The sequence below is a fragment of the Crinia signifera genome, chromosome 2 (assembly GCF_055691185.1).
Source record: "Crinia signifera chromosome 2, ASM5569118v1, whole genome shotgun sequence".
NCBI classification, from domain to species: Eukaryota; Metazoa; Chordata; class Amphibia; order Anura; family Myobatrachidae; genus Crinia; species Crinia signifera.
Genome location: NC_139218.1, coordinates 106,143,684 through 106,215,772, shown reverse-complemented (window position 1 = coordinate 106,215,772; position 72,089 = coordinate 106,143,684). Strand labels below are relative to the sequence as shown.

The 72,089-nt window shown below is 43.8% G+C and overlaps 1 protein-coding gene across 1 annotated transcript; it reads right to left on the bottom strand.

Moving 5' to 3' along the window:
* Positions 1 to 18,168: 18,168 nt before the first annotated feature.
* On the bottom strand, positions 18,169 to 53,375 carry SIRT2 (sirtuin 2). The gene is made up of 16 exons (XM_083172693.1): positions 53,255 to 53,375; positions 50,905 to 50,948; positions 48,649 to 48,688; positions 47,068 to 47,178; positions 45,099 to 45,140; positions 39,868 to 39,974; positions 39,388 to 39,444; positions 33,010 to 33,078; positions 32,407 to 32,536; positions 31,845 to 31,904; positions 30,593 to 30,648; positions 28,984 to 29,060; positions 28,511 to 28,562; positions 28,353 to 28,420; positions 27,713 to 27,779; positions 18,169 to 26,456 (listed from the first exon to the last, which is right to left on the bottom strand). Exons 1-16 carry the CDS (start codon positions 53,262 to 53,264, stop codon positions 26,310 to 26,312), a joined length of 1,137 nt encoding a protein of 378 aa, XP_083028819.1. The 5' UTR covers positions 53,265 to 53,375; the 3' UTR covers positions 18,169 to 26,309.
* Between the last annotated feature and the right edge of the window lie 18,714 nt (positions 53,376 to 72,089).

The following is a 72,089-nucleotide window of genomic DNA, read 5'->3' as shown; positions in this document are numbered from 1 at the left end:
GTCACATAGGCAGTTGAGACATTGCCCCGATCTATAACTTTACAGGCACTGATACGAGACTAAAATCAGCAGTAACTGAGCTAATTGCCACGATTAGGGGTGGCAAATACCTATCTGTAAGCCCTGCTGACTCATTACTAATCTCAGAGGTATCTGGGCATCTGGTCAAGGACCAATAAAATTGTTACAGCTCCCTTGTTTGTCTGTGAGAAGGCTCTGTAAAACCGGAGTAGCGGGACTGTGTACTCACACTGTCTACAGCAGTTGCGGTATTGAGTCCTACACCCCGATCCCCAAAAGTCGATAAAAATTCTTTCTTTTTTGAGGGTTGGAAAAATGAGTAAGTCCGGTAAAACAGGGGGCGGCCGCCAGACTTGAAAGGTACGCCCGGGCACAGGGTGGGAATCCGCCGCAAACCCCAACGACGACTCCACAATCTACACCCACAAAAAATAAAAGCCCAGTTGGGGGTTCAGAAATTACGCTCCAACAGGTGCTAGAAGCCATAAACAATAGTGAACAACGTCTGTCTGAGCAAATCGCTACAGTACAAACTGAAATGGCTACTATTAAAAAATACGGTGGCAAGAATCACAGAAACCGAGGCAAGGATATCAATGCTAGAGGACGTGAATAATCAATGGGTCCATAAAGTAAAAGACCTATCCCAACAAATGACTGTGATGAAGGCCAAAATAGTGGACATAGAGGGGAGATCCAGGAGAAACAATCTTCATTTTTTGGGGCTGCCGGAGAAACAGGAGGGCCCAGATGCATCGAAATTCATTGTTAAATGGCTATCGGAGAAATTTGGTAAAAATGCATTTACAGACCACTTCGCTGTGGAAGGAGCCCATAGGGTGCCACTCCGACCCTTGCCACCTGGTGCCCCCCCACGGACATTAATTGTGAAGTTTCTGAACTTCCAAGACCGAGATGCGATATTACGATTAATCCAATCCGAGGGGCCACTGGAGTGGGATGGAATACGAGTGCCAGTATTCCCGGACTTCGCTCTAGAGGTCCAAAAGGACAGCCAAATTTATTGAAATCAAAAAACGGCTCAGGGAATGTAACTTTAAATATTCCATGTTGTTTCCCTCAAAGTTACGGATAGTGGCCGAGAACGAAACTGTGTTCTTTCATACCCCTGATGAAGCGGCGAAATGGCTGGACAATCGGGTCCCGGGGAAAAGGCAGTTGGCAGCGGCTTAGGGGGATGATATAAGGGGTTCGATATTATTAAAAAAAAAAAAAAAAAGTTTGCCAGGGAGCTCACCCGCACATTGGTAGCCTCTGGGCGAGTGCGAGGAGTCAATGGTGTCATCTATGTTCTTTTTTATACATGTATTTTCTTTTTTTCTTTGTTTCGTTCTTTTCTTTTTTCTTTTATGTTTCTTTGTTGGTAGTTTTTGTGCGATATGTCAGGGGGAATGGTATGGGTGGTTGGGTTCAGGTATGCCTTGGGTAGGTTGGTATACAGGGAGGGGGGGCGGGCGGGCATCAGAGGGATTTTTCTGTTTTTTTCTTGTTGTTCAGGATGTATAGTATGTATGGTAATTGTACTAAAACAAATTGGTCAAGGTGGAAGTTTAGGCTCTTAATGGAATAACCCGCTCATACCAGTATTCCCATAAGGCACAAATATGGCCACCCTATGTAGATAGATGATAAAGGTATTGGCGTGGAATGTGAGGGGCATTAATGAAAAAGTAAAACGATCTTTAGTGTTAAACCAATTAAAACAGTATGGGGCAGACATAGTTTGCTTAACCGAAACCCACCTGGCTGGGGGGAAACTGATGACCCTTAAGAAGCCCTGGGTAGGACAAATGTATCACGCTCCATTTACCTCCTCTTCACGTGGGGTATCTGTCCTGGTCAGGAAAACACTAGCATTTAGCTGTAAAAGGGTAAGCATAGACCCCAGTGGAAGATACATATTTATTGATTGTATAATTAAACTCAGGCCTTTCCTCCTGCTAGCAATATATATTCCCCCCCCCCCCCCCCCCCCCCCCCATTTTCATTTGAGGTCATGATAAAAGCCTCTGACTTTGCGATCTCTTCACTAGAAGCAAGTATTATAAGTATGGGGGACTTTAACAACACAATAGATCCTATACTGGATAGGTGGAGGCAAGGACAGACGGGCATCGCCCGGAGCAATATGGGGTTCACAAAATTTGTAAAAGATATGGGGTGGATTGACCCCTGGCGGGAACATAACCCGAACTCTAGGCAATATTCTTGCTATTCAGCAACACACCAAACCTTTTCCAGGATAGACCTCATGTTGATCTCCAGAAACCTAATGCCCCTAATTAAAAAAATCGAATATAAACCAAGGGGCATATCCGACCATTCCCCTTTATGGTTAGAATTGGCGGAGGCGCGGAGCGAGGGTTTCTGGCGATTCAACGCGGGATGGTTACGGTATATAGATCAGGAGGGGGAACTGGTAGAACAATGGAGGGAGTGCTGGGAGATTAATAAAGGGAGGGCAAGCCCAGCTATAACATGGGACACCCTCAAGGCCTACATGCAGGGAACATAAAAAAAAACGCATATCCAATATTAAAAAGGAGAGCAGAAAGAGGGTGGAGTTGAAGGAAAATAAATACATAGAGGCAGAACGTAAATTTCTAATGGATAACACCAGGGATACTCGCGAGGCATGGAGGACTGCCCAAGCCGAATGGCTGGACATAGTGAAGGCAGAAAATCTAAAAATGATGGCCTATAGAGAGCAGAATAAATATCAAAATTCAGACCAAACTGGGAAATATCTTGCCTTTATTGCACGCGCTGAACTCCCCCCCAATAACATAAGCACCATAAGGGATGGGGCGGGACACCTAGTAACCTCTACTCCACAGATAGGAGAGGAGTTTAGAAAACATTTCAGCCAAATATATGGCAGTAGACTAGAGAGGGATGCCCAACAAATAAAGCAGTATTTAGAACAAATTAATCTGCCAACCCTCAACCCAGTAGATAGCCTTGAAATGGAGTCCCCCATTGATATTGAAGAGGTGAGAGGTGCAATTAGAGACTTTCCAGGCGGCAAAGTGCCCGGGCTGGACGGAATTCCAGCCGAGGTATACAAAAAATTTGAACTAGTTTTGGCCCCTATACTGCATGAAACTCTGAATCAGTGTTTTGCGGGGAACAGTATCCCGGATTCAATGCTTGAGGCCAAAATTGTGGTCCTACTAAAGCAGGGTAAAGAGGCGGAAGAAATGGATTCATATAGACCCATCTCTCTTTTATCCACCGAAGCCAAGATTTTGGCCAAAATACTGGCAAATAGATTGAATAAGAACATTCTTAAAATTATACACGCAGACCAAACGGGCTTTATGCCCGGGAAGGCTACTGCCATAAATCTACGCAGATTGTTCAGCCGCCTGCAGATGATCGGGGCCAGGGATAAAGACCCGGTGGTGATATCGCTGGATGCAGTAAAGGCCTTTGATGCCGTGGAATGGCCCTTTTTATGGGCAACACTTGAGGCATTTGGCATAGGCCCGAACTTTATAAAATGGTTAAAATTATTATATTCTAAACCAGTGGCACGGGTTTCTGTGAACGGCTGGACTTCTGCACCTTTTCAACTTGCCAGGGGGACAAGACAGGGGTGCCCTCTGTCCCCTGTCTTGTTCGCCCTGGCAATTGAACCCTTGGCGTGTCTTTTAAGACAAAACCCTAATATCGGGGGGCTCGGCACAAAGGACGTGATATCATTATATGCTGACGATCAGACTATAAACATTCTCTGCCAGTGGTCATGGACCTCATTGAAAGATACGGTGAATACTCAGGATTCAGTATCAATAAGGCCAAGTCCTCTATCTTCTATGCCTCTAGGCGAGATAATCACTCTCCTCTCCCTCCACTTACCCTAAAATGGTCAGAAACTTTTAAATACTTGGGGATCTGGGTGAGTAAAAACCCGAAGGAGTATGTCCCTTTGAATATTCAGCCAGTGGTTAAGTGGATGGAGGGTAAATTTAAATCCTGGGGTAAACTGCCAGTAACGGTTACCGGCAGAGTTGACCTGGTAAAGATGATCGTTCTGCCAAAACTATTATATATAATACATCAATCTCCGATATTTTTGTCGGGTCGCTCTTCCGGAAATTGAATAGCATGCTTTCCTCCTTCGTATGGAATAACGCCCGCCCGAAGATACTACTGGACAATTTGATGCGAGATAGGGGAGAGGGGGGTCTGGGGCTGCCAGACCTTAGGAGATATTATCTAGCTACGCAATTAACCCAAATGAGACCGTGGTTGGTGGAAGAGGAAGGGAGTGAACTGGCCAGAGAATTGGTGGCATATACAGGATGCGCTAGTAGCCCTTTGGGCAGACTATTACAAGGCCACACTCAGATAGCAGACCCACCCCTGCTTACCCAAGCTATTAGGGTATGGCAGGAAGTACACAAAAAGGGGGAAAGAAATGTTATTGATGAGGAGCACCCGGTGGATGATGGAACAACATTTACCGAGCTGGCAGAACTCCAGATCAAAAAAGTCGGGTGGCATCGCCAGAAAAATCTGGCGATGCCCCATAGAAGCCAATGGGCTTCTAACGCGAACCCACTGCCGCCCCGCACGGCGCCCCGCATTGCCCCCTCACCTGTGTCCGGGCAGCACAGAGCTGTGCTGCCTGGACTTGTGACCTCCTCCCTGCACTGATCCTCTTCCGGGTGCAGGGAGGAGGAGAGCCGGGCGCAGCAGCGCCGGGTGTGTGAGGGAGGGGAGAGCCGCCGGGACCTACTGTGACCCGGCGACTCTCACCGCAAAGGACAGCTCTTAAAGCAAGAGCTGTCCTTTGCTATAATTATCGCATATATTTGTTTTGTCATAAAATAACATGAATGTAATCGTTAAAAATATAACTGTATATCGGGAATAATAACTGTATATAGCGGGCATAATACTATGTATAATCATGTACTCTATAATAATGAATGTAATTGTTAAAAATATAACTGTATATAACGGGAATAATAACTGTATATAGCGGGCATAATACTGTGTATACATGTAATCATGTACTGTATAATCATGACATTTTTGGGATTGCTTGATAAAAATCTTTCAGGATTTACTGTGAGGTCAAATCCTGACCTGGTCGAGTGCTGGAAGTGATAGAGTCGTGAGTCACTTGCAGAGGTGTAAAAGTGATTTTGATTTGGGACTCCACAGATCCAAGGCCTGGTAGGATGAAGGGGGATGAGCAACTCAATAAACAGTACTGTGGCAGTAAGTTACTGCTTGATGACATCCAGGAGTAGCACTTATGTGCCCGAAGAAGGGTCACGCCGTAAGGTCTGCCAGCGTCGCTGGATCATTGGATGGGCAATATGCACTGTTTCTCATTTTTTGAAAGCCTCAGTCTGTTTATATAGATGCTCCTGTAGTCATTAACCAGATTTTTAAAGTGTGTCCATTTCTGGGTCTATCTTGTTTTAGGCACTTAGAAGTGGGGTTTGGCTGGAGGGATGTATATTATCTTAATTTTTTTTTTGTCATAAAATAACATGAATGTAATCATTAAAAATATAACTGTATATAATGGGCATAATAACTGTATATAACGGGCATAACACTGTGTATAATCATGACCTGTATTATCATGACATTTTTGGGGATTGCTTGGTAAAAATCTTTCAGGATTTACTGTGAGGTCAAATCGTGACCTGGTCGAGGCGTGGCCACGGCGGTGCGGGAGTGAGGAGGCTGGAGTGTGAGCTCCCTGGCAGATGGAGCAAAACCCATTCGGCATGTGCCTTTGAGCCGCTTCCTGCAGCTAAAACCCGGCTGACCAAGACAATCTATACCCGGTCCCTGACTCCTGCATAAATGTGATTGTACCTGGTGGAGAGAAGCCGTGGAGGAGACGCCGAGCTGTAGCCGGGTGCTGAGACGTACGCAGTGTGCCGCGAGCCGGGTGACGTCATCCAGGAGAGCCGGGCAGAGCGGCGGTGACAGTCCCAGCTGCGAGGCTAAGCGCCGGGTATCAACTGCCGCTGCGTGTACATTAGGGGAGAGAGCCCCCGTGCCTCAACAAGCTTCTGGACTGAGCTTGGGAAAGCAAAAGCAGCAGCAGTGTGCCAACGTGGTAGCTGGGAACGGTGAGAGCGTTCTCAGCACATACAGCCCCACTCCCAGCCAGCAGCTCACCTCTAGAAAGCACAGCAGAGCAGCGGCGACGGTCCCAGCTGGGAAACCAAGAGCCAAGTTACCGGCATCAACTGTAGCTGTGAGAAAGGGGGGACAGTGGGAGCTGTGAGAGAGCCCCAAGCCTCGGATAACATCCAGACGGCGTATATTCGCAACTGCAGCGGCGCGACATTGGGATAGCTGGGAATGGTGAGAGCGTTCTCAGCATTTACCATCCACTTCTGGCGGCCAACTCCACCAAGCACCGCAGCAGTGATCCAGTATTGCCACAGTACGGAACCAGCATTCTAACCAGAGGGGCAAAAAGTGGACAGACAAAGAGAAAGAGTGGGACGACACACCTTGACTTCGCAGCCACAGCTACCATCAAGAGACTGGTGCAGTATAAACCCTTTCTAGTACATATAAATCATTTTGCTGTTATATGCGGTCACATAGGCAGTTGAGACATTGCCCCGATCTATAACTTTACAGGCACTGATACGAGACTAAAATCAGCAGTAACTGAGCTAATTGCCACGATTAGGGGTGGCAAATACCTATCTGTAAGCCCTGCTGACTCATTACTAATCTCAGAGGTATCTGGGCATCTGGTCAAGGACCAATAAAATTGTTACAGCTCCCTTGTTTGTCTGTGAGAAGGCTCTGTAAAACCGGAGTAGCGGGACTGTGTACTCACACTGTCTACAGCAGTTGCGGTATTGAGTCCTACACCCCGATCCCCAAAAGTCGATAAAAATTCTTTCTTTTTTGAGGGTTGGAAAAATGAGTAAGTCCGGTAAAACAGGGGCGGCCGCCAGACTTGAAAGGTACGCCCGGGCACAGGGCGGGAATCCGCCGCAAACCCCAACGACGACTCCACAATCTACACCCACAAAAAATAAAAACCCAGTTGGGGGTTCAGAAATTACGCTCCAACAGGTGCTAGAAGCCATAAACAATAGTGAACAACGTCTGTCTGAGCAAATCGCTACAGTACAAACTGAAATGGCTACTATTAAAAAATACGGTGGCAAGAATCACAGAAACCGAGGCAAGGATATCAATGCTAGAGGACGTGAATAATCAATGGGTCCATAAAGTAAAAGACCTATCCCAACAAATGACTGTGATGAAGGCCAAAATAGTGGACATAGAGGGGAGATCCAGGAGAAACAATCTTCATTTTTTGGGGCTGCCGGAGAAACAGGAGGGCCCAGATGCATCGAAATTCATTGTTAAATGGCTATCGGAGAAATTTGGTAAAAATGCATTTACAGACCACTTCGCTGTGGAAGGAGCCCATAGGGTGCCACTCCGACCCTTGCCACCTGGTGCCCCCCCACGGACATTAATTGTGAAGTTTCTGAACTTCCAAGACCGAGATGCGATATTACGATTAATCCAATCCGAGGGGCCACTGGAGTGGGATGGAATACGAGTGCCAGTATTCCCGGACTTCGCTCTAGAGGTCCAAAAGGACAGCCAAATTTATTGAAATCAAAAAACGGCTCAGGGAATGTAACTTTAAATATTCCATGTTGTTTCCCTCAAAGTTACGGATAGTGGCCGAGAACGAAACTGTGTTCTTTCATACCCCTGATGAAGCGGCGAAATGGCTGGACAATCGGGTCCCGGGGAAAAGGCAGTTGGCAGCGGCTTAGGGGGATGATATAAGGGGTTCGATATTATTAAAAAAAAAAAAAAAAGTTTGCCAGGGAGCTCACCCGCACATTGATGGCACATTGGTAGCCTCTGGGCGAGTGCGAGGAGTCAATGGTGTCATCTATGTTCTTTTTTATACATGTATTTTCTTTTTTTCTTTGTTTCGTTCTTTTCTTTTTTCTTTTATGTTTCTTTGTTGGTAGTTTTTGTGCGATATGTCAGGGGGAATGGTATGGGTGGTTGGGTTCAAGTATGCCTTGGGTAGGTTGGTATACAGGGAGGGGGGCGGGCGGGCATCAGAGGGATTTTTCTGTTTTTTTTCTTGTTGTTCAGGATGTATAGTATGTATGGTAATTGTACTAAAACAAATTGGTCAAGGTGGAAGTTTAGGCTCTTAATGGAATAACCCGCTCATACCAGTATTCCCATAAGGCACAAATATGGCCACCCTATGTAGATAGATGATAAAGGTATTGGCGTGGAATGTGAGGGGCATTAATGAAAAAGTAAAACGATCTTTAGTGTTAAACCAATTAAAACAGTATGGGGCAGACATAGTTTGCTTAACCGAAACCCACCTGGCTGGGGGGAAACTGATGACCCTTAAGAAGCCCTGGGTAGGACAAATGTATCACGCTCCATTTACCTCCTCTTCACGTGGGGTATCTGTCCTGGTCAGGAAAACACTAGCATTTAGCTGTAAAAGGGTAATCATAGACCCCAGTGGAAGATACATATTTATTGATTGTATAATTAACCTCAGGCCTTTCCTCCTGCTAGCAATATATATTCCCCCCCCCATTTTCATTTGAGGTCATGATAAAAGCCTCTGACTTTGCGATCTCTTCACTAGAAGCAAGTATTATAAGTATGGGGGACTTTAACAACACAATAGATCCTATACTGGATAGGTGGAGGCAAGGACAGACGGGCATCGCCCGGAGCAATATGGGGTTCACAAAATTTGTAAAAGATATGGGGTGGATTGACCCCTGGCGGGAACATAACCCGAACTCTAGGCAATATTCTTGCTATTCAGCAACACACCAAACCTTTTCCAGGATAGACCTCATGTTGATCTCCAGAAACCTAATGCCCCTAATTAAAAAAATCGAATATAAACCAAGGGGCATATCCGACCATTCCCCTTTATGGTTAGAATTGGCGGAGGCGCGGGGCGAGGGTTTCTGGTGATTCAACGCGGGATGGTTACGGTATATAGATCAGGAGGGGGAACTGGTAGAACAATGGAGGGAGTGCTGGGAGATTAATAAAGGGACGGCAAGCCCAGCTATAACATGGGACACCCTCAAGGCCTACATGCGGGGAACATTAAAAAAACGCATATCCAATATTAAAAAGGAGAGCAGAAAGAGGGTGGAGTTGAAGGAAAATAAATACATAGAGGCAGAACGTAAATTTCTAATGGATAACACCAGGGATACTCGCGAGGCATGGAGGACTGCCCAAGCCGAATGGCTGGACATAGTGAAGGCAGAAAATCTAAAAATGATGGCCTATAGAGAGCAGAATAAATATCAAAATTCAGACCAAACTGGGAAATATCTTGCCTTTATTGCACGCGCTGAACTCCCCCCCAATAACATAAGCACCATAAGGGATGGGGCGGGACACCTAGTAACCTCTACTCCACAGATAGGAGAGGAGTTTAGAAAACATTTCAGCCAAATATATGGCAGTAGACTAGAGAGGGATGCCCAACAAATAAAGCAGTATTTAGAACAAATTAATCTGCCAACCCACAACCCAGTAGATAGCCTTGAAATGGAGTCCCCCATTGATATTGAAGAGGTGAGAGATGCAATTAGAGACCTTCCAGGCGGCAAAGTGCCCGGGCTGGACGGAATTCCAGCCGAGGTATACAAAAAATTTGAACTAGTTTTGGCCCCTATACTGCATGAATCTCTGAATCAGTGTTTTGCGGGGAACAGTATCCCGGATTCAATGCTTGAGGCCAAAATTGTGGTCCTACTAAAGCAGGGTAAAGAGGCGGAAGAAATGGATTCTTATAGACCAATCTCTCTTTTATCCACCGAAGCCAAGATTTTGGCCAAAATACTGGCAAATAGATTGAATAAGAACATTCTTAAAATTATACACGCAGACCAAACGGGCTTTATGCCCGGGAAGGCTACTGCCATAAATCTACGCAGATTGTTCAGCCGCCTGCAGATGATCGGGGCCAGGGATAAAGACCCGGTGGTGATATCGCTGGATGCAGTAAAGGCCTTTGATGCCGTGGAATGGCCCTTTTTATGGGCAACACTTGAGGCATTTGGCATAGGCCCGAACTTTATAAAATGGTTAAAATTATTATATTCTAAACCAGTGGCATGGGTTTCTGTGAACGGCTGGACTTCTGCACCTTTTCAATTTGCCAGGGGGACAAGACAGGGGTGCCCTCTGTCCCCTGTCTTGTTCGCCCTGGCAATTGAACCCTTGGCGTGTCTTTTAAGACAAAACCCTAATATCAGGGGGCTCGGCACAAAGGACGTGATATCATTATATGCTGACGATCAGACTATAAACATTCTCTGCCAGTGGTCATGGACCTCATTGAAAGATACGGTGAATACTCAGGATTCAGTATCAATAAGACCAAGTCCTCTATCTTCTATGCCTCTAGGCGAGATAATCACTCTCCTCTCCCTCCACTTACCCTAAAATGGTCAGAAACTTTTAAATACTTGGGGATCTGGGTGAGTAAAAACCCGAAGGAGTATGTCCCTTTGAATATTCAGCCAGTGGTTAAGTGGATGGAGGGTAAATTTAAATCCTGGGGTAGACTGCCAGTAACGGTTTCTGGCAGAGTTGACCTGGTAAAGATGATCGTTCTGCCAAAACTATTATATATAATACATCAATCTCCGATATTTTTGCCGGGGTCGCTCTTCCGGAAATTGAATAGCATGCTTTCCTCCTTCGTATGGAATAACGCCCGCCCGAAGATACTACTGGACAATTTGATGCGAGATAGGGGAGAGGGGGGTCTGGGGCTGCCAGACCTTAGGAGATATTATCTAGCTACGCAATTAACCCAAATGACACCGTGGTTGGTGGAAGAGGAAGGGAGTGAACTGGCCAGAGAATTGGTGGCATATACAGGATGCGCTAGTAGCCCTTTGGGCAGACTATTACAAGGCCACACTCAGATAGCAGACCCACCCCTGCTTACCCAAGCTATTAGGGTATGGCAGGAAGTACACAAAAAGGGGGAAATAAATGTTATTGATGAGGAGCACCCGGTGGATGATGGAACAACATTTACCGAGCTGGCAGAACTCCAGATCAAAAGAGTCGGGTGGCATCACCAGAAAAATCTGGCGATGCCCCATAGAAGCCAATGGGCTTCTAACACGAACCCACTGCCGCCCCGCATTGCCCCCTCACCTGTGTCCGGGCAGCACAGAGCTGTGCTGCCTGGACTTGTGACCTCCTCCCTGCACTGATCCTCTTCCGGGTGCAGGGAGGAGGAGAGCCGGGCGCAGCAGCGCCGGGTGTGGGAGGGAGGGGAGAGCCGCCGGGACCTGCTGTGACCCGGCGACTCTCAGCGCAAAGGACGGCTCTTAAAGCAAGAGCTGTCCTTTGCTATAATTATCGCATATATTTGTTTTGTCATAAAATAACATGAATGTAATCGTTAAAAATATAACTGTATATCGGGAAATATAACTGTATATAGCGGGCATAATACTATGTATAATCATGTACTCTATAATAATGAATGTAATTGTTAAAAATATAACTGTATATAACGGGAATAATAACTGTATATAGCGGGCATAATACTGTGTATACATGTAATCATGTACTGTATAATCATGACATTTTTGGGATTGCTTGATAAAAATCTTTCAGGATTTACTGTGAGGTCAAATCGTGACCTGGCCGAGGCGTGGCCACGGCGGTGCGGGAGTGAGGAGGCTGGAGTGTGAGCTCCCTGGCAGATGGAGCAAAACCCATTCGGCATGTGCCTTTGAGCCGCTTCCTGCAGCTAAAACCCGGCTGACCAAGACAATCTATACCCGGTCCCTGACTCCTGCATAAATGTGATTGTACCTGGTGGAGAGAAGCCGTGGAGGAGACGCCGAGCTGTAGCCGGGTGCTGAGACGTACGCAGTGTGCCGCGAGCCGGGTGACGTCATCCAGGAGAGCCGGGCAGAGCGGTGGTGACAGTCCCAGCTGCGAGGCTAAGCGCCGGGTATCAACTGCCGCTGCGTGTACATTAGGGGAGAGAGCCCCCGTGCCTCAACAAGCTTCTGGACTGAGCTTGGGAAAGCAAAAGCAGCAGCAGTGTGCCAACGTGGTAGCTGGGAACGGTGAGAGCGTTCTCAGCACATACAGCCCCACTCCCAGCCGGCAGCTCACCTCTAGAAAGCACAGCAGAGCAGCGGCGACGGTCCCAGCTGGGAAGCCAAGAGCCAAGTTACCGGCATCAACTGTAGCTGTGAGAAAGGGGGGACAGTGGGAACGGTGAGAGAGCCCCAAGCCTCGGATAACATCCAGACGGCGTATATTCGCAACTGCAGCGGCGCGACATTGGGATAGCTGGGAATGGTGAGAGCGTTCTCAGCATTTACCATCCACTTCTGGCGGCCAACTCCACCAAGCACCGCAGCAGTGATCCAGTATTGCCACAGTACGGAACCAGCATTCTAACCAGAGGGGCAAAAAGTGGACAGACAAAGAGAAAGAGTGGGACGACACACCTTGACTTCGCAGCCACAGCTACCATCAAGAGACTGGTGCAGTATAAACCCTTTCTAGTACATATAAATCATTTTGCTGTTATATGCGGTCACATAGGCAGTTGAGACATTGCCCCAATCTATAACTTTACAGGCACTGATACGAGACTAAAATCAGCAGTAACTGAGCTAATTGCCACGATTAGGGGTGGCAAATACCTATCTGTAAGCCCTGCTGACTCATTACTAATCTCAGAGGTATCTGGGCATCTGGTCAAGGACCGATAAAATTGTTACAGCTCCCTTGTTTGTCTGTGAGAAGGCTCTGTAAAACCTGAGTAGCGGGACTGTGTACTCACACTGTCTACAGCAGTTGCGGTATTGAGTCCTACACCCCGATCCCCAAAAGTCGATAAAAATTCTTTCTTTTTTGAGGGTTGGAAAAATGAGTAAGTCCGGTAAAACAGGGGCGGCCGCCAGACCTGAAAGGTACGCCCGGGCAGCACAGGGCGGGAATCCGGCGGGAATCCGCCGCAAACCCCAACGACGACTCCACAATCTACACCCACAAAAAATAAAAGCCCAGTTGGGGGTTCAGAAATTACGCTCCAACAGGTGCTAGAAGCCATAAACAATAGTCAACAACGTCTGTCTGAGCAAATCGCTACAGTACAAACTGAAATGGCTACTATTAAAAAATACGGTGGCAAGAATCACAGAAACCGAGGCAAGGATATCAATGCTAGAGGACGTGAATAATCAATGGGTCCATAAAGTAAAAGACCTATCCCAACAAATGACTGTGATGAAGGCCAAAATAGTGGACATAGAGGGGAGATCCAGGAGAAACAATCTTCATTTTTTGGGGCTGCCGGAGAAACAGGAGGGCCCAGATGCATCGAAATTCATTGTTAAATGGCTATCGGAGAAATTTGGTAAAAATGCATTTACAGACCACTTCGCTGTGGAAGGAGCCCATAGGGTGCCACTCCGACCCTTGCCACCTGGTGCCCCCCCACGGACATTAATTGTGAAGTTTCTGAACTTCCAAGACCGAGATGCGATATTACGATTAATCCAATCCGAGGGGCCACTGGAGTGGGATGGAATACGAGTGGCAGTATTCCCGGACTTCGCTCTAGAGGTCCAAAAGGACAGCCAAATTTATTGAAATCAAAAAACGGCTCAGGGAATGTAACTTTAAATATTCCATGTTGTTTCCCTCAAAGTTACGGATAGTGGCCGAGAACGAAACTGTGTTCTTTCATACCCCTGATGAAGCGGCGAAATGGCTGGACAATCGGGTCCCGGGGAAAAGGCAGTTGGCAGCGGCTTAGGGGGATGATATAAGGGGTTCGATATTATAAAAAAAAAAAAGTTTGCCAGGGAGCTCACCCGCACATTGGGGGCACATTGGTAGCCTCTGGGCGAGTGCGAGGAGTCAATGGTGTCATCTATGTTCTTTTTTATACATGTATTTTCTTTTTTTCTTTGTTTCGTTCTTTTCTTTTTTTTTTTTTATGTTTCTTTGTTGGTAGTTTTTGTGCGATATGTCAGGGGGAATGGTATGGGTGGTTGGGTTCAGGTATGCCTTGGGTAGGTTGGTATACAGGGAGGGGGGCGGGCGGGCATCAGAGGGATTTTTCTGTTTTTTTCTTGTTGTTCAGGATGTATAGTATGTATGGTAATTGTACTAAAACAAATTGGTCAAGGTGGAAGTTTAGGCTCTTAATGGAATAACCCGCTCATACCAGTATTCCCATAAGGCACAAATATGGCCACCCTATGTAGATAGATGATAAAGGTATTGGCGTGGAATGTGAGGGGCATTAATGAAAAAGTAAACAGATCTTTAGTGTTAAACCAATTAAAACAGTATGGGGCAGACATAGTTTGCTTAACCGAAACCCACCTGGCTGGGGGGAAACTGATGACTCTTAAGAAGCCCTGGGTAGGACAAATGTTTCACGCTCCATTTACCTCCTCTTCACGTGGGGTATCTGTCCTGGTCAGGAAAACACTAGCATTTAGCTGTAAAAGGGTAAGCATAGACCCCAGTGGAAGATACATATTTATTGATTGTATAATTAACCTCAGGCCTTTCCTCCTGCTAGCAATATATATTCCCCCCCCCCCCCCCCCATTTTCATTTGAGGTCATGATAAAAGCCTCTGACTTTGCGATCTCTTCACCAGAAGCAAGTATTATAAGTATGGGGGACTTTAACAACACAATAGATCCTATACTGGATAGGTCGAGGCAAGGACAGACGGGCATCGCCCGAAGCAATATGGGGTTCACAAAATTTGTAAAAGATATGGGGTGGATTGACCCCTGGCGGGAACATAACCCGAACTCTAGGCAATATTCTTGCTATTCAGCAACACACCAAACCTTTTCCAGGATAGACCTCATGTTGATCTCCAGAAACCTAATGCCCCTAATTAAAAAAATCGAATATAAACCAAGGGGCATATCCGACCATTCCCCTTTATGGTTAGAATTGTCGGATGCGGAGGCGCGGGGCGAGGGTTTCTGGCGATTCAACGCGGGATGGTTACGGTATATAGATCAGGAGGGGGAACTGGTAGAACAATGGAGGGAGTGCTGGGAGATTAATAAAGGGACGGCAAGCCCAGCTATAACATGGGACACCCTCAAGGCCTACATGCGGGGAACATTAAAAAAACGCATATCCAATATTAAAAAGGAGAGCAGAAAGAGGGTGGAGTCGAAGGAAAATAAATACATAGAGGCAGAACGTAAATTTCTAATGGATAACACCAGGTATACTCGCGAGGCATGGAGGACTGCCCAAGCCGAATGGCTGGACATAGTGAAGGCAGAAAATCTAAAAATGATGGCCTATAGAGAGCAGAATAAATATCAAAATTCAGACCAAACTGGGAAATATCTTGCCTTTATTGCACGTGCTGAACTCCCCCCAATAACATAAGCACCATAAGGGATGGGGCGGGACACCTAGTAACCTCTACTCCACAGATAGGAGAGGAGTTTAGAAAACATTTCAGCCAAATATATGGCAGTAGACTAGAGAGGGATAGCCAACAAATAAAGCAGTATTTAGAACAAATTAATCTGCCAACCCTCAACCCAGTAGATAGCCTTGAAATGGAGTCCCCCATTGATATTGAAGAGGTGAGAGGTGCAATTAGAGACCTTCCAGGCGGCAAAGTGCCCGGGCTGGACGGAATTCCAGCCGAGGTATACAAAAAATTTGAACTAGTTTTGGCCCCTATACTGCATGAATCTCTGAATCAGTGTTTTGCGGGGAACAGTATCCCGGATTCAATGCTTGAGGCCAAAATTGTGGTCCTACTAAAGCAGGGTAAAGAGGCGGAAGAAATGGATTCATATAGACCCATCTCTCTTTTATCCACCGAAGCCAAGATTTTGGCCAAAATACTGGCAAATAGATTGAATAAGAACATTCTTAAAATTATACACGCAGACCAAACGGGCTTTATGCCCGGGAAGGCTACTGCCATAAATCTACGCAGATTGTTCAGCCGCCTGCAGATGGTCGGGGCCAGGGATAAAGACCCGGTGGTGATATCGCTGGATTCAGTAAAGGCCTTTGATGCCGTGGAATGGCCCTTTTTATGGGCAACACTTGAGGCATTTGGCATAGGCCCGAACTTTATAAAATGGTTAAAATTATTATATTCTAAACCAGTGGCACGGGTTTCTGTGAACGGCTGGACATCTGCACCTTTTCAATTTGCCAGTGGGACAAGACAGGGGTGCCCTCTGTCCCCTGTCTTGTTCGCCCTGGCAATTGAACCCTTGGCGTGTCTTTTAAGACAAAACCCTAATATCAGGGGGCTCGGCACAAAGGACGTGATATCATTATATGCTGATGATGTGCTGATATACTTATCAGACTATAAACATTCTCTGCCAGTGGTCATGGACCTCATTGAAAGATATGGTGAATACTCAGGATTCAGTATCAATAAGGCCAAGTCCTCTATCTTCTATGCCTCTGGGCGAGATAATCACTCTCCTCTCCCTCCACTTACCCTAAAATGGTCAGAAACTTTTAAATACTTGGGGATCTGGGTGAGTAAAAACCCGAAGGAGTATGTCCCTTTGAATATTCAGCCAGTGGTTAAGTGGATGGAGGGTAAATTTAAATCCTGGGGTAGACTGCCAGTAACGGTTTCCGGCAGAGTTGACCTGGTAAAGATGACCGTTCTGCCAAAACTATTATATATAATACATCAATCTCCGATATTTTTGCCGGGGTCGCTCTTCCGGAAATTGAATAGCATGCTTTCCTCCTTCGTATGGAATAACGCCCGCCCGAAGATACTACTGGACAATTTGATGCGAGATAGGGGAGAGGGGGGTCTGGGGCTGCCAGACCTTAGGAGATATTATCTAGCTACGCAATTAACCCAAATGAGACCGTGGTTGGTGGAAGAGGAAGAGGAAGGGAGTGAACTGGCCAGAGAATTGGTAGCATATACAGGATGCGCTAGTAGCCCTTTGGGCAGACTATTACAAGGCCACACTCAGATAGCAGACCCACCCCTGCTTACCCAAGCTATTAGGGTATGGCAGGAAGTACACAAAAATGGGGAAAGAAATGTTATTGATGAGGAGCACCCGGTGGATGATGGAACAACATTTACCGAGCTGGCAGAACTCCAGATCAAAAAAGTTGGGTGGCATCGCCAGAAAAATCTGGCGATGCCCCATAGAAGCCAATGGGCTTCTAACGCAAACCCACTGCCGCCCCGCACGGACCCCCGCCGCCCAGAATTGCCCCCTCACCTGTGTCCGGGCAGCACAGAGCTGTGCTGCCTGGACTTGTGACCTCCTCCCTGCACTGATCCTCTTCCGGGTGCAGGGAGGAGGAGAGCCCGGCGCAGCAGCGCCGGGTGTGGGAGGGAGGGGAGAGCCGCCGGGACCTCCTGTGACCCGGCGACTCTCACCGCAAAGGACAGCTCTTAAAGCAAGAGCTGTCCTTTGCTATAATTATCGCATATATTTGTTTTGTCATAAAATAACATGAATGTAATCGTTAAAAATATAACTGTATATCGGGAATAATAACTGTATATAGCGGGCATAATACTATGTATAATCATGTACTCTATAATAATGAATGTAATTGTTAAAAATATAACTGTATATAACGGGAATAATAACTGTATATAGCGGGCATAATACTGTGTATACATGTAATCATGTACTGTATAATCATGACATTTTTGGGATTGCTTGATAAAAATCTTTCAGGATTTACTGTGAGGTCAAATCCTGACCTGGTCGAGTGCTGGAAGTGATAGAGTCGCGAGTCACTTGCAGAGGTGTAAAGTGATTTTGATTTGGGACTCCAATTTCAAGAGTTTATATTCACTGTGTGTGCAGATCCAGTCACAATCACAAAGTTTGAGTTTATAAAAGTCACTTTTTTTACTGCTAAACCTTGCAGAGATGACTCAGGTCATTGGACTGTGTAAGCCGATAACCAAGGCATTAGTCCCAATAAGAGCACTGGAATGAAAAAGGGAGAATTGAAGAAGATACATAAATGCGCAGACCCATTCCAAAATAAAGTTGCATTTAGAGGAAAATAAAATCTGACAAACAAGGTTTTAAATAAGTTTAATGCATCAAATAATGAAAGAAATGTATGATGTATATCAGTTTCACATACATCATGATCATTGTAAAATATGAATATGGTAATTTATATTTGCAATGTGGAAAAAAAAACTTATGTAAAAGTAATTAAATAGCTTAAATTTGTACATGTATGTAGTTCTTTCATGATCCCAACAGTAAAAACTGGATAATTGCTGCTTTTCCCTGATCATCCCATATAAAGACATGATTACCATGGGACTCCTTCTACAGTCATAGCTAGGCTACTGTTATGCAAGAACAGTGGTCCAACTTTTAGGAGAATCTTAGTCTCAGGCATTATGAATTAAACCACAAAAAAGTGTTATTTGTGTTTGTAAAGGAATTATATTGAACAAAATCCTGTAGTTAAAACCGATCACTGCTATATAATGCAAAGGCTATAAGATCTACTGCAAACACCATCATGTCGGGGGGCGTGGCCTGACGGGCTTGCTGACTACACGCACACGAGTGCAGCTCCCGCAGCCCAACGTTTAAAAAACCCTTTTCCATAGAAAAAAAAACTAAGCTCACCCTGCACCCTGCCCGTGTACCTTCCCTCCTGTGCCCCGATCGAGGTGGCCGCTGGCTGCGGAGCCGGGGAGTGCTTTTTAGCACTCCTGCAGGTTGCGGCCTGGAAAGCCACTGAAGCCGGGACCTAAAGTTCGGGGACTGACGCGCTGCACGCGCGCCGCACAGCGTGGATGCGGCGGTGAGATCCCTGTGACACCCGGCGGCAGAGAGGGATTCCCCCGCCTGGCCGGACTTGTGTGCCTCCGGTGACGGCTCCGGTGCCTCCCTGCTAGACGCAGCCTCCAAGCAGACCGCAGGTGGAGGTGAGTGAGAGACGCGGCTGGAGGGGGAACTGCGCCATTGAACAGGTGGGAGGGGAACAGGCCTGGCGGTGTATTGGGACACAGGACTGCCCTGCAGACCCGCTGAGACCAGGAGAGGCGCTGAGGGACCTTGTCTACCATGTCCCTGGATAAGTGAAACTGCAGCCACCATTTTTACTGGGTTACCCTGCCCTGGCTTGTGGGACCCAAGCAGACCCTCTCTCCCCACACAGTGAGACACGTCACCTACCTGGAGACACTGCACAGAGGCTGATCCCCAGCACATTGGAGCCCCACAAAATTTGGGGTCTGATTATTAAGATAAATAAGGATCTACAAGAAGTGGCTGACACAGTTGGATACTATAGGAAGAGGACATTCCCCCTCAGTCTCAAACACTTCACCACCTTCTTTCTTGTATTGGAGCGCCATCTTGTGGTGTAAGAGAATAAGCTACACTGATATATTATTACACCTCTAAACCACCCAAGACCAAAATACACTGACTGTGCTCCCAGAACTGTTGCATCTTATACAATTCCTCTCTTAAAAGAAACTACCCCTGGGGGGCGTGGCCTAGCAAGCTTGCAGCACGGACGCAAGTTACCCCAGCTCCTGTGCCCTTTCATACAAATCACCCCCTCATTGCCTTCATACCCCCTCCCTTGATCCCCACCCCGATCACCTACCTCCCCGACTGTGCCCTGTGTCCAGTGGAGCCTTGATACTGTGGAGAAGCCGAGGCCTCAATTTCGGCGCCTTCCTGACGCGCACGGCCGGATCACCGAATGAGCTGCAGCGGTCCTGGAGGCTTTAGAGATCTGAGGAGATCTGAATACCCACCAGCAACCCCGTTATTCTATTTGCATTCACCCCTGCACAGAAGAACTCAGGTGATGTAAAGTTACTAGCTGGCCGTCCACCCGGGTTTAAATCAGCTATTTGATACTACAGACTCGGCTCTTTGCTATTCCGACAACCTCACTATGAGCAAAAGCAACACCAGAGGAGGTCGAAAAAACTCTCAACAAAGCATACGTCCACATTTTGCCCGTCCAGACGCGACCTTGCCGACACATTCTCCTTCCTCCTCTCCAGCACGTCTGTCTGATATGTCTCCTACAGCCGAAGATACTTTTGCTACCAAAAGCGACATTCAAGCTATGTTTGCGGACTTCACCAAAACTGTAACCTCTAATCTGCAACAGCTATCTGTAGACCTACGCAAGGAAATTGCTGTTCTGTCTACACGCACTTCCAAGATGGAGGAAAAGGTTGACTCTATGTCTAAGGGACTTTCTGATGCCACTCACGATATAGACTACCTCCACCGGGAATTAGAATTCCTTAAGGAGAAGACTGAGGATCTCGAAAATAGAGAGACGGAATAACTTGCGGATATGGAATATCCCGGAATCAGTCCCTCCCAAATCTCTGGAAGCATATCTCAAACGCCTCTTTATCTCGCTGGTTCCTACGTTAGTGGAAAATCAGATTCAGATTGAAAGGGCGCACCGAGCCCTGAGGCCTAAGCCTAAGGATGATGCCCCCCCAAGAGACGTTATTCTGAAGTTCCTCTCATTCCAGGTGAAGGACCAAATTACTCAGGCCAGTCGCTCTTCCTCTCACATCCGCTTTGAGGACAGCTCCTTACAGATTTTTCAAGATTTGGCCCCCAATACTCTTATGCGGAGAAGAGAATTACGAGACATCACTAAATCTCTCAGGGACAATGCATTCAAATACAAGTGGGGATTCCCGTTCCGCCTCATAGTGGAAATTAATGGTCGGCAGGAATCGGTATATAATGTCGCTGAAGGGAAGAGCCTGCTCCGCAGACTCCAGCTGGATGATGAAGCTTCTGCATCGGATAGTGCTACTCTACCTACCTGACATGGTTGTAGAAGAAATTGATAACATTTATTTACATTTAGAAATGTGTTTTACTTATAGCCTTTTGCTAAATTGTTGCTCATGGTTGTTGGTTTCCCTTCCTCTTATCCCGCGAGCGCACTACTTTGCGTGTGGGAGGAGGAGAGGACTTCGGAACCCCACTCTTATTGCTAGGTTGTTTTTTACCTTAGTTCCGAGTTTGTACTATGGCGCACCATAATACCGGGTGGATCGCCTTATATCGTATTTACTTGTTCTTCCTTTTTTTTGTTCCGCTCTTCAACAAAATTTATTGTCTTTTGCATATCTAGGCCACGTTCCCTTTATTTTTTAGGGATTCCTGTGGAGTGACCTGCGGGTTCCACAGCCTTCCCTAACTTTGCACCCTTATAGAACTACTTCCCATCAGGAGGTAGTCTTCCTTGTTCTTTCTCTTCTCTTTTTCAGGGTGCTCACTCAGTGGGCCTTTCCCTCTTCTCAGGGCATTGGGGGGTAAAGTTGCCCACTCCTCTCTTGTATCTTATCTTTTTCTTTTTTTTTTTTTCCTGTCTTCTTCTTTCTCTCTTCCCTTCTCTCCGCCCGTCCTCCCTCTCTAATCCTTCCTAGACACTGGTGCGAGTAACAAATTGTACCTCGATAACATGACACTGACTGTACTCTCTCTCAATGTTAAAGGCCTTAATACTCCCCACAAAAGGTCACTGCTATATAAAACCATCCAATCTAAAAAAGGTGATATCATCCTATTACAGGAAACTCATTTTAAAAAGCACTCCCATCCCTCCTTGTCCTCCAGGCGCTTCCCCAATGTTTTTCATTCCACTAACTTCTCTAAGAAACAGGGAGTTTCAATCCTAATACGCTCTTCTGTACCCTTCCAGCTCATCTCTAAGACTGTAGACCCAGATGGGAGATATATTATCTTAATAGCACAGATCGGTCACCAAATTATGACTATTGTTAATATTTACGCTCCCAACACAGGCCAGACTAAATTCTTCCGTGATGTATTTGATAAACTACATCCCATCCGCAGAGGGTTAGTTTTGCTAGGAGGGGATTTTAATGCCGTACTTTCGCACACGTTGGACAGAAGTTCCCCTAAAAAGGGTCCTACCAGTGGTACGCAGGGGGATTCCCTCCAAAGGGTAATTACAGAGGCGGGGTTGTTTGACACCTGGAGAGCTGTCCATCCAACTTCGCGGAATTATACCTTTTATTCTATTCCTCACGACACTTACTCCAGGATAGATATGTTACTTGGGTGTAGTGGACTGTTGGCTACTTTGATTAAAGTCGACCACGTACCCGTGGTATGGTCCGACCACTCAATTGTCTCTATTATTATTGACCCCCTTAATTCAAAAAGAGGGCGGCCCCCCTGGCGGTTAAACGAAACCCTGCTTCAGATCCCTAAATTCAGAGATCTTCTCCAGTCAAAGATCAGGGAATATTTTGATCTTAATTCTTCATCTGTGACTTCTGAAGCGACAGTGTGGGAGGCCCACAAGGCTGTAATTAGAGGCGCAATCATTAAATATGCCACTTATAGGAAGAAAAAGCTGTTGGGCAGACTCACAGTTCTGACTGAACAACTGGAACGCTTGGAGACCCTACACAAACAGACACGCTCCGCTGAGACACTTAAACAAATACAAGGGGTGAGAGGCGAACTTAATTCTATCCTAGCAGAAAAGACAGAAAAATCCCTCCGTTGGGCCAATCAGAAGTTTTACGAAAAGGGCAATAAGTCAGACGCATTGCTAGCCAGACAACTGAGGGCCAAACGTGCAGCCCAGGCCATTGTAGCTATTCGAGATGGTACTGGTACGTTAACTTACGACCCAGTCTCGATTAACAGCACATTTTACGATTACTACAAATCACTCTATAACCTATCTCCGCCTCAATCACCTAGGTCCGCACCATCTCTCCTAGCCCAACAATACCTGGACTCATGCAAGCTTCCAAAACTTTCAGATTCTCAAGCTTCAACCCTGAAAGAGCCCATAACGGCTGAGGAATTACATTCTGCATTAAAGTCACAAAAATCATCTAAGGCCCCTGGCCCGGATGGTTTCTCTTCTGTATATTACAAAACCTTCTCAACCATTCTGTCTCCATACTTATTATCCCTTTACAACAAAATTCTACTAGGCGATAAATTTCACCCAGACTCCTTAAAATCTGTTATTATTGTCATCCCCAAACCTAAAAAAGATGTAAAACTAATTTCAGACCAATCTCATTGATCAATTCGGACATCAAATTATTCGCTAAGATACTGGCCAACAGATTAAACCTTTTGCTGCCCCAACTTATCAACCCCGACCAAGTGGGATTCATCCCTACACGACAAGCACTTGATAACACCAGACGGACTGTTAATCTGATTTCTTTCATTAACAGGTCTAAACTACCGTCTGTGTTGTTATCATTAGACGCAGAAAAGGCCTTTGACCGGCTATCATGGCCATTTATGTTTCAAACATTAAAAACTTATGGCATTAATGGCAATTTTTTAAAAGCAATTGGCTCCCTATATGACAACCCTTTGGCTCTTGTTTCCACTAATGGTCTATCCTCCCCGTCCTTTACTCTTCATAACGGAACAAGACAGGGCTGCCCCCTTTCTCCTTTGCTCTATGTCTTGAGCATCGAACCTCTAGCTGCTAAAATCAGAGAGAATCCAGATATCAAGGGTATTACGGTCAAAGACAAACAGTACAAAATATCATTATTCGCAGATGATGTACTATTGACCCTGTCATCTCCTCTGATTTCCCTCCCTAACCTGATGAGGGAGCTTTCTATCTATGGGGGATGCTCGGGACATAAGATCAACAATAGAAAATCTGAGGCTATGCCACTCCACCTGTCCCCAGACATAACAAACCTTTTACATCAGGGTTTTGATTTTACGTGGAAGTCTACTTCCTTTTCCTATTTAGGTATCAAGATCACAAAATCTTTTAGTCAACTTTTTAAAGCAAATTACGCCCCTTTATAACACTCCATTAAAACGGATCTAAAACGCTGGGCCACTCTTTTTATCTCCTGGACTGGCCGTATTAATTCTATAAAAATGAACGTTCTGCCAAGGGTATTATACCTTTTCCAAACAATCCCTTCTAAGGTCCCCTTTTCGTTTCTAAAAGAACTTCAGTCTCTGTGTGGCTCTTTTGTATGGTCCAATACTAAGCCGAGAATTAACAGATCGATCCTCTCAAAATCAAGAACAACTGGAGGCTTAGGACTCCCCATTTTCGAAAGATATTACCATGCAACGCAATTGAGTCATATCTCATCATGGCATACACCTCCAGGCAATAAAACCTGGGTGACACTGGAATCAGATCTCATAGGTTTGCCATCGGTTAGTTATCTCCCGTGGATCCCCCCAGGACTGAGGCCTTCCTCAATAGGTGAAGTCCCATGTGTGCACGCTATTCTACAGACATGGGATAAACTTAATAAAAAATTAACTCTTGCTGCCTACCCCTCACCACTGACCCCGCTTTGGAAACATCCTGATTTCTCGCTAGGGAATGTTAAATCATACTCAGCTACCTGGATCTCAGCTGGCATCGATAGGGTAAGACATATTAGAGGAGAGTTTTCCCCTCCAGATTTTAAATCACTTTGCGAACGCCATGGCCTCTCACCCACTTTTAATTTTGCATATATGCAAATAGTTAGCTTTATCAATTCAATTAACAAATCAGACAAATTTAGAAATCCTACCCCTTTCGAACGGCACTGTATTTACAGCCCTGGGCGCAAGGGGTCCATATCTATTTTGTATTTATTGACCATCCCACAGACCCAGATGACTAAAGAAAAATTCGAGTTGGATTGGGAGCGGGACTTGGGTGTGACCCTGGAGGATGAGGACTGGTCAGATTTGAGGCAGCATGTGAGTAAAACCTCAATTAACACAAACATTAGAGAGACCTCCTTCAAAGTTTACTCCCGCTGGTATATGACTCCGGACAGGATAGCTAGGGTTTTTCCAGGCTCCTCTGATCTCTGCTGGAGGCAATGCGGCCACAATGGCACCTTTTACCATATCTGGTGGGAATGTCCTGTAATTTCTAAATTTTGGGATGATGTCATACAGGTGGCCTCGAATATAACTGGCCAACCTATTCCTAAAACGCCTTTAAATGCCCTTTTGTGTAAACCCTTTGACTCCTTATCTAAAACCCAGAACGCATTTTGCTTCCAATTATTTAACGCAGCGAAACTTCTTATAGCGACATGTTGGAAGCAACTAGAGGCCCCATCTTTAAATGCATTGAACAACAAGATGTGGTATCTAGCATCTATGGAGTATATTACAGCCCTCCTAAACAACAAGGTTAAAACATTTCCCCTTGTATGGGATTCCTGGTACAATTTGCATCAAAGGCAAATACCGGGTAGGGAATGAGCTGGCCTCACCCCAAACCCGTTTAAATGTGCACAGTGTCTGCCTCTCCCTTTCCCCTCAATCCTTTCGTTATCTATTTTTCTCTTTCTATTCTTTTTTTTTCTCTTTTTCTCTTTTTCTTCCCTCTTCTTCCACATTACACACATCTATCCTTCTACCTCTCTTTACTATCTTTACTAAAAAAAATTTGAAAACTAATAGCCACATTTGATAGGATGTTATATGCAGACCAGTTTATAACTTTTGTGACTAGCTGTTTTCCTAACAGTATTGTTTTGTACTGGTTGACTTGGATATTGTAATTGCTGGCTATTCTAATAAAAAATATATGAAAAAAAAAAAAACACCATCATGTCTGCACAGTCATACATATCCTTATTGCCTCAATGATTATGCCCTGCTAAATGAAAGAAAACAAGCAGAGCAATGCATAGAACGCTATCAAGTGCAGAACTATGGCTTGGCCATGATTCTGGATTCTGACCAATCATTTGTACGATATCAATTCCAATATGAATATCCCCATGATGTTCTAGAATCAGAAAGTTAGGTGCTTAGATCACAGTAAATGGCGATGGCAGAAAAGTCATTGATTTTACAGATGATGCCGAGTAAACATCACCTTTAATGTCACATCAATGAAATGAGTACAGAGTACAGGTAATATCAGCGATGGGCAACCCAACTCCTGCTGTTAAGGATCTTCTCATGTATGTAGTATACGGTCATAGAATATTTACCAGTACTAGGTGGAATACTGGTCATCCATTATTTAGCAAAGCATGATAACTGCTATAGGGAAAAGGTGCCAGATATGTAGATGCAGTTATCCATCAGATGTGCAGATTACAATTACATCTGCCCTATACCCCGTTCTAGTAGTTCCTGGAGGGAGAATCTGCACAATAGCACTTAAAGGTGCATATATGAAGCTCTGACATCTCATAGACAAGCTTGATCTGCTGATTTTTCATCCTTTGATTTATTCGGCGACTTCTTTTCCTCTGTCTTCTCTGGAACGCTTTCCTTTTTCTGAGAGGCTGCATCAATTGTGGCATGTTCTTTCTTCACTAGTTCTTCCAGCTCAGCCTGCAGGATAAAACAGAAATGTGAAGCAGATCGATCGGCTCCTTTTAGATTGGTAACAAATCCAATCATAAATAACCACTTTTGTCAAAGAATTTAGCACTTCTTCATTTTGATTTACAAATAAAAAGCAGCTTTAAGTAAAGATTTTAGGTATAACCGGATGCTTTATAAAATGGATTAAAAAAAAAAAAAAATTAGTACAGGGTAAAAAAAAAAATTTCTGAAGAAATAAAGACATGGTGAATGTTGTTCAGGTGATATCAGAGACGGGCATATTAATAAAATTAGTTCCTAAACTAAAAGAACATGTAATAATTATTTTCATTTGGTTTTGAATCTGATCATCCAGATGGTGGCTTATTTCAGGATACACATTTGTAGTCTATTTCTGAAGTTTCATATCACTCACTGGGTCATTTCCGGCATTATAGCTGAAATCTGATGAAGTTCCCTTTCATTGGTCTGCTTATGTTAAGTAGAATTTCTGTTACTGTTCAGAAAACCACCCTTTGCGCCTGGCGAATTCTCCCTCACGGTGTTATGGACTCCAGACTGAACATATATACTTTTCTTTACCTACAGTAAATATGCTACTGCTTGTGGGTCTGACCTTCAGATCAATTTAACATATTCTGATTGGACTAAGATAATTCAAAATACATGTGCTATTTGCTTAATTTGATCACCACGCTCCCCTGCGAATTTGCACAGGGAAGTGACAGACGCTTGGTGAGAGCGGGCAAACTGCTTGTTCGCTGTCCTGTTTGGGACCTTCTTCCTACTTGAGGAGTTGGGCAGTGTCTAACAGAAAGGTGCCAGTAAAATCTGTGAGGGGACGGGACGTCCCCCCCCTGCAGCAACCTAATGCCTTACTACTAGTCACATACCTAGATGCATTATATAAACACATTAGCTGGATATATATTCAAATCCCCATTAGACTACTGGTATTTGCCTTGCATACTACATTATTTATAAAAATAATTAGCCATCATCAGTGCATGGTATGGACATAACAGGCGGTATGTAATAGTCCATGTCCAACGACCCTGGGGGATGCTTTTAAAGGGTTAATTATTTGATTGGCCCTTACACATCTAAGTTCAGCCACTATCCCACTTGGCCATAAAACTTCATTACATCACACCCGGCATGTGCTCTAGGGTCTAGTTGTTATGAAGCTAAATATGAAATATTTATTCAGGTTTGTTTCATATTTGATCCCACTTAGGATTACAAAAACATTCTGTACATACCTTCCATCCAAGGAATTCCGCTAATGCAAGGCAACCATCATCACAGTTTCCAAGCCAGGCTACATCCCTAAATACAAACAAACAATTAGAGCTGCAACGGACTAACCAGAATTCCAATGCAGCTTTAACGCATAGATCGACATTCATTGGCGACATTGCAAAACAAATACATCCTACAAGAAAGCTGTGCGACACTCTTAGGAGTGTATGGAGCCAATGCAAGCATTTAACTCATATTGGGGCAAATGTATTAAGCATGGTGAAGAAAAAAAGTAGAAGGTGATAACACACCAGAGAACCACCTGTTTGAAAAATGACAGTTAGGTTATTTGTTGGCTGATGCATTATCTTCCACTTTATCTCTTCACCAGGCCTAATACATGTCACGTTAAATACGAAGGGGGAGATGTATGAAGCAGTGAAGAGAGTAGAGCAGTTACCCATGGCAACCATATCAGCTCTGAAGTAACCTTTATGAAGTCTGTGCTATAAAATTAGAGGTAGCAGCTGATTGGATGTCATTAGCAACTTCCCAGCCTCATACATCTGCACCCGATTTGGCCGTTACACGGAATGGTGTTCCCTCTGTGATATTCTCCTCATGTACATAATTCTAACAAGGTTTAAGTTGTCTTTTTACCTGTAAGCTTTGTCAGAGTCAAAATCCATCCCGCCTCCCAAACCAAGGAGGCCGAAAAAGGAGTCCCCCTAAAGTTTGAAGTAAAAGGTGGTTATGATAGTGGAACAAGGTGAAATTATGATTAAAACAAAAACAATTCTGTTTCATGAATGTCCTACCTCTCCAGTCTTATCCTTGTTGATTAGAAGACGTGGTGTTTTGCTAGGAACCCTGCAAAAAGATACACATTCATTCTTATTCTGCTTTTTAGTTTTTATCTTATCTAATTATTTATATTTTTAAAGTTACCTGCTCTATTGCCCTTTTCTGCACGTCTCAAATAATATAATATGACACATGTCATGTGATATGGGAGATATTAGCTGCACTTGGGTTTTATCATGCACTTGGTCCATAATATTTCTCTATCTGTTTAAAACTGCATGGGAAAACGCGCATTACTGCTATGCATTTAGTGTGTTTCACATACTGCACATCCATGAATGATTTTCATTGGTTGCATTCACGTTTGCTAATGAAAACCTTAATGTAAGCTGATTATAGTGTGTTCACAATATAGAAATATACTGAAATGATGGGCTATTAAAATGTAGAGGGTTACAGTACTTCATTATAATAGTTCAGTGCTTACTTGCCAACAAGGGAAGCAAAGGGCTGCACTTGAAGGGATGTCCCCATTACAATGAGGAGATCAATCTTGTGGAAATCCTACGAAAGGAGGAAACATTTAGTAAAGACATGGTTTATTGTGCTAGCAAAACCATTATATTCTTAGACCTAAGAAATACTATTGCAACTATACTGCCATTTGACAAACATTTGGTCAATATACTTTACAGTAAAAGACTTATTGCATCCTGTTAACCATACTGTATAATATGTATGTAGGGTAAGCATTGTGGAAGTAAATTGTGACTATATGTTAAACATTTCTTAAACTTTCAAAAGGTTATTATGATCCCACAAATTTATTTTTTAAATACATTTAAAAAACATTTGAAAAACATTTCAAACTTAATATGCTAATATAGAAAATATAAAAGTGTGTTTGTTGATACTGTAAGCCTATTTTCAGTGGGTTAATTATAACCCTTTGAGGAGGTATCCAATTAGCCCCTAAGAAACAACATCAGCCAAATGTAAGTTTGGTGGCTGCACAGGAAGCTGGCTAAAGAGCCGGCATCCAGCATGGTCGCAGAACTTGGAGGGTATTACATCTGGCCCTATACGTTTTTTGCTAGATTTTCCAATGTTTCTTTTTGTGCTATCCAATTAGATAGCCCAAAACAAAACAAAATATATACATTGTAGTTATATAGTTGGATCTGTAAAATCTTAACAACTAAAAAATTATATACAGTGCACCTGAATAAGTTTTATTGTGACTCCAACATGTTTCGGGCAGAGCCCGTCCTCAGGGAAGGCAGTGCCCCCCCTTTCATTAATGATTAATATAATAATGAAATACAAAGACAATACTTATGACACATATGTGTCAGACATATGCTTTGTATTATTATAATAATTTTTACTGCATTTGTTTTTTAATTTAAATTAGTTTAGTTGACACCAAGAGCAGTGCCTCCTTCTTTCTATATTACAGTAACAGACACAGGAGCCGGCAATGGGCAGGGCTAAGCACCGGTCTGTAAAAGCTCATTTAAAAAAGGTATATAGGCGGCACCTATAGCTGTGCTGGCTGAAATCAGAGGTTCTTTTAAAGAGGCAGACGCAAAACCATGCATTGTAAATGACTGCCCTTTTAAAAAAAATCTCAGAGTTCAGCCGGCACCCTGCACACTGAATTCAGATGCTAGTACATGTTTTTTTTTAAGTGAAAAAGGTATGTGGGCCGACCCCATGGTGGCGCCAGCAATGAGGGGGTCTGTGGGGAGCGCTGGATCCAGGTTGAGTCTGCGCTGACAGGCAGGAGCTGCTATGCCAGGTCTATGCTGCTTATGCGGGGGTAGCTACTGCACCTGCCTGTCAGTGCAGAAGCAACTTGGACCCAACGTTCTCCACAGAGCCGGTCAGCGCTGGCACTACCAAGCCAGTGCCTCACCAACCACAAACCTCACCGCACATCACTGGGCTATACTAAGGCTAGGGGAATAAAAGTTAAGAATTCCAGGCTTCAATGTTCAAAGCCATACAAATCTTACTGCAGCATACTCAGTTTAGTAGGTGTCAATATTCATATACATTGCTTAACCAGAGTATACAAAGGATTGTCAACTTACAGACTTTAGTGCAGAAAAGAAGCGAGATGGTAGACTCTCCCCAAAAAACACAATATCTGTTATAAAAAACAAAACCTTTAAACATTTGTTACCTACTTTCAGGAGAAAACACATGGAATACAGAAGAAGAAATCACAGTTGTGTAGGTGCCTTGCAGTGGTGCCTTGGGTTGGTGGTCCTGGACTAATTCAGATTATTTATAGTCATTGTAACAGGCAAAACCTGTGCTGGTGGCTGTCAATCATAACATATGTGGACAAATAGAAGCAAACCATGTCCCTCACCGCATATTGACAATAAGATTTACATATAAACACAATTTTTTTTTTACTTTTTCAATTAAAAATGTTTGGCCTAGAGGTGCCTTGAAAATTTTCCATGCTCTAGGACAGGGGTGGGGAACCTATTTTGTACCAAGGGCCGTTTGTATGGGGAAAACATCCTTCGGGGGCCATATGTAAAAATTTCTCTTACAAATTGTCCTGCTGCAGCCGCCCCACGCTCCGGCGGAATAGCACTGACAATATCCGGCTGCTGTTGATTAAGAGGAATCTCGCGAGAACTACCGACCTCTTGCGAGAATTCCCCTGTACTTGACTCCCGGCAAAGCCGTCAGGCTAGTCACACAGACCGGCTACGGGGGGGCGCATACGCCCCCTGGGCCTGAGGTTCCCCACCCCTGCTCTACGAAGTCACGATTCCAAAAAGTTTGAGAACCACTGGTATAGGAGATATTGGGCCAGATGTAATGAAGCCCAAGTTAGCCAGAGGTGCGGGATCCCGGCTGAACTCGGACAGTTTATTAAATCGGCAATTATTTACAAAGCGAAACCATGCCTTCTAAATTAATGGTGCTTTATAAAGAAGTGCGAGAGTTTCGGTCGGGAACCCACACCTCCAGCCAACTCAGGCATCATTACATCCGGTCCTATGTTTCGCCTGCCTTGAGGGCGAGTTTAAAGACGGGGACAGAGGGTGGTGGGACTGCTCAGCTTCAAATGCCCAAATGCAGGAAATTGCACTTTTAATGGATATCTTAATTTAAGCACACTGTCCCTTTCTAAAAACATCCTAATCACAGAACTCAACCCTAAAAATTGATTGACAACGTAGTTTCTTGGCAGAGAATCTTTTCTCTTTAACAGCAAGTACTGTATGACTGCAGTTTCATGTTACTCACTATATAACTGCTCACTCCACAGACAAGTTTGGCTCAGCTTTTGTAGTTCTCAAAATGCATTAAATCTCATACCTGGTTTAACCAAGCTGTTACACTTTTCACACTTTGGGATCAAATCAGAGAAGATCTTTTCTGGGAAGAAGAAAATCATAAATAGAAAAATATTTTTACTTTCGATTATTTGACTAATGCACTTATTACAACAAATAATAATTTTTTTCTTTGTAGTAATAACTAATAACGGTGTACAAAAACATTCACTCTACTCATACAGGAATTAGTTGGCCTTAAAAGGTTCTCAGAATCAACATTGGTAATTGCCATGCAACTCCCACATACAAGGAATTTATCCCAGCCCATACAGTCATCTTAAAGAGCTTCACCAAAGGAAAAAAAAAAATAACATTTATAATTAACCCTTTAAGGGCCAACATCTCTGTGAGAGAGAAAAATTGCCAGCGTCGCTCACATTGGTTATATAAATTTAAATAAAAATTGTTATGTAAAAAAGATGAGATTTCCTATACAAGGTAAATATTACAGGTCATTATGATGAATAAAAATGCTTTGCTTGGCAAATTTCACACCAATTTTGACGAATGCACTTGACACTCAAAGAGTTAATGTTACATACCTTTCATCCAGGATAGTGGATATTCCGCTCTACATAACGTCCCAATACAGTGGGAGGTATGAAAAGTCCCATGAGCCTCTACTAGATCATCTGTAGAGAGGCCGGCCACCCTCTCAAGAGTGTCAATGTTCTAAGTGGGAAGACAGGATACATATATTGATCATATTATTGATATTATAAAAATATAACAGTTCACTGTAATTTAGAAAATTAACACAATCCACAGAGGATAGTGTTCATTATAGCACCCGCCATCTTTGAAAACCCATGCAGTTCCTCTTCCCTGCCTGGGGTGTCGCTGTCTGCTGTGGTTTCTAGCACAGGTCTGGTTTGCATATCAGTGCTGATATACAGACCACACTGGTGGTGCTAGAAGCACTACAGCAGACAGCGTCACCCCAGACAGGAAAGCGGAACTGCATTGAGTTTTTAAAGATAGCGGGTGCTAGAATGAACACTAGAGGATATAAAACAAGGGGTATTGAACCACAGCAGTGTGAGGGCGTCGTTGAATACCCAACATACGGCAACACATTCCCATATTGTTTACCCATTATCACAAGTGCGTAACTGGACTGAACAATGTAGCAACAGTAGTAATACCTGAGTATAACAGCGAAGCAATAGACCTTTTTCTTTCATCAACCGAATGAAATAGTGACAAATAGTCGGCTGAAAATGAAGACAACATTTTTGTTAAGATCGGAGTAAAGAATAATTGAAAATAAAATTAAACAAGAGAAGTATGGCTAGTCAGAAATTCTAGTAGTTATAACATGAAACGGAATTAAGAAATAAAAATCATTAACATTTAACATTCAGTATTTGAGAAGTGCAGGTACAGATAAGCATTAACATCTATAAATTCCAACAAGCCCACTTCCATTTGCAAGACAGACCGCAAAGTATTCTCAGTGCACCTGCTATTCTAAAAGGTATACCCGGTGAATAATTAGCCTTTCTATTCCAATAAAGTACAAGCTGTCACTTAGGGGGTTATTCTAGTTCATTCTTTCTGACAAAATCCTTCTTAGATGGACAAAACCATGTGCACTGCGGGTGGGGCAGATGTAACTTGTGCAGTCTATCTGACGAAGTCCTATGACGAAACGCGTAGGGGCGTGGCCTGTGTGACGCATTGAGTGCCGCTGGAAAACGTGCTGTGTGGCTGCTTTTGCTCAAAGACGCTGAGGCGCTGGGTTCCGGAATTGACATCATGCTCCTGGAGCAGTGAGAGGTCCCGTGAGTGAGCTACAAGTGCCTGCAGTTTGTGCCAGTGGTTATTTGATATATATCTTGTGGTAGCCAGCCCACACCGGAGGAACTCCTTGGTACGGGTTCTACCTTCCTAATAGGAGATTTGCTGTTAGCATTGTCCACCTGTTTTAAATAAACGGTATTACACTATGAAGCACCCCCTCTATTGGTTTTAGATGGAAATGTTCTGAAGTTCCCGTGGGAATCGGGTTCACCAGAGGGGTTCTGCTGCCCTAAACAAGTTAACCCATTGGACTGAGTGTGGATAAGGATCACTTTTAAAGTGTTTCTATAAGGACAGAAAAAGTGTCAGCGCACCTATAATTTTATTGTTGATATATATATATTATTTATATGTACAATTGAAGTCATGAGACACCTACAGCCCTGAGTTGCTGTGACCGGGCTGCTTAAGGACATCACAGTATAACACTAAAATACTTATTTTAGCATTCTTTAGCGCATCTATTGTTATTTTTATACATGTGTGATTTTTCAAAGAATTATCATCTTTCACCTCCAGAACAATTCTAACACATGCAGTAGTATAACTAACACTTTACTTTTTCACAAGTGCGCTGCCATGGGGTAGTTTGGCTGGGCTGTTTCTGGGGATACGTCACACCCGTCACTTGAACATAATGTTATTACACATTTATTACTAAGCTTATGCAAAAACAAATAAATCTATATTTATTGCAAAATGTATCACAATTTATAATTTGTAATGTTTGAAAAGTGCACCTGCACCTTTTTTCTTTTCCCTTTTTTATTAATTCAGTGTTCTGTACCAGAGAGAGAATTGGTGCCCATTCCCCATATTCAACATAAGGACAAGGAGCGCCAGAGGTGTGCTCCAAAAATATATAGTAGTGGTTTCATGGGGAAGGGGTTCAGCCACAGAATAGTACCAAGTCACATCACACCACACTGTAGTAGAGTAGTAGAGCCACTTGAACACATTATTCCTACAGAGTAATAATAATATAATCATTTTATTCATATAGCACTTTTTCTCCAACAGGAATTAAGTTGCATTACAGACGTCAAAAATAATGCATATAACATGGAAGATTTATGTAATACAAAAGTACACTATCAGAAACTACCATTGGTGCAGCAGGTGCTTTGGACAGGGGCCCCTTAGGACTAAGGGGCCCACTGCTGCCCTTGTCACCTTTTTCCCTGATACCCTCTGCCTCCGCTACCTCTTCCTGGCACACTCTGTCTCTCCATGTCCCACACTGCCATATTGCGTATTGTGGTGAACTAGGGTTGTGGTGGAGGAGGTGGCCCATTGACTGTAAGCTTTACTGGGGCAGGGACTGATGTGAATATTCAAACATTCTCTGTAAGGCGCTGCGGAATATGTGTGCGCTATATAAGAAACGTAAGAAGAAGAAGAATTTAGCGGCCAAATTTCACAATGCCGATTTGACTTTTCAAAAAAGTAAAATCTGCATGGGCAACAATGTGGCCGAACATGGACAAGTTAAATAGGTGTGTGCCGATATTTATGACTGTTGAAAATATCGACACACACATAATACCCTCTTATAGTTAACGATAAATGGGCAACTAATTTAAGTTCCGTTGTGGTAAGTAAACATGTTTATTGTTGTTACAATAAACCTTTTAATACTGAATACAAATGTCGCGTTTAACAGAATTTAAAAATTTTAAATATATGTATTCCTAAAAAGATTTCTTTTACATCTTTTAAATACAATTGGGTTGGGTTGAAATGTATTGCGCTGCTGTTTAATTTGGTTGATTATAACACACTAATTGGCTGAGAAAAAATATACTGGACACACTGTATTGATTTTATATTTTATATATGAAAATAGAAAATTAACAGTACATATATACACATTTATTACCTAAATATAAACATAAATTAAAAACAAATTACATATAATCAATCAAACAAATAAATAAACGATATATTTTTAGTATTCTATGTACATATATTCTGATTTATATGTGACAATATTATAAAAGCAATTATTGTTTTCAGAGTAATTCAATGCCAAACTATATAAATCTTATTCTAAAGATATATTTTTTCTCATATAATATTACTATTATTATGATTCTCTGTCTCACATATTATCCCACAGAATATAACATAATAAAATAAAATAGAATAAAATATATGAATATAAAAATACTATATCTACTTGTTCGTACTTCTCCATATCTCTCTCTCTTCTCTTTAGATTTAAACAATTATATCTGATATTATATATAAAAAAGAAAGAATTTGTTTCCCTATATAGAGTAGTAATTCTATACATAATTAATCCGGTATTCCTCTGCATGATCGCATAAGCATCTGATAAATTGTGATACAAATATTCAGGGGACATCGAATTGTATAAAGGTCTTTTAAGCATGTAAACCTATGTGGGATGTTATATAGATAAGTATACATCGATATTAATTCTGTCTGGTATATTGAACCAATGTTGGGTCTATGTACCCCTCTAAATTGAACTACTAATTACTTTTGACTCCATTCTGCCTTATTGAATTATATTTATGTCTTATAATTATTTGTAAATACTATTATTTTATTGGACACACTGTAGTAGAAAGCTAGATAAGTTACCAACATATGAAATTGTGTACATGTAGCCTAAATCCGTTGAGATGTAATATTCTTTATAATAATTGATTAATTAACCAGCAATCAAAAGCAAAGTGCTTTCCTATAAATAAAGACTGCTAAGAACCATTGGTATTCGTCTTGAGAAAGTTCCCATTTGCATTAGGGGACGAAACGCGTTGACGTGATTGCACTCCTGAATTGCTGATCCACGCTAGCAGACCTTATTCGTGTTCTCCAGGAGAAGGACGCCCGCCTCACGCTGCCGGCATCCTAAGCCGCAAACACGCTGACGGTTACTTCATTGTGGACGCTGATCCACCTGTCGGCTCACCGCTCCCTGCTGCTGGTAATTCATACTGCGCTGACTGCAGATTCCATTGTGAGTGTTGCCTCATTCACCGGCTCACCGCCGCAAGTTACCTGCGCTGACGGTGATTATACTGTGGACGCTGATCTATCCATTGGTTCACCGCCGCAAATTATCTGCGCTGACGGACACCATACTGTGGGCGCTGATCTATTTACCGGCTTACCATCAACTCAGTGTTCCAGGTCCAAGCTCCAGCTGAAGTGCAGCATATCCCCCTGCTGCCGGCCATCAGCTATTCCAACCAACTGCTCTCCACGCTACAACAGGAGTAGCCCTCCCACACCACTCGGTGAAACTACTCTAACACGCCTTCACTGCTGCGGTGCCTCAAAAGCAAACCGCATGCAAGCTACACCGGCCTAGTGCCGAGAGGAGTGTACAGTATACAAGGAAGGGAGCTATCACTTATCCATCATCTGGACCTGAAAGCTGAATGAAATCATCCCCTGCTTCTATCTAAACAAAACCAGCACAAAAATTCCACGAGAAAGGGTGAGCATATCATCTTCATTTGTGACTGCACCTTAAATATTCTACAATTGCAATTATACCCTATACGATCTGGATAAATTATCCTTCTAATATAATTGCCAATTGACTGCATTACCAGATTAAAACAAGTTATTGTTCTAAGGTCCGCTATTAGCAATTATTTTTATTGGGATCCCAATTCATGCTATTTTTCTATGGCTATTTTTATATTAATTTGTTTTTAATTTATGTTTATATTTAGGTAATAAATGTGTATATATGTACTGTTAATTTTCTATTTTCATATATAAAATATAAAATCAATACAGTGTGTCCAGTATATTTTTTCTCAGCCAATTAGTGTGTTATAATCAACCAAATTAAACAGCAGCGCAATACATTTCAACCCACCCCAATTGTTTCTTGTTTGTATGAGTCAAGGCAGACTCATAGAAGTGCATGCTGCAGCTGTCTAAAAATCAAATTTTTACAAACTAGCATTAGCCTAAATATACTCTAACAGCATTGCCAAGCGCCAGGTAGTGTGTGTTGGATTAATCCGAGGATTGCCCCACCACATACTTACCCTCCAAATCTTTTAAATACAGCGCACTACAAAACGGCCAGGAAACGTCATTATAAGTATCGACTTCTCGGGTGATGACCCATTTAAAAAGCCATTTTTTGGCCGAACTGCAGGAAGTGGCAAGTCCACTAGCCACAACTGTCTTTGCAATGGTAACTATACCTATTTGTTAATATTGTCAGGACTGTGCATATGCTTTATCAACCTTATAGACTATTACTAACAAAAAGGATCCACTAATTCATCTGCTTGCTATTTACTAATGAAATGGTGTTCATCTACATTCATATTTATATCCATCTTCAGCCATTAAACTGAAATTTCATCCATTACTTCTAAACTTCATCTTTTCCTATATATATTCAAAGTGACCAGTTTTGGATTATTTCTTCCATTTTTAGAACGTAGCATCTCTCTGGACTCTCCATATTGAGGGATGGTATAGTTACACTTCATTCACCCTGTGATTAGCATAATATTTAAATTTATTGCAGACTTGCAGAGTTTTTGTAATAATTTTTTGTCTGTATGTATATTTGCGCTTTAAGCGGTCATTTTTATTGCATTTGCTATTATCGCACTCTCCCTACTCTATATTTTTCTGGGTACTTGTGTATTATCACGGCGCCCGATTTCATGTGAATCGCATGCTATATCGCATGCGATTTCACGGGCGATGTGATATCGCAGCCGATTTGCATGCGATTTGCATGCTATTCCATCCTAGCACCCACCCACTATCCACGTCTGCCCGAAGTGTGGCGAGCCCCATGAGGGGACGCGGTACACATCCTCCCGACCTGTTCATACCCCAACTATCCACGTCAGCATGGAGTAGATTTTATAAAGTGTTGCGAGCCACCGAGCCCGAAGCGTGGCGAGCGGCCGCTTAAAAAGATCCCAAAGCGTGGCGAGCACACGCGGAATACACGTCAAGTAATACCATGCAAATCGTCCATGAAATCGCGGCAAAACGGCCGCAAATATGCAAGTTTTGCATGTGATTTCGCGGGCGCCGTGATAATACACAAGTACCTTTTTCTGTTTTCCATGTGGTTTTTGAGTACCCACATTTGACTGCTACTCAAATAATAGGTAAAATCGTATTATATGCTTTGGTAGCCTTCGATCTGTAGTGCTAACCCCTTCTTACTTTTATAGAAAAGCAGGCATATGACTAGATATATAGCGGGGTATTCAATTGGTCCTGTTGTTTTCGGCTAGGTGGAAAAAAAAGGGAATATTTTGATCCTATTGTATTAAATTACAGGTATTTTAGCCCCTTTTTTTTGTAATTTTTCACTCATGCCCTTTCCAATTTTTTGTTGGGCCAAAAAGGATGTTTGAAAAATAACAATGCTTTTTTATCAGATGAAAATACACGGATCGGCTTCTAATTTGCCAATCCACGTGTTTTTTGCCAGAATGAAAAATCAGCACTTTAATTGAATAGGGAAAATCCAAATTTACCCTATACCTGCGAAAAATGCGGCACCAATAGAACCCTCCCCCAGAGAACATGGAGCCAAATACATAAGATGGAAAAGTTCACCTCACAAATATCCCACTAGGGAGCGGACATGGTCAATTACTTTAGTTTGGGGAGCAGTTGATTTATTAATTAATAAACTATGTCATTACAGAGTCCAATAACACACATAATATTTATTCTCTTGCAGTTACCTTGAATTGCCCTGGATACAGCTCTCGAGCCAGTGCAAAAAATGGTTCTGGATTTTGCTATAAAGAGGAACGAAAACAAAATTAATATACAGTTCTGTGAGTGCAGAAATTGAAGTCTTTTCTATGGTTTACAATTACATCTTTTGTCTAATGTCATTAGCTAACCACAGCCAGCACATTTCACTATCTACAGCACCCTCAAGTGGCATCTCCTTAGTAAAGCATGCTTCAGATTACATTGTGTGTGTATGCGTGCTATTGACGGTTTAGTTTTGTGTAAATGAAAGGTTTCAATTTCAAGGAATAAATTCCCTCCTTTATTACAAATAAAAAAAATGGTCTATCCAGCATTTATTTTAGCAATATTTGTGTGTTTATAAATTTGCTCATTTCATTCATAAATAAATTTAAAGTGGTCTTTGCTCTCTATATATATCTAGAAACCTTTAACCTACTAAAGTTACATGTTGGTACTTTTACCTGAAAGAATCCAATTTCGAATATGGCCTCTGGATATGGCAAGTTGTATTTCTGCAGGTTAGAGTACAGTCCGCTGCCTGGGGAACGGAAATCAGGAATTCCAGCAGCTAAAGTACAGTAGGAAGAGAGGTTAAAATAATAGTCTACGTCAATGTCCTTTGCATAGCAAAAACTAATCTAATCAGATCCCACTTTTATCAAGTGCACAATTCCCAAAAATGTTTACATTTTTATATGGGCTTATTGGGGCAGATTCAATTGCCGTAAGTAAAATAAAAAAATATATGGGTTTTCAATTGCTGGACTGAAAATCAGTAGCAATTATTTTTGTACCTGCAGAGTGAAGCTGTGTACACACGGGGGCGATTTCAGCACATATCGCTGGGAAAATGGTCGTGATTTCACAATGCACTGTGCACCAGCAACCAGCGAGTTCTAGTGAAAATGAGGTAGAGACAGAATAGCTTGCTAATTTCAGCCAAAATAACTGGTCACTGATGAACAGTACACGAAGCAATGTATTGCTGAGCAATTTTAAGCCAAAATCGCTCAGCGACGAAATCTCACCGTGTGTACACAGCTTACATCTGATTTTTCATAAATTGGTCATTTTAGTAAAAAATACTAGGACTTGCTGTGGGACCCCAGCAACACCCCCTGAGGACTAATTAAGCAATTGGAATTTTCCAGTTAGCTTAAATAGTCTGTAATTACTCTCCTTCTGAAGCAGTATCTTCTGCAAATAGTATCAGTGGCAGCAGGGCCAGATTATAAAGGGGGTGAGCATCGTGTGCCAAGGCACACTGACTGCATAAGTGTGCAGTGCATTACTGGGAGTTGACTAAGTCCCATAAGACTTTGCACAAGAGGTCAGAGGCTGAGAAGCTTGTGCAGAGCTCTGCTAGGTGGAGCTCATTATATGCTTCTCAGGCCCATGAAGGATAGCAGCAGCAGTGGCCTTGTCATGGGAGGGTTTTTAATCAGAGGCAGCGCTGAGCCTGTCAGGGCTCCTACAGAGTAAGGCTTAATCCGGCTCTGAGGAGCAGTGGTAAGCATTCAGTGTGTGTGTGTGCGTGCGTGCGTGTGACGCCCCTGTAGGCAGCTGCTGGGTGACCTACAACTCCCAGCAGCCCCCTCGCTGGTGCACATACGTAGAGAAGACCACTGGAGGGAAAAGTATATTTTGTTTCTTTTTTATTATTTATTCAGATCACAGGATGTTCAGAGCTGTTTTTGTTTTTTAAATTGCTTAATGTGGGTATGAGGAGCTAAACCTTGCTCAATTTATTTCTCCCGATTGAGTCTATCTAGTCTGTTATTTTATTGGTGTATGTTCTCCTTATATAGGTCTATTCATACTGTTACTACTGTATGTATATATTTTGTAACAGTATTTTCTTAAGAAAAGTGAAAGACTTTTTTAAAACAGGTTTTCCTATGGGGCAGGCATTTTCTGAAAGACACTTTCATTCATAAGTGCTTCCGACCATACTGCAGTGCCGGGATCCGCAATTACGGCGGTACCGGCTGCACAGGGGGGGTGGGGGGTGGTTTGTTAGCCCTGGGGGGTGTTAACCCGCGGGGAGGGGGGGCAGCGCGCGCTGAAGACTGGCTTTGACCCTGTTTTTGGAAAGTTTCCAAAAACGGGTCCGCTAGTGTAAAAAAAAAAAACGCACTTAAACGGTAATATACCGTTTAAGAGATGCGGTGTGAAAGGGGTTTTACCTGGCAGACCCGCTTTTGGAAACGTTTTTAAATACAGGGTCAAAGCCAGTTTTGCGGTCTGAAAGCAGCATCAAGCGTCAAAAAGTGATAAAAAAGTGATAAAATGTAGTGATAACCAATTAGCCAATAAACTCCTTCCTGTCATGTTACAGACTGGGTTTGAAAAAAATATCACAGATAGGAGCTGATTGGCTGGTTGTTAATCACAGTTGAAGCATGATACATCTGGCCTTAAGTAACACTTAACAGGCAGGGCTGACTAGTAGAGGAGCCCATAAACATGTGCCAGGATTTAACTCACCCTGTCCCCTTCTTGCTGCCAGTATCTACATTTTTGCCATGCACTGTGCCTATTTCCAGATTGTCTTTTCCAGTATGTTTGTATCTTGTGTTATGTGAGTGGGCCAATTGATACTTACCCACAGACCCACAATAGCCACAGTGAGGAGTGCCCAAATCTATGTTTGCTTACAAAGAAAAAATATTGACTCTGATGGGCCCTCGGCTCAGGGTATATGCCATGTAAGGGAAAGGAGGAGGCTTCTGTTTGTGCTATGCTGGGGGGAAGGGGAGAGGAGGCCTTATTCTGTTTGGGACCCAGAAAAGGTCAGGTAGGACCCCGAATTCTATAAGTGAGGGGTCCCAGTTTTTTTTTCCTTTTGCGATCACGGATATATTCTTGGAGTAAAATATTATATCAGGCATGCCCAGTAAATAGGCCAGCTGAATGAACTGCACATGAAACACAACATAGATTCATCCTTGCGATTCCAGTTCTGTTAACATGACATCACTAATATGAAAAGTAAGCATACATATATTACATGTATCAGTTATTTGATTGCGAGATGACTTTTCATCTAGGTATTATACATTCATATATCATGCAGCCAATAACATCCAGCTTTAGCTTATGGTTCTCTCACAGCTGGGCAAACTGCTTTCTTCAGGACTCACTTAACATTGGTAAACTATTTTGTACTGGTATTAGAAGTCTGCTGCTGACATTGCACCAGCCATAGTCCCCTCTATTGTATCATTAGTGACTCAGCACAGTGTGTAAGTGATAAAAACACAACGCTGAGCCCAGGGATAAGCCTACAGATCGTTATGGAAGGGACACTACCAGGACAGTTTTTGGGCAACACTTACAGGCAATCCAGATCACCTCCCAAAAATGTTTTTAATAATGGTGCCAAAATTCAGCCTTCATTTCTGTAGGCAGCTGCATCCCTACAGGATGTAGCATAAAAGCTTGTCCTGCATCTATAAATAGGCTTCCAGAAATTACGGGAGGCAACAATAGTTGCCAAAGGCACTCAAGTCCCAGGCCCTGAATTAGTCAGAAACAACCTGTCACGGTCTACACTGCAGGAATGCTCCAACGTCCACACTTATCAGTCCGTGCACTCTGGTGAGGGCCTTCTGGAGGGGGCATGGGGTACTGGTGATGGGCAGTAGTGGCTGTCAGGGGTCTCTGGACTCAGATGGTGGTCCAGTTGAAAACTGGCCGTGGCCACCATCTTAGCTTTGGGCAGGTTGCTTGTTTGTTCCCATTTGCTGCTGCCAATAGCCTATCAGTGAGCATCAGTGGGTATTTATTGACTCCTCCTCAAGCAGCAAGTGCTAGTGCATCCGCTTTCAAAGTTCTATGTTTTACTCCTCCAGGTACTTTGTATGACAGCTTTCCCAGCAGCTGATCCTCTGCCAGTAGTCTGGTTTTCAGCCGCACCCGCTTAGTGTGTCCAGACCTACTCTAAGACCTGCAGTCCTGCCTGATAGCCACCTTGGCTCGCTCCTTCCGCATATCCGTTCCAGACTGGACCTCAGTACCAGTGACCTCACGAGCACTCCAGCCTGTCCAGTTGTGTCAGTTTTGCCTGATTGCTGAATTCTTGTAAATAAACCCAAGTAGAGGACTTTCAAATAACAACCGTGCCGGAAGTATGAAAGCAGCACCGACCCCTCAACTCATAACTCTGATTCACCTAACACACCAGTCCTCTTTTATATGCCAAGTAAAAATGCAGATGATCGAGCTGTGCAGATGCCAGCAGGTATGCACAAAACACACTACCTCTTGCATTGAGAGAGGAATTTGGGCACTAACGGACATGTAAGTTCAGTACGATGCACAAATGCCAGTTCATAACATCCCCTATAGAGGATGCCTATTTAGGCATGAAGGCTTATACTGTGTAAAGTTACAGTCTAATTATTATTGCAGCATTAATACATTTCTTTGCAGGGTTATCAAAATAACTGAAAGATAGTTTTGGCTCTAACCAAACTATTGTAGGGGTGCAGGGTTTCCAAATCAAATGCTTTTTAATTAGGGGGTATCCAATCTGTTTTCTTTGCTTGAAAATGATCTGTCTTCAGACAAAAACACATGGGATCCGGAATAAGTTTCCAGACCCATGTGTTTTCATGACTTAAAAAATAGGTAATTGAGTAGGGATTTGTTTTTCTCCTGCTGTGGGCAGGTGAAAATAAATCCCTGATATGTGCCAGCTTATTGGGCCAATTGGGTATCCTCCGGTGGGTCCATTATTCACAGTGATGTAAAACAACTAATTGGATACCGTACATGAAAACTAAAATCCAATTTTGACCACCTAAATGGCTAATGTTATTGCCAAAAACTTATCTTAAATTGTCTTTTTTATAAATGAATGAGGTAAATAAATAAAAATATGTTTTTGTAAGACATCAGAACATCAGCACCACAGCAACTTCACAATTTCAGGGTGCCTGATCATTCTTGCAGTCCCTGGGGGAGGAAGTGAAGGCTGCTTTTTTAGACTGGGGCAGGGGAGGGAACCAGGAAACTGCATAGTGAGCTTTCAGACTGGTCACGTAATAGATGCGATCATGTCGGGGAAAACCCAGCCTGGTGTGCTCATATCTGAAAACAGCATGGAGAAAGGATTTGGAGGGGAGGAACTACCTAATTTTGCCTCAAGAGATAACCTATTCGGTGCTAATGGTGCCTATACACGTTACAATTATTGTATACAATGTCGCATATCATCAAATCTCGGTTTTGCGATGAGATGAGATCTAGTACAAAAAGTATGTGCAGCACATTCTTTTCAGCAAATTACCAGGTTGACATTTTTAACCTGGTAATTTGCTGCTCAAGTGTAAAAGGGGGTCAGACTGCACCTGGCAAAATGACCTGGCACATAAAATGCCAGGTTATTGCCAGGTCGCCGGCCTAAAAGGGGTAGAACTTTGCTTTTCTTGCAGGATATTTATCTTTAACCCATTTTAAAGCCAACACCAGTACTCTTGCTAAGAGGATGTGGAAACAAATCAGTAGATGTAGGCTATTGCACAAATCTCTTCCAGGGGTGATCTATGCACAGCATAACATAGTAATACAATATAATGGACATTATAGAGTAGCACTGGAGAAGTTACTGATGTACTTTACAAACATAGAGCAGAGAAATCACTGGTGCACAGACCAAACTGAGGAGGTCTACTACTCAACTACTCACATGTTGAGATGCCAGCTCCAACCATAAACACCACGTTTTTACCTGCAAAGGAAAATTAAGAAATGGTAAGTGAGCATGCGGAAAATAGACATAAATGCATCCATCAACAGTTGGCAAAGTGGCTGCTTTCCATGTACTAGCGAGGCATAATCTCAGAGATCATAACTGGTTCAAATACAATCACACTCTCTGTGAATTATGTATATATTGGGGTGTTACATTACACGGTTTAGCCGTAGAATAGTACAGGTTGAGTATCCCTGATCAGAATCAGCTTTATTGGCCAGGTATACTTGCATATACTAGGAATTGGATTGCTGTGAAACAGCCAGTTAGGTAACAGTTAAACAGTGACAGTGCAGGTATACATAACATATACAAGTATATGCTTGATGTAGCCTGGGGGGTTATAGACACAGGGAATATATATTCTGCACTGCGCCTAGCGCGGGCACCACTGGTCATCGCAACAGCCAGGTAGGTAACAATATGAGCAGAGACAGTGCAGTAATCACACTATTATTCCGAAAACCATAGTATCCTTTTTTTTTTTTTTGCTAAATGCAGTACCTACTGGAGACATGATATGTTATCTGGCACTAAATATGTGCAAAAAAATGATTGCTTGGCATTCAAATTCAGTGTAATACGATAATACACATACCTGGTTTCATGCACAAATAAAATAAATAACATATTTATACAACATGAATGCAAGATACCTCAAGATACTTCATTCAAATATAAAAATATTCCAAAATACAGAATAATCCGTTATCCAAAATGCATCTGGTCCTGAGCATTTTGGATAAGGGATACTCAACCTGTATATGATCGCTTTTGCAACCAAAAAAAAGCCACAACAACAAATCAAGAGCTCTGGAGCTCAGTAGTTATGTTGTTTATATTGGTCATATTACATTTTAACAATATAATAATATCATGTATTCTATTCGGTATTCATTGAATTGTGTCAAGATTAATATCCACTTGTCAATATATTTCTTGTAAATTACGTGTTACTGGAGGATGCTAAACGTAATAAGGTTTATTTTATTAGTTTTATGATCACTGAATGAATGTGAAAAGTTTAACTGTGTTAAGCTATATTATATAGTATTAATGCTAACCATATTGAAGTATATTTATATGAGAACACTCAAGAACACTTATTGTTTAAAGAGCTAGAGGGAGTATGTAGATAAATGAGGTTGGAGATGTAGGGGCAGTACAGTTAGAGAGGTCCATGTATGTAAGGGGGGGGGGCATTTGAAAAGGATTCTGTAGGGGAATGGAAGGCAGTGCAGATTTTGTTGAAGGGTCTTGGCTGAAGTGGAGCAGTGAGAGGAAGTCTAGCTCCAGATTTGAGAGCAGACTGTAGGGGAGCGAGCTGGTACTGTGGGAGGCCAGTGAGGAGAATGTTGCCGCAATCGAACCATGAGAGTGATGCATTCTGGAAGGAGGAACACCATGATGGGAGTGATGTTCCGTAGCTGATACTACAAAGATTGAGGCAGAGTTTGTACATATGGGATGGGGGGAGGGGGGGGCAAGGAGAAGACATGAGTGATGCCCAAGCAGAGGACTTGGGAAATGGGGGAAATGATGTTGACAACAGTGAGAGATATTGGGGAAGAGGAGGATGGACACTCTAGATGGGGGGTGGGGGGAGAGAAACACGAGGAGTACCCATAATCTTACTGTGAAGCTAGCTGTAATTGTGAAATGTTTTCAGGACTTCTGAGTACATTTGTTTTGTATGCATGTGGGACTTGTATAGGCCCATCTCCTCTCACAAGTAAATACAGTTTTATCTGTAGCACAAATTACAGTCAATTGTTTGATATAAATCAAGTTTAATTAGTTTCTATAAAATAATGTATGCAATGATCTATTTGTATACTGTATTGTATGTGGTTATTTTAATAAAATATTGCAAAAAAAAAAAAGCATATGATTTGTGACTTACATTTCTCACTAAGCATGAACTTGCTAACACCTTCCAGCGTCAGTTCATCAAGGACTTTTTCTGGCGTGCCGAGGCCCAGTGTCCGGGAGAAAAGATTACGCAGAAAATCCACTGGCAAAGCAAAAAAGAAATTCTAGTGTGCAGTGAAACAATATACATTCCAGACAACATAAACATCTGCATCTTTAATTAGAACAATGTCTAACAGACACTGATGGCTCCAAATACAGAAAAATATAGTTTCAGCTGGAGTCTATTCAATTCTCAGCGCTGTGAACAGCACCAGCTCCCAGAGCGCTTATAATCAGTGCACTGCTAAATTGGAGAATGCCGGTACTCATGGATGTTTTGTCTCTAGTACCAGCAATTTCCAACTTAAGTGACTCCCACAATGCAGTTTGCTATGCGCTAGGGCACAAAACAGAATCACTGCCCAAAGTTTTGTCAGATTTCTGCTCACACCCCAGGAGGGTTGAGAGTAGAAACCCACTAGTCAGGCTTAGCAGTGCAAATAAAAATTGCATTTATACGAGCTGTACATACGATCATACATAATGTTTGTGTGTTAATAGCGTTACTGCTATTAGCCATATATAATAAAAATAGTACAAACTGCTTGAAAATACTTGACAAATGCAGCATTCTAATGAGAAAAAGTACGGCCCTGCTACTACTACCATGAAGTACAAAAAAAATATATTGTAAATCCAAATAACTCACTTACACTACTATATATATTTTTATTTATTATATAGCGCAGCAAATTCCGTTGCACTCTACAAATGGAAACTGGGTAGTTACAGACAACCAAAATGGTAGGAAAGTCCTGCTTGCAAGCTTACAATCTAATAGGGAAATAGGCACTGATACAAGAGGATAGTGGTATCTACTGCAGAAATATTGGCTAGGGTTCAGGAGGATGGGTGGTGGTTCTGGAAATTATAGATATACAGTGAAATACATACAGTATATGTATTAAGTGTGCAATATGAAAGCAAAACTAATACAATACACATTTCTTATATTGTAGTTCAAACATGAGTAATGTACCATGGAAACAGTGATAACAAAATGGTGGGCTTCTCTGATGTTTACCCTGTGGAGTGCATCGGACCAAACAAAAGAAAACCGCAGAGCAAGTAGCCAAAAATATGAAAAGAAATGACTGAAAACAAAGAAATTAGCCAAACATATACTAATATATACCATACTCAATGTTAAGGTCAGTTATCCACAATTGTATCTGTCATATTGCACCATCGCTGAGGTTTCAATAAGAAATATCAAGCAGAAATCCAATTTCAATGACCATAATAGTTGTTTTATAGTCAAAAGGCAATCTATATTAAGTTACCATAAATTGATAATGTATAGGACAATAAAACTGTGGTTTCCATTGAACACATTAAATCTGGACTCAGCAACAAAATCCAGCATTCTGAAACTCCTGTGTGACACCACAGAAAAACTGTAGCGCTATTTCCCCGAAAACATTCTATGGATCAGTGACATTTGCATAGGGAAAAAAAAACAGTTGATTTTGACTTCATGACTGATTGCGCGGTATGAGAAGGATCTTACTTTCTGATGCCCCGCCACTCTCTTCACTGGAATCTGAATCCTAAAAAATGAATAGAAGAATTACAATTGCATCTAAATATAAATATTACAGTCCCTTGTTCATATAAGGAATTCAGCATCTACAGTATAAACTAAACTACCTACCTCTCTCCAGCATTCAGTTTTCTCAGAATTTGATATTTTTCGTATAGGAATGGGATCATTCGTCAGACTGCATTTAGGTCTACAAGCATTAAGTCTACACCATTAGGTCGACCTGACTGAAGGTCGACATGGGTTAGGTTGACAGGGTCATTAGGTCGACATGTGTTAGGTCTACAGGGTCATTAGGTCGACAGGTATAAGGTCGACAGTGAAAAAGTCGACATGTTTATTTTTTTTTTTTTTTCATTTTTTCAAGCGTCGACAGTCAACATAACACCGCTGCGCTCGCCATGCTTCATGCACGGTGCCTCGCTGTGCTCAGCACACTATTTTATTCTCCCACCACGCCCTAGTGGATGGTAGGGCATGAAATACCACCTGTCGGCACATGTCAACTCATAAAACAGTCAAATGACCCTGACGACCTAGTGGTGTAGACCTAAATGCTGTAGACAATATCACCGTATCCCTAATATTATGCAGGTGTGGTATATAGCAGGTTGACAATGTCTAAGTTACCACTTTAAAATATAAAATAATGCAAGATTTTACAAATATACCCTGCAAAACCACACTGCATGACATCATACAGTATATAGAAAAAAGTAATAATTGTACCATACACTTAGATACATTGTACAATCTCTATGCATTTACAGATCAGAGTGTAGCCACACTGTCTATAACATACAGTAAAGTAGAGGGAAACAGAAAAATAATACTGTCATCATAGCAAAATCAGTGGTTCGTCAGTTACCTGTTATAACTGTACTTCCTTCTTTTATTAACGTCCATATTAGCCAAAACGTCACTAATACAGCGACAAAATCCAGCTTCATAAAATCACATTACTCCCTCCAGCTCCCACATGACTGAGAAACGCCATTCATATGTGTTGTTAGGGGCAATACCACCACAAATATTCAGTAGTACTCAATGCCGCTCGCTGCGGCCAGAGAGGGGGTTAAACAGCAAGGAACGCAGAAAACCAGCGATCATCGATGTTTAACCCCCTCGCCGGCCGCTCGCCCTATTCAACATTCCGGGGGAATCCTCGCCATTCCCCCAAACAGCGAGACCTGCGGCAAATGTAGCGAACCCCCTGTATTTAGCCGCTAGTCTCGCTGCTTCTGCAGCCACATACGCCGATTCCCCCTCACTCAAAAAATGGAGCGAGGGGGTGAGTTGAATACTGACAGGGCTCGCCCACGGCATTGTAGGTGCAAAAGTGCTAGCAGAGCCAGCTTCAATGACAGACATTCCAGCTGTTGTGAAACTACACATTCCAGCATGCCTTGCAATAGTTTTAGCAGTCACTAATGGCAAAACTGTGGCAAGTCATGATGGCACTTGTAGTTTCACAACAGCTGGGGGGGCCGTAGTTTGGCCATGCCTGGTCTATGCCATTAGTCAGAAGGCGGCCTTTATGCGCAATATCTTTTACTTTCTCATCCAGCATGTATGGGGCTTAAGACCCTTATTCTAGTTCACTCGCAGAGGCAAATTCCTTCTCAAATGGGAAGAATCATGTGCAATGCAGGTGGGGCAGATGTAAAATGTGCAAAGAGCGTTAGATTTGGGCGATTTATTTTGTTTCTGTGCAGAGTAAATACTGGCTGCTTTATTTTTACACTGCAATATAGATCTCACTTTAAAGTAAAACCCCACCCAAATCTAATTCTCTCTGCACAAGTTACATCTGCCCCACCTGCAGTGCACATGGTTTTGTCCATTTGAGAAGGAATTTGCCTCTGAGTGTGAACCAGAATAAGGCCCTAAGTATAAAAAAAAAATTATATTCATACCAATTGCAGATCTTTTATTAAAATGTCAAATGTTTCCCTACCTTTAGAAGGAAACATGCATTTTTCATTTTAAATAATCTTTATTTTAATCTCTATAATTGTTAGTTTGTCACGGTCACTGCTTGGAAGGCATCAACCCAGCGCACACATATGGGCAGGACCACCTCCAAGTACTAGATATAAAGTAGGGAAGTTGCCCATACATCCAATTAGCTCCCAACTGTCATTTCAGACTACATTAAATGATAAATGAAACAAAGGTCAGTGAGTATATAATTTAATTTAATCAAACAGGTTATTTAGTCACCTCTGAATCTTCCAACTTGGTTGAGGGTTCCGTGCTTTCTTTTGCTTCCATAGAAAGAAAGAATAACAGTTAGTAATCAGCCTAGCAGATGGAAAAATACAAGGATGCAGGTACTCACAGCTCCTAAATCTGCTGCTCTTTGCTCACAATACTTAGCTGACTTTTATTTATAGTATATGTATTGTGTTCATGGTACACTTCCGTGTGTGTGTGTGTGTGTGTACTGTATGTATGTGTGTGTTTCAGCATAACTCTGGAATGCCTGGAGCAATTTATACCATCTTGGTATATATAGGATTTACAATCTTGGAAAAAAATTCTGTGGGTGTGAGATAACCCTAGCACCCCTGTGGGCCCAAAGATGGGTCCAGCCACTACACAAAGTGGGTCAGGGAAGTAAGATATTGCAAAATTACATAACTTAGAGGGGGTAGAGGACATTGACTGGGTCCAGATTACGTTCACAGCCACTAACACCAGCAATCCCGACGCCCCCAGGGGTCCAAAAAAGGGGTCTGGCCGCTACAAAGTGGGTCAGGGGTGCAAGATATGGCAGAGTTGCATAACATAATGGGGTTTAAGAAAATAACTGTGGTCAAACGTGGGAGCCCACCAGACAGGTGTATGCGGGTAACACCATGGAGAGCGGGTAAACTTAAAACCAAAAAGGATAACGTTCCAGTAACGCTAATTACACAACCAAACCCGATCAAAGCTGGGTAGCGTACCTCAGCTAGTACTACTATAAAGCACACTCCTCCACACTACTGTCCAAAATATAAACAATCAATTTCCATTATATTGTATAATGTTATTTTTATTAGGAACACCTATGCACCTTTCAGTTTGGGTAAATAACAGGTAATAAGGTGACTAAATGCACAAAGACATAAGGACACGGTACAGAGGTTTCGTTATTGTTCATATTGGAATGGGGATGAAACATGATCTAGTTGACATTTGCCATGGAATGATTGTAGTGCCATATGGGATGATTCCAGGACCTACCGAGGGATATACTGTATATACAGAGGAGTACAGAATACAGACCATGGTATCCGGAAGGTGGGAATCCAGACAGGGGTCAGGTTAGTATAACCCCCCCCTACTAACTCTGTCCCCACTAGCAGCCTAACGCTCCCACTAGTGACTAAACCTAAAGGTGCCCATACACATACGCACCAATCTGGGTACCAGCTGTCAGTATTCTGATGTTTGGATCCTTATCCTTTGAAATATCTGGTGTTCTGATGGCAGCTGGGATGCCAGCATCGGTTCTGGTTTTTAGATCTACAGTGTCTAGATAGTCAGTAGGTCTACCCCAAAAGTTCGACAGGGTCAAAATGTCAACAGGGCCATAAGGTAGACACATGAAAAGGTAGACATGAGTTTTTCATGATTTTGTTTAAACCGGCTTGTTCTTACTTCACCATCTATGTTGACACGGAGGGACTATAGAATAGTGTGCTGAGCGTAGCGAGGCACCGTGCCCAAAGCATGGCGAGCACAGTGAACCATGCACAGTAATTGTTGACATTTACAAAAAAAACCTCATATCTACCTTTTCATATGTCTACCTTTTTTCATGTCGACATTTTGACCCGGTCGACCTATCGCATGTCTATCTATTGCATGTCGATCTTTTGACCCTGTCAACCTTTTAAAGTTGACCTACTGCCTGTCTATCTAATAATCCACAGCATCCGTATACTGAACGCCAGCATCCTGACCTCATTTCTCTACAGAAGAGATGTAAAGGCTCCCAATACACTAGTACAGTATGACCTTTTCTCACACATCGGGCTGATAAATCATGTGAAAAGTGCCATACCGTACGTAATTTACCTCCACATCCGATCCCATACACAGTCCCATGCGCATAATATCGGATCTGGAGATCTATAAATAATATACTTCCAATACATTCATTATACTGCATTTATTAGATATCATTTACAATTGGTTTCCTACTTAGTTTATTTCCCAGCTGTTCATGTTACTGGATTACTGTACTGTACAACACTCCCTCAGAAAGGATGTGCTCCTCCCTTCAGTGACTATTATATATTCATGTATATTACATATGCTCACACAGATCAGATTGTACTATACATGAATCCTGTGTAAAACACAGGTAATAAACACACTAACTTCTGCCTGGCTCTGCAATGTCAGAGTGCACTCAGGGCTGTGTTGTACTGTATAAAGTCACACACAGACAGACACAGCTGAGGAAAGGCAGACACTGTCTGTAGTGCAGCCTCTGGTAGTGATAATGCCTTTTGCATACACATGCATTTCCCTGCAGATATCAGTAGAACACATAAGATGCAGGAGCCGAGGATATTACCTGCAGCCATGGAGTAACCAGCCACTTCCGAACCCAGCAGCAGCTGATGAAACTACACGTCATGTGACCACAGTGGCCTGGACCCGCCTCTGCCCTAACCCCATTGGATGTTCAGAAGATGCTTTGGATTGGCTGGGCAGAGGCTGACTGTCACTCAAAAGGCAGAAGAGAGAGCTCAGCTGGTCGGCTAGCTAGAGCTTGGCTGCTTTTTGCAGAGTGCTGAATGACAATTCTCAGTTTAGGTAGTAATGTAGCAATCACTGCTTAACTATGCACAGCTCCTGTAATACTTTGTAACAGTGTATAATAACCTATATATATATATATATATATATAATATAGAGAGAGAGAGAGAGAGATACGCAGTATATATAGACAAAACCATGTGCAATGCAGAGAGATTTACATTTGGGTGAGTTATTTTGCTTCTGTGCAGAGTAAACACTTTCTGCTTTATTTGTACACTGCAATTTTGATTTCAGTTTGAACACACCCCACCCAAATATAAAGGCCCATACACACACTGGGCGACTTTGAGCTGAAAGCAGCTCAAAACAGCAAGTTTGCACTGAGCGACTTTCACCCCAGCGATAACAGCAGTCATAGCTGTCCATACATGCTGGGCATAATCGCCCAGTGTCTCTCATTCCTTTTTTCCCCAAAAAATGTAACAGTGTAATGTGAGCTAGGTGAAACGAGGGAGATTGGTACACTAATGAGGGAGAGAGGGAGATTGCTGCTATTTCAGGGAGTCTCCTGCATAGTAGGCAACTATGGTGTATGGACCTTTACTCTTTCTGCAAACACCCAGCAGAGTCCTCTACAGCTGCTGGTGACAGGTTAAACCCACCCCTCTCTCCCCCTCCCCTACTCTACCTGGCATGGGGCACCACCTAGTATAACATGTGAAACAGGGTCTCTGCCTGGTGTAAAGAGTGTAACGAGGGTTCTGCCTGGCATAACATGTGTAACGCTTTCTCTGACTGGTGCAATGTGTGTAACAGGAGCGCCGCCTCGTGTAAGTAAGCAGAAGGTGGAACGAGGGCTGTATAAGCACAAGTGTAGTTAAGAGCCTGCGAATTTGAGCTTGTTTTAAATAAAGTTGTTTAAAAATGACTAGGCATAGTAGGAGGGGTTATTCAGGGCGGGAAGCCCCACCAATGGGAGTCCTGGGGGGTGGCACCCTTGAGCAAGGGTATATAATCAGGGTTGTAGGGTATACTATCCCTCTTTGAGTTTCGATCTGCGTGGGATCCGTGTACTCAGAGGATAAGTGTCAGCGCGCTTGTTAATTGATTACCTGCAATAATGTCTGGTCGTCCTAAGAGATCAGCTCCACCGCCCCGCTGGCTGGCGGATGCAGCGCGCCCGCTCAGCCATGTCCCTGGTCGCGGGGGCGGCGGAGCTTACAGGGCCGTGCCCTCTGGCGTCATGTCTGCGGGATCGCGGCCTAGCTCGCCGGCCGGGAGCGGTGGATCCGGGGCAAGCACTCAGGTCAGCGGGGAGGCGGGCAGGCTTGCCCTCCCTCCCGCTACTGCAGCAGGTCTTGAGGAGGCGCCTGGCTCCAGCTCGCATGGATCGCCAGGCACCGGGGAGAGCGCGTCGGCGGGGAGGCTGTAGAGGCGCTCCCCCCCCCCCTCTCCGTGCCTGCGTTTAGAGACGCTGCCGAATATACGGCAGCGGGGGCAGTGGCGGGCGGAGATGACGTCAGCGCGTCACAGGCGGCGCCCATCGAAGTAATGATGGAGCCACCGCAGGGAGCCGGGGAGCACGCTGCACGCGCTGGGACACCCGTTATGCAGAGCGGTGGAGGTCCCAGTGCATCACATAGCATCCAGGATGAGAGCGGGGCACCCCCACCCGCTGGCAGTAACCCCTCAGTGGCGGGGTTACAGCGATTTGTAGAGTCAGAGAGGGGGACAAGTGTGCCCAATGTTAATACATCGGGTGAGTCGTACAGACAGACACACGGGGATGTGGGGCATTTGCGTCAGGGCAGGGGGACAAGCCCGCTCATTCAAATCACAGGCGGTCCCCAGTATGGTGGTAGCATTGATGGTGGGTACAGGCCCTGGGACAGGCAGATGGCACACGAGGTAGCTGGGGCCTATAGGCAAGGGGCAACTCACCATCAGGCAGGTGAGCGCTTCTATGACCACCCCATGATGGGTCAGCGGGGGCAGGTACAGAACGGTGTTTTCCCACCCTGGGCTCAGGGATACGGGGGACAGGCACAACCTCTATTACCCCCAAGCCCGTACTTCAACACTACATCAGGAGGCATGGTTAATCCATTCCCACAGCATTTTCCTTGGGGTCAACAGGGGCAGGGTCAGTGGCCCAATCAGGCACAAGCTTTTGGGAATTACGGCGGGCCCCAATACCCTTATTGGGGATCGGGGCCCGGCCATTCCGTTAACCAGGGGATGAATCATTATAGTCATTCCACACCACAAGGGCCCTACAATCCTCCACATTACTCTATACAGCCGTATGGGGGCTGGGCTCCGCCGCCGCGTGAGGGTCCCGCAATAGGTCACAGCCTTCCATTTAGACAGAATGAAAGGGCGGGGGAGTCTCAGAGATCAAGGGCTCCTTCCGGGGTCTCACACGTAGCGTCAGACGCACAGGAAAGGCAAGCGCAAGCAGCGCCAGTAACCAGCCAGTCCAGTAATGATGGTTCTGTCATTCCAGTTTTTGAGACACGTCCCACATCACCGCGGCTGCGGAGGGAAGTTACGTCGGGCGAAACACCTGCATCGGTGCATACAACACAACCTACGACAGAGGAAGTCACGCCAGTTTCCCAGACGACCGGGAAGGAGGGCGGAGCGCTTGAAAGGGAGAAGGTCCCCGAGAGGGAGGCAGCTGTCGATGAAGGGGGTGCTGCATCCCAGGAAGGTGTTGGGGACGAGGAGGAATCTTCTTCGGGTGAGTCAGTGTCTTCTGCTTCATCAGGCGATAGTGATGAGTCTGGCGCTGAGAAAAGGCCGCGCAAGCTTGCCAAACTAGTAGCTAAGCAAGTGGCAAAGGAGGTTAGAGGCAAGAAGCGCAGGCGAAAGAGTAGCCCTGTGGCGTCAGGGGGAACAACGGGGGATACATCACATTGTTCCAACACAGCAGTGGCTAGGGGGCTTAGAAAAGGGGTCAAGGAGAAGATTAGAAAAGGCAAGTTTGTGGACCTTTTCACAATTACCACAGAGATGAAGAAAGATTTTGACAAAGTTAAAAAAGCTTCGCCCAGTGGCGAAGCCTCTTTCAAGGGATTTCACAATTGGTTGAAAGGGTTTCTGGCATTTACATCATGTTACCTCACTATCAGGCCGACAGAATACCTGAACGTCATTAGGTACCTTCATCTTATTAATGAGACGTTTATGAATTATAAAGGTCCGGCATGGAGGGAATATGATAAAAAATTCCGGCTGTGTCATGAGGGTACACCCATCATACCCATGGGTTCCAAACACGTTGAGATTTGGTGGGAGGTGATAGGAAAGAGTCAGCCCATGACAGAGTCAGCTGGGAAGAAGTCCTTTCAAGGTGGTAAAACGTCGGGTAAATCTGGGGGGAAGGGGCGATGTTTCGCCTTTAATGATGGGAAATGTGACAGGGGTGCAAAGTGCCGATTCAAGCACGAATGCAAAATATGCGGAGCGGGTCACCCGGCCAAATCCTGCAGGAGCGGCAAAGCAGCTGACGCGGGAGAAGGCACATCGGGCGCTAAGTAAGGCTGATTCCCCTATTGATGTAAGGCAGCTGGAGTCTTATTTAAGAGAATACCACAATAAGTTAGATGTTAAGTTTTTGTTAGAGGGTTTCTCTTTTGGTTTCCGCCTGCCCATTCCCGACAAGTTCTTTACGTCCACAAATAGGAACCTTAAATCGGCCAGGGAATTGCCGGGAGTGGTTAAGGAAAAGGTGCAATTGGAAGTTGGGCTAGGCAGGATGGCAGGGCCTTTTGAGGTCCCTCCTATACCGGATTTATGCATATCTCCACTAGGGGTTGTGCCAAAGAAAGACCCGGGAAAATTTCGCCTAATACAGCACCTGTCTTACCCCCCCGGCAATTCCGTGAACGACGCCATTCCAGAAGAATTGGCGAGCGTGCGTTATCAGTTGTTTGATGAAGTTTTGAGTTTAGTCAAGAGTTTTGGCCCTAGGGCACTGATGGCCAAGCTAGACATAGAGTCAGCCTTCAGACTCCTACCATTACATCCCGATTCTTTCAAGTTTATGGGTTTCAAGCTGGAAGGGGCTTTTTATATTGACAGATGTCTACCCATGGGTTGCTCGATTTACTGTTCGTACTTTGAGAAATTCAGCACATTTTTGCAATGGTGCATTCAAAGTGAGGCGAAATCCAAAGGGGTTGCTCACTATCTTGATGATTTTCTCATTGTGGGACCAGGGGGCGAGGCTGCCTGTGGGGAGACGCTAGGCATAGCACTACGGGTTTTTGAGTCATTGGGCGTACCCATAGCCCACGAGAAGACAGAGGGGCCTGTAACAGTCCTATCTTACCTGGGTATCGAAATTGATACGGGGGCTGGGTGCTGCAGGCTCCCAGTGGATAAGGTGCAGAGACTGCAGGGGTTCATTCAGGACTATATGGCCCGGAGCAGGGTACAGCTGCGGACCGTCCAGTCCTTGCTAGGTTCCTTTAACTTTGCTTGTAGGGTTATTCCTATGGGTAGGGTTTTCTGTAGGAAACTGGAAAGGGCCACAGCCGGGGTCAGGAACCCTCACCATTCAATTCGCCTGGGTAGAGAAATTAAGGACGATTTGAGGGTATGGCACGAATTTTTGAGTCAGTTCAATCAGTCTGATTTGGCAAGCTGAGGCTGCCTCGAATGGGGAGCTGCAGCTGTTCACAGACGCAGCAGGGTCATTAGGTTTTGGAGCTTACTTTGAGGGAGAATGGTGTTGTGAGAGATGGCCTCAATCTTGGATAGATAGGGGATTCACTGGAAACATGTTATTGTTGGAACTTTTCCCCATCATCGTGGCTGTGGCGCTATGGTCAGGACAGCTAGCGAACAGGAGCATAGTTTTCTGGTGCGACAACCTAGGGGTTGTGCATTCAGTTAACAATCAAAGGGCTTCTTCTCCAGAGGCACTACGATTGTTGCGACACCTTATTCTGGTTTGCTTGAAGAACAACATCAATTTCAGGGCCAGACATGTACCAGGCGTCGAAAACAATATCGCTGACGCTTTGTCGCGATTTCAGTTTACTAGGTTCCGCGAATTGGCGCCAGCAGCAGCAGAGATAGGCCTAAGCTGTCCCAAATCTGTCTGGCAGGTAGTAGAGCCGGCATGACAGAGCTAGCGTGTCGGTCATTAGCGCCTGCTACTCGCAGATCTTATGGAAAGGCATGGGAGGATTGGTGTAGATATCAGCAGCAGCCGGAATCCAGGGGTAAGTCAGTGGACGACTGCCTCCTAGCTTTTGTATGGGAACATTTTGATAACGGACGGTCCAAGTCGGCTATGGCGGCGGCTTTGGCTGGGATAGCATTTCACAGCAAATTGCGCAGAGTGCCAGACCCTACTAAATCATTTCTCATCAGTAAAGCAATGAAGGGTTGGTCGCGCGTGCAGCCGGTCCAACCGGACAATAGGAGGCCCTTGGATGAAGCCAGGTTAGAAGACCTATTATCTGTGTTAGCTAAAGTTGCGGATACTGGAACGGAGGTAGCGCTGTTTAGGGTGGCTTTCGCTTGGGCTTTTCACGGGGCCTTCAGAGTTAGCGAGTTAACAGCGCGTAATAAAAGGGTTAACTCGGGGATTCTTAAGGATGATGTGGTGGTAAGCAAGGAGCAGGTGCTATGCAGGCTGAGGAGGTCAAAAACTGACCAGCAAGGCAGGGGCACCTGGTTTACGCTAAAGCCACACGCTAATAAAATCATTTGCCCAGTTGCGTTAACACAGGAATATGCCGCTGTGAGGCCTAGCGAGGCATCTCAATTTTTGGCGCACGCTAACGGGTCACAGCTCAGAAAATTTCAATTTGCTGCAGTTATGAAGAAGGGCTTAGCGGCTTTAGGGCTGCGTCCAGACGATTTTGGAACGCATTCATTCCGGATCGGCGCAGCCACTTCAGCAGCGGTGGCAGGTTTGCCGCCAGAGGCTATCAAGGCCGTTGGCAGGTGGAAGTCAGACAGCTTTAAGAAATATGTGAGAATTGACATGCTTTAATGTAGAGTATTTAGATTTTAAGTATTAGTTTGAGTGTAGTATGCGCCTGTTGCGCGGGTCCAAAAACGTTGAGTTTACAAACGGTTAGGGAATGATTAGCGTTCCGTAATCGGAGGTGTGAAGTGAATTTTTTGATTTTTCCTCCAGAATGTGCTTAATTCAATCTGGCCCCACACTCACAAGCCTTTCTGGGGGTTTTTTAAGTTTTTCACCTCCACTTGGGCCCTAGCCATATGTTACTTTAAAGCCTTTAGTCGATAGAGTATAAGTTTGAATACTAACCATTAGGTTTTTGCTTCCTTTGCAGCCCCATCCCCTCCCTTCGGTCCCTTGGGTGTAGTTTGGATAGTAGGGCATTCCTATATATTCTGGGCAGAGAAGCATTTGGTAGCTAGAAGTTCGCCCGTGCTGGCTACTGCAAAAGCAGTAAGATGGATTGGAATAAGGGGCCTTCTATGGAAGAACTTGGCAGGCCTTTTAGAGAAGGAAGCCAGCAATGGGGATAGGCCCGATGTATTGGTAATACACTTGGGAGGTAATGACCTAGCAAAGACTACCGGCATAGCATTGAGAATTAGGATGGAAAAAGACCTATCAGCTTTGTTGAAGAGTTGGCAGGGTCTACGGCTCGTGTGGTCGGATATTGTTCCTCGGTTCTGCTGGAGAGGAGCCCAGAACGTTGAAGCAATAGAGAGGGCTAGGAAAAAGCTAAACCACGCTTTAAGCAGGTTCGTAGTGAGGCAAGGGGGAGTTGCTGTTAGGCACCCCGAGATTACAAGGGAAAATCTGGGCCTATACAGGCCTGACGGGGTGCACCTATCAGAGGAAGGAATGGCTATCTTCTTGAGGGGAATCCTTAAAAGATTAGTTTAGCAGTTGTTCTTGTTAATAGAATTGTTAGGGGATGGCGGGGCAATTGGCACCGAACGTTGAGTAGGTTTAGGGTGCCATTTGCTGTGGCGGGTCGGCACCCTCGACCAGGATTCTAGAAGGGCGTCAGGTGGTCCCTGCGCGGTATTACCCCTCTCCTTGCCAGGAGGGCGGACGAGCCTCGACTCAACGCGGTGGGCGATGAACATTTAGGCGGATATGTTCACGTCAGGCCTTAGAGGCGGGGGATGTCCGCGCAGGGCGGGCTGTGCCTTTGGTAAGGGGTGTTTAGGAGGTTGGGAGCGACCTGGTCGTTGCCCTGGGCAACACCCCTGAACGGTCTTCGGTCTCAGGTGCCTGGTCCTTGCCATCCCCTTTTAAAGGGGTCATACCAGTTTTTCTTGGTCTTAAATAAATAACTATGACCGTTTAAACTGAGCTATTGGTGTTGCGTCTTTATTTTTAGATAAGTTGTGTCTGTGTGAAGTTATTTCTAGGCCAGTGACTGATAAGGTTAGATTTACAAGCAACATAATTCGCTAGGCTGCTTAGGTGGAACGAGGGCTGTATAAGCACAAGTGTAGTTAAGAGCCTGCGAATTTGAGCTTGTTTTAAATAAAGTTGTTTAAAAATGACTAGGCATAGTAGGAGGGGTTATTCAGGGCGGGAAGCCCCACCAATGGGAGTCCTGGGGGGTGGCACCCTTGAGCAAGGGTATATAATCAGGGTTGTAGGGTATACTATCCCTCTTTGAGTTTCGATCCCCACCCTCCCTTCCCTTATACACCAAGGCGTTAGCCTTCAAAAATTTGATTTAATTGGCAATAACAGAATTGGCGGGTCGGCACCCTCGACCAGGATTCTAGAAGGGCGTCAGGTGGTCCCTGCGCGGTATTACCCCTCTCCTTGCCAGGAGGGCGGACGAGCCTCGACTCAACGCGGTGGGCGATGAACATTTAGGCGGATATGTTCACGTCAGGCCTTAGAGGCGGGGGGATGTCCGCGCAGGGCGGGCTGTGCCTTTGGTAAGGGGTGTTTAGGAGGTTGGGAGCGACCTGGTCGTTGCCCTGGGCAACACCCCTGAACGGTCTTCGGTCTCAGGTGCCTGGTCCTTGCCATCCCCTTTTAAAGGGGTCATACCAGTTTTTCTTGGTCTTAAATAAATAACTATGACCGTTTAAACTGAGCTATTGGTGTTGCGTCTTTATTTTTAGATAAGTTGTGTCTGTGTGAAGTTATTTCTAGGCCAGTGACTGATAAGGTTAGATTTACAAGCAACATAATTCGCTAGGCTGCTTAACCTGATCCAATGCTCACGGGACTGCGCATCGGATCAGATGTCATACACATCTGATTTGGCCACTTTTCTCCTTATTTCTCATTCCAATCCATCGGAATCAGGTTCAAATTGTCCAAATTGGACAAGTGTATGGCCAGCTTGAGAGATCATCAGAACAATCTTCAGTCAGGCTCTTTCTCAGTATTCTCTGGGTCCTGTTGGCGTAATGTGATGGAACTACCATTGGTGTGCAGACGTCAGCCTCATATAAAAGACAGTCACAGGAGCCACCTTCCAATCAGACAGGATGAGTCTTGTACAGTTATAACTTCTTTATGTAGAACTGGGTAACAGGATCAATATACAGATGGGGCCGCTCTCAGAGTGGCTCCTGGCAATTCTATCATCGTGCGCCTTTCCCCGCCAGCCGCCGGAGTCCAACAGAACGGGGCATGCGTGCACAAGACCCCATTCTTTCAGAAGCCTTGTCTGTCTCCCTAAGATGGAGATGGTCCTGTCCCCGCTCCCTGCCTGTCTCCCTGAAGCACAGGGATAGGGTAACGTACCATAGACGGCGGTATGAATAACCGCAGCCAAATTCACATGAGTACGGTGTTAAAACACCTAAAAAGCTGGAGCCGGTTACACTCTACTGAGCATCTTTCTCCAAGTGACGACGCTAGGCCACGACCCTATGCGTTTCGTCATAGACGTCAGTTGCCTCCTCTTATACTCCCCAGTGCCCATGTTTATACTGCCCCAGCTGGAGAAATCAACATGCTATTACAGCACATTTTTTTACAAACATAAAAAATACACATTTGTATACAATTAGTGCAGCTTATATAATACATAATAAAAATATAAGTATATGTTCTTAAAAATAAATCATAAAAAGCTTAACATGAGATAGAAACAAGCAGTCCCACTGTACATGGCTATTCTACATGCCGGTCGGGGGAATTTAAAAGAGGATATACGTATTATGGCCCATATTCAATGTTGAGTGAAAATGTTTTTTTTTTTTCACGATTTTTCGCACCTTTCACTTCTTTCGGGACACTACTGTGAGTCCTGATTTCAATTATTTTGTGTATTCAAAGTTTAGTTTTGGCGGAATGCCTACATGCGCAAACTAACCAATGAAGTGAAAACTGGGCGTTTCGTTTTCGCTTCCCTGGCTCGCCCGTTTACTATATAAGGAAGTGTACTGCGTAGTTTACCCACCATTTTGGGAATCCGCGGAGCTCTGTTGTGCACCCCAATATTTAGTTTTTTCATTCAGCGATCCATTGCAACTGAGCACCATGGTCTGTGTGGTGCAAGGAGTGCCAAACGAGGGAAGAGCACTACATAAATCTGGAATCTGGAGTTCTAAATTTGATGTGCCCTTGTTTATTTATTTTTATTGTTGTTTCAACTTTGTTAATTTAATATATGTTGGTTTTTTTTTTATTAATTTGGGGTGGGGGGTGATAGAGTTGGTTGTTTTAAACTGCCATTTACAAAGTCTAGGCTGGGGCTCTTAAACTTGTTAGCAGTGCATGGGTGTTTTTTGTTGATTTTGGGTGCCATGTGCTCTTTAGAGGTGTTGTCCCTGTTTTTTCCAATGTTTATATTTTATCAATGTATATATTTAAATTCATTTATTAGATATGTCGAGGGACAATCCAAGATGTTTTATTGATCCGGATGCTCCTTCAGATGATTCCTTGAGGTTCAATAATGGCTTTATATGATCTTTATTGTTCTGTTTGTCCCCATAAACATGTATGCATATGACAGCAGGGAGCAAGCAATTGCATTGTCTCCCCACATCTCTGCTGAGCCGGCGCCCCCGCTCTCCTCCAATACTACACTGACAGGCAGCGGTGAATGAGCCGCAAACCTGTAGCACACTGACATGCCAGATCTAGCGCTATGTCCCACACTGCAGGGACACGGCATCTGGATTCATTTCAGCCAATATGCCCGTGCACACTGCTAATAGAGCAGACAGACTGGCTTCATACTCGCTCTCTGTTTCAGAATATGAAAGTGTGCATTACATTGTGACGTTTTTCTTTTGTTCTATGTTTCTTTTTGTTTCCATCTACGCTAATTGGTTATTCTATATTTTGTTACAAATGTGTTTAATTGCTATGGCCCTTTGAGCTATTATTCTGTCTGTAGCAGCTATACGGACATGCTGACTGTGGAGTTCCTTCTTAATTAGTATGCACATTAATTATTTCCCCGACTTGGGGTGTATTCCTTTGTTCTGACACTGATTGAGATGAACCAATCAGTGATTATGTGTTTGAAATGTTTTTGGCGCAATTACATTTGCCTATTTAAGTGCTGGAAAGCCCCTGAGGAAAACTGTGTTGTGCAGTTGAAACGGCTGTTGGGCCGTGTTTGTATATTTCTTTCTTATGCCCTGAATAAAATATCGTTGGACTCGAATATCTGAGTGCCGGTCCTTCAGACTTCTCTTTCTACAAGAGGGTGAATGTGAATATATATATATATATATATATATATATAAGGTGATTCATCGCGCCCTACGGGCACTCTTCACACCATCGTAAGAAGCTCCACCCCCTTAACCTGTGAAAGGCTATATTGCATGAAATATGGTTTGTGCGGGAGGGGTGGGTGGGGGAGAGGTGGGTGTGATGTATTTCCTGGTGGATGTGGGGGTGCTGCTTGCCCCTCTGACCCCAACACATTAGCCACCATTACCTCCTTTTACTCCAGCACATAAGTGTCCACTTGTCCCTTTTACCCCACACATTAGACACCATTACCTCCTCTTACCCCAGCACATAATACTGTACTTGCTGCTCACAATAGTCACTATTTCCCCCTTTTACCCCAGCACATCAGTCTCTGCTTGGCCCTTTAGCCCAACCTCACTCTTTTCTTTTCACCACTCATCCCTGGACATCACTGTCCACTTTACTCGCTCCCTTCCCGCAACTCACTCATGTATTACCTACAGCTGCTGCCTTCTACTGCACTTGCATCGTTTTTGAGGGGCAGACAGGGATGGAATTTAGAGGCATGTTTGATGCAAAGGAGCCCCCGTCCTAACCGGTTCTCCTTGTTGTGTGTTGCAGCCGGATATCTGAAATTGCTGGGGCCTGCGCCGGCCTAGGAGGGGAGTTTGGGGACATGTTTATGGTGGAGGTACCCCACCGGTGGTCCCTTTGCTTCCCTACCACATTGCAGCCAACTGGGGAAGCGGCCAGATGGACAGCTGTGGAGTTTGTTGCCACCTTGCTGCCCTTACAGCTCTTTAGTGAATGGGGGCTGCAAGCACCAGTCAGCGCTATGGAGGTGACAGGTGTGGAGATCAGGGCCATCTTACCATAATTATGGACCCCCGGGCAAAGCAGTAAAATGGGGCCCTTACTGACACAATCACTTATATAAAATACAAATAAATATGCGGCACTCCATTGTAATCCAAAACATTTCGTTTAATGTAACGTTTTGATGCCTAATGTGGCTGTTTTAAAACAGTTTTATGTCTGATGACGATGCCACGTTAGGCATCTAAATGTAACATTAAATGAATGTTTTGGATTACAATAGAGTGCCGCATATTCATTTGTATTACCTATCCTCACTAATGAGGGCACCCATGAAGTATTGGATGAAAGTGGATGTGCCGGACATCACCTGTCTGATATATATATATATATATATATATATATATATATATATATATATGTACACATAGATGCAGCACTCCAGCTTACTTTAAAAAATCACAGTGATAGTTTAATCGAAATCCAGCATTGTTTCAACAATAATCTGTCATCAGGCTTGCAACTTATCACATGTAAAAAATGGCACATCAAGTGCCAAATTGTATATGGTCTCCTGGGGCAGCAAAGAATTGGTTTCGACATGTCAAGTCGGCATAATGTATGGGGGCTTTTAGCGGTGGCGGCGGGATTGCTGTTCAGCAGTGGCAGCGTGAAGAAACAGCGACAACACAGCAGGCATTGTTAAAGGCAATTGTCTGTAAGATTTTTTTAAAATAACTGGTGGCATAGAGGGGGAGGTGGGTCTTTTCACATGTTTTAGTTCATTCCAGGTAACTGGGACAGAGTTTTATGCATATATATATATATGAGAGAGTGAGTGAGTAAGTAAGGCACTCTATAAGAAGCAGATAATTTGGTGTTGCCTTCCTATCTATAGATAGAGTGTCCCTTTGGTTGAAAAGGGACAGGAGGCAGCACTCCCTTGTCGTGGAAAAAAGTGTATTCAAATCATCAAATCAATAAATGTGAAGTCAGCATGTGAGAGTCAACAGTTTCGGGGCTTGCACCCCTTCATCAGGACACCCGACATAGACAGGTGAGTATAACAATGCATTGAAGATGGGATGTTGCCCATAGCAACCGATCGGATTCTATTATCTTCTAGAAGGTGCTAAATAAATAAGTAGTAGAATCTGATCAGTTGATATGGGAAACATCCCATCTTTATTAGAACTCCCATCTTATTACATTTACACAAAAGATACCACATTTCAGAGGTGGCTGAGGCCAAAGAAGAAGTGGCTGAGGCCAAAGAAGAAGTGCTTAAGGGCAAAAAAAGAAATGCCATAAATCTAACAAAATGTTACTGATGTATACTGGAAAGATCCAGGACTTTGGCCAGATATACTAAAGGGCAAAGACAGAGAAACCATTGTACTCAAAGGCTTAGGCAAAGAAGCCGAATTAGGAAAGGAAATGATTGGATATTTGCCCAAGGATTGTGACGGCTGTTCATTTTCTAATTTCCTCATGTATTCAAAATCATCCAATGGCCGTGACATGCTTATAAGGGACTGGCTTAGATGGAGAAATGCAAAACAATCATTATATTGCATCACTTGCTTTGCTTTTACTTCAGACCATGGAGAGGCTTTCAAGGCTTCAAGTCTTCTCTGCAAGAAAGAAGGATTTGACCCATCAAAGATCAGTTGGTGTAAGCTGTACAGAACATGAAAAGAGCATACATCATAAGCAGCATTATGTGGGCTTTAGGACACTGCAGATGTCTCTTACAGGACATGGAGTGGACTGTAGCATCAAAGGAATCTGGAAAGGCAAACTGAAATGTTTTCTGCTATACTGCAGAGACTACTGGTAGAGACTTCATCTGGCATCAAGAAATATGGCATTTAGAGGCAGTTCACAATGGAATGGCGACATAGACAATGGAAATTTTCTTGGTTCACTGGAATTAGTATCCTATTATGATAAACTTCTGTGTGAGCACTTGAAAACTGTGAAGGAACATCAGCCAAAGGGGAAAAGACTGCATGCTCATTATTTATCTTGGGCCACACAAAACAAAACATGTTCTTGACGCCATATTAAAAGAGAAAAAGCGATCTATTTTTTCAGTGATATGCAATTCAACACCAGATGTGTCACATACTGAACAGAAAGATCATGGAGGGTACCTTGTGTGACCGCAGTGACATAAACTTTCTAGGCTGTAAGGGCAGGCATCAGGATTAGACTGACACTTAAGGGCTTTGGCTTTTATGGTTTAAATTGGTGATATGATAGTGAATGGGTGATAGGGATGCTGGAGCTTCTAGTAACTTCTGGCCTCTTTGCTTTTGGTCGTTGCCCACCCTCCCTATTGTTATGATGTTTTGAGTTATAGTTGTGTAAGCTTTATGTAGCTTTCACATCACATAAAACATTTTGAAACGTTTTGAAAAACTGTAATTTTAAATGGTATTTTAAACGGGTCTAGTGTTCATATTGCAGCAGATTACCATTTAAAAATACCGTTTAAGTACAATTCACATTACCAGTCAAGCCATTTAACCTCTGAACACGTTTCTACCCACAGCTTATTTCCTGGTTCAGGGAAGGGACACAAGACAAGGGACAGCCTATCACAGTGCTCTAACCTTTATTTTTTACTAAATACTATTTCAGTGCCATTCAGACAGCACAAAAAACGGCTCTGAATTGGCTTTAAAACGGGTAGGACTCTGCTTTTTAAACGTGTTGAAATACCAGTTAACTTTAAATGGTATTACAACTATGACACTTTCACACTGCAGCCTGAAACGTTTTAAAAGGCAAAAAAAACGGCAATATACCGTTTTAAAAGTGTGATGTGAAAGCTACATTAGTTAGTGTCAGGTTTTCAGAACGGGAGTTAATCTGATTGCATATTTTATGGGGGATAGCTCCAATTGAGAATTTTTGGTACTTATGTAATATCTGGGCTCCCGTTTTTCTTATGAGACCGCGTCCCCTCGCGGGGCTCGCTGCGCTCGCCACGCTTCGGGCACGGTGGCTCGCTGCGCTCGCCACACTATATAAAATCAACTCCATGCGTAGTTGGATAGTAGGGGTATGAAAAAATGGGACGCATTTAACATGGGAGCCCAGATAATACATAAGTACCGAATTTTTTTTTTTCATTTTTACAGTTTTTCATTTGAGGGCTTCATCAGTCCAGATGTGTCCTTCAAGCCTTTTTAGTTGAGCTATTGCCTTGAGTTGTGGTAGGAAGGGCAGGTGGACCTAATTTGTTTTAGCTTTTATTTTTTTTATTATTATTATTAAGCAATTCCCTCGTGAGTTGTTTTTGGTGGTCAGGGATATTGGCAGATGGCTGATCCTTCATCATCGGGGCAGGTGGCCCCCTTTTTGAGTATTTATTTTATTTTATTTTTATAATTAATGTTTTTTGGGTCCTACCAATTTTGACCCGTTCTTCTCCCCACCACCATAGATGAAGGGTAGTTAAGATTCTTCAATTTTTAGCTTTAAAAATTAGTTAGTTCAAATAGCCCGCCCTCCTTTAAAAATAAAAGCTGACCCCTTTTCATGCCAACTTCTGTTGTCAGTGTCACTATTGATAAGTTAAGTCTATGCCTGCATCTCCCTGTGCAAGGTTTATGTTATTATTATCCATTATGTTGTAGAAAAATCAGTGACAGGAGAATGGGCCATTCAAGAGAGGTTCATTGAATATTTTGACTTTTACAACAAAACAGGAGAAGAGATTGCTGAAATGTTATCAAGACTGAATGCACATGGCATCAATGTTAATGACTGCAGAGGTCAAGGGTATGATAATGGAGCAAATATGTCTGGAAAAATATCCTGAAGCTGTGTTTGGTCCTTTTGCTGCTCATTCTCTGAATCTTGTGGACATGCAGCTTCATGCTGTCCAGATGTGTTTACATTTTTCGGATAAGTAATATGTCTGTATGCCTGTTCAGTGCAAGCCCTCAAAGATGGCATATTTTGAAAGAACAAATTGGAAGTTCCCTGCATGGCTAAAATGATACCAGATGGACTGCTAGAATTGAGGCAGTTTGCCCAGTAACTCAAAAACGTCCAGGTATTATTAAACTAATTATTAGTAATTAATAAAGAAAATTACAGTATTTCATCTAGAAAGCTTTCAAGTGACGCTAATTCCTAAGAAATGACTTCTCGACTTTTAAATCCATACTACTTTCAGCTTTCTGGATCAAGATACTCCAAAGTTTTGAAGAAAGGAATAAAATTCTTCAATCAAGATCACTCTCATTGGATATAGGAGCAGCAAATATTAAATCTCTTTTAGCAGAAATGCAGTCAATTAGGGATAAGTGGCCGGTTTTGCTTTCAGGGGCTAAAATGGTTGCTGACAGCATGGAAATTACCACTGAGCTGTACCCAGGTGATCGGAGGTTTCAGAACACAAAAGATGCAGAAACATATTTCAAACTATATGTGTTTCTTCTATCACTGAATTCAGGGGCGGATTGGCCATTGTATTCACCGGGAAGTTTCCCGGGAGGCCGATGACAGTGAGGCCGAATCATTACAGTGACGATATTGAGACTCCATCTCCCCTAGTCAGTTCCTGACTCCTCGGCCAACCTGTCCCCCTGTGTATTAGCATCAGCAGCACAGTCCGCCTCTGCTGGATGCGTCCCCGCCTCCTGCCATCCTCTATCCCCGCTGCTTACCGCTGCCCTGCCTCCTCCTCTCTCTGTCTCCATATCCAAGCGGTGTCACCCGGGTGTCCCGCTACAGCGGGGTGACACCAGTGGCAAAATATAGCAAGGCAACCACCGCTGCCATTTGGAGGAGCGTGTGGCAGCAGGGAGCTGTGTGGGTGCCGGCACACTGACATGGTGACAATGCTGTTGCTGCCGCGCGCTGGCTCAGCAAGTAAGGAGAGACGGCCGCGGCACTGCCGCACAGTGAGAGGAGGCGGTGCCTTCAGTATCTGCAAGGTCTACACATGCCCCACCTGCACTGCTCCAACACCGGACACAGATCATCCAGTCTCAGGAGGGAGTACTGTGGTACCATAGAGGTGCTTATCTATGCAGCAACGTCTGCTGCAAAGTGCAGGTTTGGCCATGACAGGGTGAAAGGAAGGTGTCTGCACTAAAAGCAGGCACCTGGTCAGAGGGGAGCAGGTCTGTTTTACTGTAGCTGTCACCTGGGTGTGGAGGTTTTTTTCTACAGGCGGGTGGGGAATTTTTGTAAGCATTCACCAGGCCTATTTGTATGCCCCCCCCCCCCCTCCTATATGTGCCACTTTACCTCTCTATTACAGTCCCTTCCTCTGTCACCCATGTGTATGCCCCCCTCACCCTGTGTATGCCCCTCTGTCACTCAGTGTATATGTGCTACTATCCCTCTCTCTCTTACGGTCTCTTCCTCTGTCACCCTGTGTATGCCCCTTTGTCACTGACTTGTATGCCCTCGGTCACACAGTGTATATATGCCACTATCCCTCTCTCTTACTGTTTCTTCCTCTGTCAACCTGTGTATGCCCCCGCCACCCATATGTATGCCCCTCGGTCACTCAGTATATATGTGCGGCTATGGGTAAAAACCGGACCAGGACAAGACCGCCGGATACCAAAATCTGCAGTCCGAAGCATGTAGCGTCCGGTCCGGGGGGGTGTCCTGTCGGGGGGGGGGGGGGGCTGATTGTGACACCTTTCACCAGGGAGTGGAGGAGGGGGAGAATAAAGCCTCCCTGCATGGTCCAGGTATGTAGCAAAAACTGGACGGTCTGGACCACACGGGGAGGCTCCAATCTCTATCACAGGGACACCCCCGGACAAGACACCCCCCGGACAGGACACTACAAGCCCCGGACTGCAGATTTTGATGTCCGGTCTGATTTTTACATAGTCCCTATATGTGCCACTATCCCTCTCTCTTACAGTCCTTTCCCCTGTCACCATGTGTATGCAGCATTGTCCCTCTCTGTTACTGTCCCTTCCTATATGCAGGTCATTCTGATGTATGACCACCTTAAGGGGCATTGTGGTGTGTGGCATATAATGTAAGGTGGATAACATCTAAGGGGAATTACAATGTGTTGCGTATAGTGTAACAACCCCACTGGCAGCGTCTGCACCCGCACCTTCAGACACCATGGCTGCACATCCAATACCCCAGCACCCACGTCTGCACCTGAACAAACACCCAGTTGTGTGTGCGGATGTAGCAGAGTTGGCCTGCTATCACACCCACCCCACAGCAGCAGCAACATTCAAGAGGCTGAGCAGATCAGCAGAAGGACCTCCTGGGTCTATAGCTCGGACTGTGTGAGTACACGGAGGCTAGGGAGAAGGACAAGAAAAAAGTTATCCCTATTTTTGACGTTTGGGAAAAAATTACAAGTGGTCTTTTTTGCTTTGAAGTTGACCTAGCACAGAAAGCGGAGTGGTTTGTGCAGTTTTTTTACACAAAGCAGATAACGTTTAACATTCACATTGGGGATAACATTACAGGTAATCCCATTGCCGTTTTCCAGATAAGAGGTAATCATTGTAATGTTCCTTATGACGCTTTCTCAAGTATATTGTCTAATAAGCCCTGGACACTACCACAAGGGTTGTATTACATTTGTGGACTTAGAGCTTACCGATGGTTACCAATTAATTCTTTTGGGATATGTTTTATAGGTACAATACTACCTGATGCAGTGGTAATACAACATGAGGATTTGAAGGAAACATACATGAAGGGTTTAATTCCAAAAAGAATGAACATGGTAAAGCGGGAGATACAAGTAGTACATGAGAAGTATAAACACCTTTTCACATTATCCCAAGGTTATAAGATTGGCCTGGGATTTGGAAATATAATCACATTTGGTACATGGGGGATAACAGCAAATCAGAGAATGATACAGGAGTTGGGAGACCTCATAAATAATATCACTGACATATATGATAGTACCTTTAGATTTGTGGGGAGAGAGTTAAAATTTATAAGAACTGAGATAATGCAAAATAGAATGATTCTGGATTACCTTACCGCCGCAACCTCAGGATATTGTGTTACACTGCAAACAATATATGGGTTAAAATGCTGTACATACATTACCAATTCTTCTGATGCTGAAGAAGTAATTGAAGAAAAGCTAAATTAAATTACTCAGGTTAAAAATGAATTCGCTGAGCGAAATAAGCGCGATGGTGTGATTCCCGACAGTTGGTTA

Excerpts from the sequence above, each read along its gene's own strand:
- SIRT2 (XM_083172693.1), bottom strand. Across the intron at positions 30,649-31,844 it reads TAACAGCTTGGTTAAACCAG|ATATTGTGTTTTTTGGGGAG; the intron begins GTATGAGATTTA and ends TTTTTATAACAG. Across the intron at positions 26,457-27,712 it reads CGGAATTCCTTGGATGGAAG|GCTGAGCTGGAAGAACTAGT; the intron begins GTATGTACAGAA and ends TTTATCCTGCAG.